Source organism: Nilaparvata lugens, chromosome 6 (assembly GCF_014356525.2).
Source record: "Nilaparvata lugens isolate BPH chromosome 6, ASM1435652v1, whole genome shotgun sequence".
Taxonomy (NCBI): Eukaryota; Metazoa; Arthropoda; class Insecta; order Hemiptera; family Delphacidae; genus Nilaparvata; species Nilaparvata lugens.
In genome coordinates this window covers 65,780,997-65,853,085 of record NC_052509.1, presented here as the reverse complement: position 1 = coordinate 65,853,085, position 72,089 = coordinate 65,780,997, and the positions used below count along the sequence as shown (strand labels likewise).

Here is a 72,089-nt window from a genome sequence, read left to right as displayed (position 1 = left end):
GAGATCAGTAATTCCAATTTCAATGATTTACTTGGACATGCATTGCGGATATACACTGACAATAGAAGTATCAAAATTTTAAATTTCAAGTTAAACTTACAACAAATCCATCAATATTTTAAATTATTGGTGGAAATAAATTGGGAGTTGCATTTGCTCAGATGCTAATTAATGAATAATTATTATTGAAAAAAAATCTCAATTAAATGCTGCAAATCACCCCGAAGACTTCTTTCTTACTTACTCATTAGCTCTACAGGTCTTTACAACCCTTGGCCTCCCTTACATAGCCTCTCCATTTGTCTCGATCCTCGGCCTTCCTCCTCCAGTTACGAACTCCAAGATCGCGTTCCACATCATCCGTCCATCTATTTCTTGGTCGACCTTTTCTTCTTTTGTTATATATTTTCTCCTTCCATCTACATTTCACCACTCTTCCATCTCCCATTCTCAACATATTTATTTATTTATTCCATTGTCATTACAGATCATAATTATAATAAATATAATATGATTGGGAGAAGACAACAGGCATAGCCCAAAACTGTCTTCTCCCAAATTTTTACAAATACAAGTGTCAAAAAGAATAAGGTTAAGATTTCACTTTCACTTCAAAAAGTCCATCCATATGCCCCATCCATCTTATTCTGCCAGCTTTTATCGACCGCACAATGTCTTCATTGTTTAAGAACTCGTCTATTTCAAAATTTTTTCTACCTCTTCAGAGACCATTCTCAAAAACAGGGCCCAAGATTCTTCTCACCACCTTTCTTTCAAAAACTCTCAGAGTTTGCATATCTCCACCCATGTTTCCGATCCATAACACATCACAGGCTTCACCAATTTCACAGGCTTCACCAATTTCACAGGCTTCACAGGCTGCAATTTTGTAGCTCTTGACAGCATTCGAGATTTTAATAACTTAATACAAGCATAATTAGTATGCCCTGTGTCCCGCCATGATACTGTTGTTAATCTCTGCTGCTCAAAGACTTCTGCTACTGCAAATATTGACAACAGCTGGATGGAAATTCGATGAGCGCCACTATACAAAAATTATTTGTCAGCCCGGGAATGACAGATAATTTTTGTATAGTAGAGCACATCGAATTTCCATCCAGCTGTTTACCCTGTTGTCAATATTTGCAATAGCAGAAGTTTTCGGGATGATTTACAGAATTCAATTGGAATTTTCGTTTGATAATAATGAAAATTATCGAGATAGAACTCCCAGCTCCTTCAAGCTGGATTCAGTGACAGTGAACAGTGAAAATATAATTCCCATATGTTCTAATGATGTTATTCATACTCACCTGGCCTGGCTGAGTGGGAAAAGTCCAATTAAAACCCTTGAGAATTATATTTAGACTGTTGTGAGCGTATCCAGCCTAACCCATAATTATTAATTTATGTCAAAGATAAAAAATGAGTATTTATTATTCATTTTTCAAACATTGAAATGAATTACACTAATCCATTCATATGACTACAATATTGAAAAATCCTAAATTATTCTAGAAATGTGAATAGATCTCTTGTTTAAATATTTTAAGGCTGTGCAAAGGCTAAACAAAAACTGGTGATATTTTTCATAGATTTTCGATTTGTATATCATCAAGCTATCAAAATGAAAAGGTTTTCTGAGGAAAACATTTCTTTTTCGATCATTACTAACTTTATGAGCGCCTAGAGTTTAAATTTTTGGAACAGAACATTTCAAATTCTGTAAGAGATAAATCCATGAGATTTAGAGGATTGATTCTTCATGCTATTGTTGATCTAGTAGAACCAAAATTTTCTGAAAATATAAATATTTGCGAAAGATATTCGATTTACCAAAAATAACTTGACAATTGGTAATTTTTAGTAAATTTGATAACTTTCTCAAAACTTTATATTTTCAGAAAATTTTTGTTTCACTAGATCAACAATATCATGAAGAGTTGATCCTCTAAATCTCATGGATTTATCTCTTACAGAATTTGAAATGTTCTGTCCCAAAAATTTAAACTTTGGGCGCTCATATCTCAAAAAGTAATGATCGGAAAAAAATGTTTTCCTCAGAAAACCTTTTCATTTTGATAGCTTGATGATAAACAAATCGAAAATCTTTGAAAAATATCACGAGTAGAAGTTTTTGTTTAGACTTTGCAAAGCCTCAAAATTTTCTCATCTAAATATCCATCATAAGACATTCACATTATGACAAATACTGAAATAATATTGAAAGTGAAAAATATTTTTTATCAGACGGAGTTAGGACTTGAAAGTCCTCTATACCACTCGACCTCGAAAATCCAGCATTATATTATTTTAATTTATTATAAAAAATCATAATATTGAGGAGGAGTGTATTCAGTTTATGTAGTGTAATTTCTAGTAGGCCTACCCACTATTATATAACATAAGTCAAGTGAGCTTCTTTTAACTTCTTAAGAGTATGCTGCCTGTATAACACAAGCTGTAATTGCTTCCATGTAAAGTATTCAATAAATTCAAGATTATACTAAATCTGCTAGTTTTAGAAATTATGTTCTTTTGAAATTGGTGAAAGGCCTAGTATTTCTTTCTATACATGTATTATCTATTTTGGATGCATTCCTGATGTTTGGTAGCAAACTATTGACTATAGTGAGGCGCCGTTATAATGGCAGTATTGGTGTTACTATCCTTGTCTATCATTCAACAAAGCAGATGGCGCTATCCTTCTCCAGCTTGGCAACGTTGCCAGATCAGATTTAACTATAATTGATAAACCAAATATTCAATCTCAATCATGAAAATTCATTATTTTATTAATGAAAATTATATTTTCTTGAAGAATAGAATATGATTAATTATTTAAACATGGATGAATGGTTAATGTTACATCCAATATACGAGTATAAGCTATCCTTCCTAGAAGGTAGTGACAAGACAGATAATCGGCAACCCTTTTCTTCCATCTTTCTTAATTGCCATTATAACGTGGGTCACACGTTACAAGAGTTTGTCTCCATTATCATGTCTGTCTCACCTTTTTATGTCGAGGATATTTGAACGTACATCAAGAAATTGAACATACATCTTTCTCCAAGTGGAAAAAATCATGAAGAAATTCCTTGTTAATAGTATAGTTTTAAACAAGAATATAAATCTAGAATCAGAGGGATTTTTTAACTTGGGAATGGAGATGAAAATTTTGATGGACAAAAAACGTGAAAATTATGATAACATGATAATATAAGATGTAGATAGATCCAAGAGTGGCAGAGATATGGAATAATTGCTTTTTATCATGGAAAAATAATACTAAAAAGTAAATTCGTATGGCTTTTTGTTGGTGGGGAGTCCCTTGCGGGAAGGTCCCACCGCCTGAATATATCATTTGAGCCGTCAATGGGCCTTACGACTGTCATACTTCAGCCATAATACTTCCTTAATAATACTTTTATTATTCCATGTTTCTTCTTCAGTCATTCAAGAATTTTTATCATAAGTTAGCGTCAAAAGTCCATCATGATCTAGAGAATCGAACATTGAAATAGGTGAGATGCTCTTGTCCCATTTACAAAAACCTCTGCTTCATTTTGAAATTTTCTCATCTAAATACATTCTACGTTCCCATGATGACAAACCATACAGTCAACAATTTCAAATACAATATATTCATTTAACTCATACTCTATTTCAAATACAGTGTAAAACAATGCTGAAGATTTATTTTTGATAAATTTTAAAAACAATGATAAAGTACTTACAACTACTATTCAGGATTATTTTTTATGATTTAGTGATGAAATGAGAAGCAGAGGCAACCCAATAAGAAGCAATAACGATGAGGTAATTATAATTTTTGTTGTGTTGTAGATGGAAATGGAAATAACATTAAAAAATAGATATTTCCAATTACAAGTTTTTTTTTAGTTTGGAAGTAAAATCAAGTTAGTAATTATTGCTAGTGTGGATAATTGTTTTTTTAAATTGAATTTAATGATTATTAAATTAAATTTAGATTTGTAAAATAATTGAAATTTGCATTCAAATTTTGCATAAAATTTGAATCCCCAGAGCAGCTTCCTTTTTATCTAATATCCTGAATCTTAGAGAATGATAATTTGAACAATCAAATGTAAATAGCTACTTGATATTGTCAAAACCACCAATTTATTGAATCAAATTGAAATACTAGTTTCTGTTTTTACTCCATTATTAATCTTCAGTAAACTAAAAGCTTGAACATTGAGAAGCAGAATATACATTATATTGTGTAGGTGAAATCCCACGATTGACAATTATTCACAACAGTACAGAAATTAATTTAAATAATTTTGAATAATTTTAATGAGTTCAATTCAAGGGGACGTTTTAATGCAAGGAAGAAATACTAGCGCCTTTTCAGTGATGATGCATGTTGTGGTTTAAACTGGATTAGCACACGACAGTGAACTGTGAATAGTGAAAATATAATTCTCATAAGCTCTTATGGTACCATGCATACCATGAAGAAAATATAGTATGAGTAGTTATCCATCCCATGGTATAGGTCTTTTATTCATTTATTCATTAGTGGACAGAATCACAAATCATATAAATATGATTAGGAAGGAACAACAAGCTTGGCCCAAATCTATTCCATTCCCAAATTTTGATAAGATAATAAATGTCCAAAAAAAAGGTTATGTTTCTAAACTTCTCTCACTAAGCACAGCTGTTTTTGTTCCAAAACAAATTTGTTTGAAATGTTCCAAATTTCAAGCTGATTGATTCCTTGTTAACTCAAACCGATTACTATCTATTATTACTTAAATATCCCATGATATAGGTCGTTAATGTTTCAAATTTCAAGCTGATTTCTTATTAGCTCAAGCCGATTACTGTCCATTATAACTGTTCATTATAACTGTCCATTATAACTGTCCATTATAGCTGTCTAGATATCCCATGATATAGGTCGTTTATGTTTCAAATTTCAAGATCATTTCTTATTAGCTCAAGCCGATTACTGTCCATTTTAACTGTCCATTATAACTGTCTAGATATCTTATGATATAGGTCGTTTATGTTTCAAATTTCAAGCTGATTTCTTATTAGCTCGAGCCGATTACTGTCCATTATAACTGTCTAGATATCCCATGATATAGATCGTTTATGTTTCAAATATCAAGCTGATTTCTTATTAGCTCAAGCCGATTACCGTCGACTTATTATTACTGTTTATTATAACTGTCAAGATATCCCATGATATAGGTCGTTTATGTTTCAAATTTCAAGATCATTTCTTAATAACTCAAGCCGATTACTGTCGACTTATTATTACTGTTTATTATAACTGTCTAGATATCCCATGATATAGGTCGTTTATGTTTAAAATTTCAAGCTGAGCTCTTGTTAACTGAAGCCGATTACTGTCGACTACTGTCTATTACAACTGTCTAGATATTCCATTATATAGGTCGTTTATGTTTCAAATTTCAAGCTAAGCTCTTGTTAACTGAAGCCGATTACTGTCGACTACTGTCTATTAAACTGTCTAGATATACCATTATATAGGTCGTTTATGTTCCAAATTTCAAGCTGAGCTCTTGTTAAATAAAGCCGATTACTGTCGACTACTGTCTATTACAACTGTCTAGATATCCCATGATATAGGTCGTTTATGTTTCAAATTTCAAGCTGACTTCTTATTAGCTCAAGCCGATTACTGTCCATTATAACTGTCTAGATATCCCATGACATAGGTCGTTAATGTTTCAAATTTCAAGCTGATTTCTTATTAGCTCAAGCCGATTACTGTCCATTATAACTGTCTAGATATCCCATGATATAGGTCGTTTATGTTTCAAATTTCAAGCTGATTTCTTATTAGCTCAAGCCGATTACTGTCCATTTTAACTGTCCATTATAACTGTCTAGATATCTTATGATATAGGTCGTTTATGTTTCAAATTTCAAGCTGATTCTTATTAGCTCAAGCCGATTACTGTCCATTATAACTGTCTAGATATCCCATGATATAGGTCGTTTATGTTTCAAATATCAAGCTGATTTCTTATTAGCTCAAGCCGATTACTGTCGACTTATTATTACTGTTTATTATAACTGTCAAGATATCCCATGATATAGGTCGTTATGTTTCAAATTTCAAGATCATTTCTTATTAACTCAAGCCGATTACTGTCGACTTATTATTACTGTTTATTATAACTGTCAAGATATCCCATGATATAGGTCGTTTATGTTTCAAATTTCAAGCTGAGCTCTTGTTAACTGAAGCCGATTACTGTCGACTACTGTCTATTACAACTGTCTAGATATTCCATTATATAGGTCGTTTATGTTTCAAATTTCAAGCTAAGCTCTTGTTAACTGAAGCCGATTACTGTCGACTACTGTCTATTAAACTGTCTAGATATACCATTATATAGGTCGTTTATGTTCCAAATTTCAAGCTGAGCTCTTGTTAAATAAAGCCGATTACTGTCGACTACTGTCTATTACAACTGTCTAGATATCCCATGATATAGGTCGTTTATGTTTCAAATTTCAAGCTGACTTCTTATTAGCTCAAGCCGATTACTGTCCATTATAACTGTCTAGATATCCCATGACATAGGTCGTTAATGTTTCAAATTTCAAGCTGATTTTTTATTAGCTCAAGCCGATTACTGTCCATTATAACTGTCTAGATATCCCATGATATAGGTCGTTTATGTTTCAAATTTCAAGCTGATTTCTTATTAGCTCAAGCCGATTACTGTCCATTATAACTGTCTAGATATCCCATGATATAGGTCGTTTATGTTTCAAATATCAAGCTGATTTCTTATTAGCTCAAGCCGATTACTGTCGACTTATTATTACTGTTTATTATAACTGTCAAGATATCCCATGATATAGGTCGTTTATGTTTCAAATTTCAACCTGAGCTCTTGTTAACTGAAGCCGATTACTGTCGACTACTCTCTATTACAACTGTCTAGATATTCCATTATATAGGTCGTTTATGTTCCAAATTCCAAGCTGATTCCTGCCTATTATTACTGACTTGGCCGGGTGAGTATAGAAACGACACAGTATAAGACTACCAACGTTAAGCTGCGTACACATATTCGCGCTTCCAACCCGCACCGTGCACGCTCCTCCCTCCTACCGCCCTCGTACCGCCCACGTACCACCATCGAACCACAGTCGCTCCTCCCACGCACCCATCATGAACGTTACGGAAGATGTTAGATCTTCTCGCGTTCCCCGGTCGAACCACTGTTGCTCGCTGGTCGATCATCAATCGCTCTGCTGGAGTGACGTTCGGTTGCGGAGCAGAGCGACAGTCTGTACGCACCTTAACATAGCAAGAACTACTTGGACTATCGGCTTGAGTTAACAGTGAAGTTTGGAGCATAAACACCCTTACCACGGAATATCTTCTCATCCTTTTTATAAAATAGAATTATAGTACCCTTATTTTGAAATTTATAAAATAATAGATTATAAATACAATTATTGTATCCTGTATTTTTCTTTAGGGCTACTCTTGTATATAAATAAAAATAGAAATCTAAGTAACGTTTTTAAAATTATTTACTCAAACATGTTTCTGCTATGTGACATGATGACGTGACTTAATAATTTTAAAAACTGTACTTATTTTACAATTTTTTATTTTAAAATTATTATCCTGTATTTTCTCTGAATGGAAATATTCGAATTACAACTCATGGGAATTATTTTCACTGTTTATTCATCCAATACAAACAAAGAAAAGCTCATAGACTGTTGTGTGCGAATCCAGTGTATGTCGGATGAGTTGGATGTTTAGTCGGATGAGTAGGACTGATGTGTGTTGTTTGTGCATAGGCCTGTCGGAGTGTGGGGCAAGATTGTCGGATCGTTATGCGCTATTGCCGGTGTGTTGACGATCGCGCTTCCTGTCCCTGTCATCGTCTCCAACTTCAACTATTTCTACCATCGGGAGACTGACCAAGAGGACATGCAGTCACAGAACTTCAACCATGTTACCAGTTGTCCTTATCTGCCTGGCACGTTAGGTAAATATCCATCATAATAAATAATAAATTCTAAAACTGTATTTCTATCGATATTCTGTGGGTTAAGTGGAATTGGGGGCTCTTATTGTCTCAACTTCGCCCACATAACTTTTTGTAATGCTATAAAGTGGAAATAAAATACATTTTTCCTACAGTTACGTTGAAAAGTGGCCATTGCTGCACTGATTACAGAACGCAAAGAATCACTTTTCCGCTCTAGTGCGGGAAAAATTTTTCTGCACTCCAGATTTGCAACATGGCAACGCAAAATACTTAGTAGGTTATATGGAGCAACAGTGCAGCAAAATCAAAATGAAGTTGGTAACAGTGACTGCTGTGGCTGCTATAGTGAGCAGAGGTGCAACGAAGCACAACGCGCTAATTATTAAGTAGATATTATAACCAAGGACAACGACAGCACAGTGCCACCACAGCACACACCACACAGCCGCCTCGCCATTCAAACACTACTACATTATTCAGGCAATTTTACCCATAATTACCCACTTTTCATATTCAATGGTAACTGTAGGAAAAATTTAATGTGAAATACGTGCGCAAAGTTCGTTTGCTGCACTCAAGAAACCATTCCGCCCTCGCCTTTTCTTTCGATGCAGCAAACTGTCACTTTGCGCACTAGTTGCACAATAGTTATTTGTGCAACTAGTGCGCAAAGTGACAGTTTGCTGCATCGAAAGAAACGTTTACGCCCGAGCCGTAGGCGAGGGCGGAATGGTTTCTTGAGTGCAGCAAACGAACTTTGCGCACGTATTTCACATTAAATTTTTCCTACAGTTACCATTGAATATGAAAAGTGGGTAATTATGGGTAAAATTGCCTGAATAATGTAGTAGTGTTTGAATGGCGAGGCGGCTGTGTGGTGTGTGCTGTGTTGGCACTGTGCTGTCGTTGTCCTTGGTTATAATATCTACTTAATAATTAGCGCGTTGTGCTTCATTGCACCTCTGCTCACTATAGCAGCCCACTCACTGTTACCAACTTAATTTTGATTTTGCTGCACTGGTGCTCCATATAACCTACTAACTATTTTGCGTTGTCATGCTGCAAATCTGGAGTACGCAAAGTACTCACTTTGCGCACTAGTGCGGAAAAGTGATTCTTTGCAGCCTGCAATCAGTGCACAAATGGTCACTTTTCAGGGTATCTGTAGGAAAATAACTATTATCTATCTATCTTTTTTGAGAAGCCTCCACCAAAATATGTAAGCACGATGGCCTACACCAAATATGTAAGGGGAAAAGAACTATGGATACACGAAAAGAACAGAATAACTAGAACTTTAATGAGTCTTTAACATATTTACATTTGAACAAAACAAGATTAATTTGATTATAAAAACAATATTTGATATGGATTAATGGGGAAAACACTCGCTTGCTGCTAATGAGGATTCAATGTTTGTGGCTATGAAAATTTAAGAACAAATGATTCAGTAGTCACCTACCTTTTTGAAATAGCTTCCCACTTTGGCATCCACTGGTATTTCGCGACTTTAGTATTTAAACAAAATAACAAATTTCAACTGAACCAATGAATAGGCTCAGAACCCGTCTCCCTTAACAATTATTTTTATACTGCCCGATCTGTGACAAAATAATTGTACTATTAAACGAACCGAAAACTAGCCTTTTTCACTGGATCAGCCGGACTTAACTCTCAGTCCTATCGAACGAGCTTACACACTGACACTCCCCAAAAGTAAAATTTTGGATATTAAATATAACTCAGTCAATGCCAAACATGAAATCCATTTCAAGTACATATTTTTATCTGTCGCACAAGCGGCACGTTTGTTATTAAAAACAAAAGAGAAGCTACATTAATTTTGACAACAAATGAAATAAACAATCTTTCTGTCGATGACAAAATTGTTCAAGGACAAAAACACTGTTCATTAAACTTTTCCAATAAAATTTCTCGGCCGTAGTCGAGTGGATAAGATGCTTCATTTTTGTATGAAAATAAATAAATAAGTAACATGCTGGCTTTTTCAATTCGGAGCCCCGGGTTCAAATCCTGGTCCGGGCAAGATACTTATCTTGGCCACCCTCGGGTTTCGGATGGACACACTAATTTGTCGGTCTCGGCTGCCTGAGAAGCAGTCGTGGGTCATGCCTGAGGCCCAGAAATTGATCAGTTGCGACCTGAAAACTCTGACACCAGACCTGAGCCAGCCAGGTCACTCGATATTATTATTTAAATTCAATTTATTTATTTATTTATTCAGTCATGTACAACTATTACACTTATGTGAGTAGGTACAACAGGCTTATGTTCAAAACTGTCCCTTCTCAATTGACTACTATTTTTGTAAAATCGTTTATCACTATGTATTTCTCCCTTAAGACCGTTACACTCACATCGATTTTTGGTCGTACGATTTTTTGTCGTCCTTATAAATTCTATTAGATTAAACAAATGATGTTTGTCAAGTTCTGTTTAATCTGATGGAATTTATAAGGACGACAAAAAATCAATGTGTGTGTAACTGGCATCAATCAAGTTACAGTCACATCGATTTTCGGACGTACGATTTTTTGCCGTCCTTAAATTCCACAGTATTAAATGGAACTTGACGAACATATTATGATGTTTTCGCCACACTGCACAGAAAGCAGCTGTTTTCCAGTCCCTACGTAGATCTGAAAGACCTTGTTTGCAGACGACGTCAAAAAAGGGTTTCTTTTTCGGTCTAGCCCAGAAAGTTGTCTCTTTCCAGCCGCTCATGGAAGTAGTTAATAAGTCATCCGCTACATCGGGCGAGTGTCCACTTTCATCATTAGTGCTGAAGTCGCCATGATTTCAGTTCCAGTTTCGAATCAAACTAATTCGCTTCGCAACCAGTTTTATTCAATTATTTATTGTTGATTAGTGCATTCCGAATTTTCAAAAATGCTTGAAGATGACTGTGGTATTCCAAGTGAAATTTTAAAAGAATCTGAAATCCTGACTGCAAATCTTCTACCACTAAAATCAAGAGATAGGTACGATAGCTTAACGAGTATTCTTTATTTTGTATTCTTTATTTATTTTGTCAGCAATACCTGTAGTGTGGCGAAAAATATCGTTCGCACCACGGGCAAAAATGTTTTTCCAGCTCTCAATCTTTTCTAGTCCTCGGCCTACGGCCTCGGACTTGAAAACTGATTTCGAGCTGGAAAAATCTCATTTTCTGCTCTAGGTGCGAAATATACTATTTCAGATACCAATCATGTGTTTGCCAAGTAATTCTCAATCTTATAGAATTTATTAGGACGGCAAAAATCGAACATCCAGAAATGAATGTGCGTGTAACTGGCTTAACTAATGTACAGTGAATGACTGGATGAATGCTTTATTTCAATTCATAAACATATTCACATCAAGCAGTAAAACATAATTTGCAATAAAAGTTGAAGAATTGATAATAAAATCATAGTAATTAGTGATAATAATAATAATAAATTGATGATTCTTGTAACTCCATGGCATAGCATAGTGAAGGAGCAATGTATGCAACCCGCTCTACACATTATAAGAATGCTCTGTAGATGTGAAATGAATTATGTGAAATATTTTTTCTTCTATGGAAAGGTTGGAAAGGCACAACAGGCTCATGCCCAAAACTGTCCCATTTCCAATTTATACTATACTGGCCAAATCAAAATGTTGGTTATGTTACTTTCATTTTTCAAAATACAATAATTTACGCTCTTCAATACTCAGATAAACGAGCAAATTCGATTGAATCAAATAGATACTATTAGAGACTAGAATCAAAAAATCTAGAACATTAACTTAATAATTACCGTATTCAAAAAGTCTAAATTTTGAATGAAACTAGACATTTTTGAGCTAAAAACTTCACACTTTATTTTACTTTTTCACTACGTAGATATACAATTATTATGAAGAAGAGGTTGACAATAATAATGTTGTTCTCCCTTCATCAACGGTTCAGTTTAACTAAATTTAATCAGCTGGTGGTTTAAACTCTAAATGAACCACACTATAAAAAACGATACTTGATACGGATAATAATATCGAGTGACCTGGCTGGCTCGGGTCTGGTGTCAGAGTTTTCAGGTCGCAACTGATCAATTTCAGGGCCTCTGACATGACCTAACGACTGCTTTTTAGGCAGTCTTGATACGGATAACCAGTTTGAAATAAAATTTAGTTTAAACTAGAACTGTGCAAACGGCACTAAATGATGTTCACCCTCCATGAACGTTACTCAATTTTCATCTATACTATTCCCATGTCGAATATTAATAGCTCTTGACTTATTGTTTAAGATCGACCCTAACTGCCTTCAAGATTCTTCTTGTGACAAAGAATGTTGATCTTCGAGAATTTCGCTCAATTATTCTTTTCAGTACTATTTTCATATCAATTGAGCCTGGTTTTCATTAGTCGAGTTAGTGGTAGAGTTCCTTGGACAAGTAGCCTACTAACTATCTTGTGAACTCTCCCAATGAAAACGTTCATGGTAGAGTACTAGTTTTTAGTAGAGTGGAGTGGGATAGTACTCTACCACTTGCCTTCCCCCACCACCGCTTCTCACTCTACTCTACCACTACTATGCTAATGTAAACAGTCTCGAGCTAGTAGAGTAGAAGAGTCGTGCCGTAGGCTATCAAGTTAAAGAAGTATTGTTATTTATTAAAAAGTGTTAATTTATTAAAAAGTATTGACATTTTAAGGTTAGTTCTGTTCACTGGACAACACGATAATGTAATGTGTTACATTGTAATAGTTACCTACTATTATTAAATTTACATTCTCAATTGTAGTGAATACAGTTACTTGACTAAGTGAGTAGAGTAGAATTAGCTCGGTAGAGTTAGTATGCCAGTTACTCGACCACTAACTCTACTAGATAAGTGAAAACTAGCTGTAATGTTTTGGCTACTGCTCTATATTCTTTTCCTCCACCTACTGTCTAAAGTACTTACTTTACTCCCTGAAACATAGTACTAAAGTGTCACTTTTTCACTCTCGGTAGTAAAAAACAGAAAAACTCCCTAGGGAGGTAAAGTGACTCCATTTAAATAACATGGGAAGCATCTCTATTTTAAAAACTTACATGGTAATAGGTTAGAAGGTCTAAGCTCAAATGAGAAAGCGTAATAGAGGTGTCTGTCATTGAGTCAACTGAAGTCAATGCCACAACCAGAAATTTGATCAACTCATGAAATATATGTTTGTATGATATTATATTCTTAATATTAGTAGACGATAAAAATTTATACAATTTTTAAAATGTTTTATTCTATTCAAAATACCAGCCAACAAATATTTTTGATCTGCAATTCAAATCTGAACCGCGTGATCTGGAGTCAGCCATTTTTGGTAGCCTGCCCAGCTGATATAATTGTTACAACTTTGGCCGATAGATAGCGCAATCGGCAGTGACAATCAGACGACTGGTTTTTAGGTTTTAGATTTTAGGTTATGTTGTTAGGAAACATTGTCACCAATACGTAAGTTATTAGAATGATTTAATTTGCAGTTTCTATAAGAAAATGTAGATGGAGGAAAAATGTTGTGTACATCACGAGCGAAAAATACTTTTTCTCCCTCAGGAAAATTGTTGCCCTCGGCTTCGCCTCGAGCTTCAAACTTTTTCCCACAGGGAGAAAAAGTCATACTTTCCACTCTAGATATACAAATAACTATTTCTTTTCTATTCTATCCTATTCATAAATGTTGTGTTTTTGTTTTGTCAGGTCAACATATGAAGAAGAGTTCGCTGAGTGAGTCATCGTCGGACATAATGGAGCTTGAAGAGGGTCTGCTGTTGACGCGTGACAGCAACCTCTCAACCACTGCCAACGCAACAACAACGGCCAACGCCAAAAAGCACAACAACAACTGCAACCCCCGGCATAACAACAACATTAACGCCATGAGCATCGAGACTGACGTCTGACTAGTGAGTGGTTGCACAAAAGCCTGTTAAATTTTAACCAGTATTAAATCGAGAATCAAGATTTTCATTTGCCGTGAAACTTTACCAAAAATCTTGTGTGGTGCACTCACACAACTTTCCTTGCCGTTATGAAAATTGATCATCTGACGCTAGTGTTCGCGTGCATCTCAAGTCTACTATTCAAAGATCTGAGTCAGATGGTGACAGGACAATAACGCTGGAGACACACGAGGTCTGATATCTCTTCATAGTGAATGATTTTATAGAATCAACAGTCTGCAATTGAAATAGTAACATTTTCACGAATCTCGAGCTTATTTTCAATTTTAGGTGAAAATGTTACTGGACATTAATTGTAGAGATTTTTATGCTCAATCTTTTCCACTCGAAATTTTTCGTTTAAATTATATCTGAGACCTGATAATTGGAAATCAAAAATCAAACTTCGCATAGATGGGGCGGAGCTCCTGGAATTTTTACAGATATGGGACTTGTGGCAGTTGATAGAGCTAATTAATGACTATTTTAGGTATAAACTTGATCAAAATCGTTGGAGCCATTTTCGAGATATCTTTCTTCACTGCCATTACAGCGTGAACCTCACTATAATAACAAATCGTCAATTTCAGAATGTTTGCTTCTAAAAATCTGCTGACAAAGCATGATGATTACTATTATGATGGTAATAATAATAGTATTTCAATATGAATTGTCTATTTCCTCTTGAAAAGATATAGAAAATAGAAATAGCTATAATAGAAAAAAGAATTTTGCTACTACTAATATTGACCGAAGAAGAAAACTCGTTGAGCGAAACTGTCCAGAAATAGTTATTTGTGCAACTAGTGCGCAAAGTGACAGTTTGCTGCACCGAAAGAAACGTTTATGCACGAGCCGTAGGCGAGGGCGGATTGGTTTCTTGAGCACAGCAGAGGAACTTTGCGCACGTATTTCACATTAAATTTTTCCTACAGTTACCATTGAATATGAAAAGTGGGTAATTATGGGTAAAATGATGGCTGAAATCCATGTTTGTCTGTATAATTTTGTTATTAATAACAACTTTAATTTATTTTAAACGTGATAATCCAATTGAAAATTAATAATCGATAATTTATTCAAATAAAAAATTAAACTAATCCAATTTATTTGAAAATTTGAATAATTTTGAGTAAATCTTAATTTCTAAATTATTTTTCAACCAATCAATTTATCAATGAAAAAATATTATTTGAAATAATGAATAATATTAATAATATTCAAATTTTGTAATTCAATGAATTCTCATTTTTATTTATTTGAAAATCAGAAAAAATAAAGATAGAACATATTCGCATTCAAAATACCCGCCAACAATTTCAACAGCTGATTGGGATTGCTGCAAGATAATAAGCAAAGTATTAAGAGTACGCAAAGTAATACTTTGGGCACTAGAGCGGAAAAGTGATTCTTTGCGTTTTATTTATTTATTTATTTATACGTGGATACAATAACAAATCATATAAATTTGATTGGGAAGGAACAACAGGCTTGGCCCAAAACTATTCCATTCCCAAATTTTGATTACATGTCCAAAAAATAGGTTATGTTTCTTCAGTAAGAAGTTCAAGCTCAACTTTCGTTTTGTAATCAGTGCAGAAATGGTCACTTTTCAAGGTAACTGTAGGAAAAAAATACTTAAAAAATATAAGGGTAATTTATTTTATGCAATATTTGTTCTAATTTGTGTGTATATTTTTCAGTTCGTGAAGCTGGCCTGCAATCCCTCCATCTACACCGTAGAAGACACACGACATACAAATGTACAGCTAACGTGTATATATGTATATACGTATTATATGGATATATACATGGCATGAGATGTGCTGTCCTATGCATATAAATGCACTAGTCGAGTGCTTCAAGTGAAGAATGTATGTTTGATCGAATGAATGCGGATGCGTTACATCATTACGTTTGTAATATATATATATTATAATGATGATATTAAATTAGTGAGTGAGTGTAATAGGCAGGGTATGGCCAACACTAACCGACTGACTTTAAACAAATAAATAATTATTACGTATCACTATATATATGAATAAAGATAACTCAATAATATATATTATTAATTATATTATTGGTCTTGCCAAAGAAAGTGACCGTTTTTTATAATAGACTTTGAATTTTTATATTATTAATAAGAATTGTATTATTGATAGTTGTCCCTGTAGAGGGGTGACTGCTACTGGTATAATAATAGGAACTGTATCCAGGCTGCAACCAAGCTGTTGTCGTTCGGGTATCGCATCGCAGTCGTATCGTAATCGTATCGCATCGCATCGCAACGCGTATTCTGTTACTCTAGCTCGCTCATCTACCCCTTGATCTCGATCTTCCCTCTTACCGTAACCAGCTATGCTGTATTAACATCTTTCCAAATTACTACTAAATCTTTCAACTAGGATGCAGAATTAATTAGGGCTCTTGTAAATATTTTGCTCATGGCTATTTTTAGCATCCATTCCAAATGAATTTCTTACAACTTTTTTACGGTTGTCCGTCCTAGTATGTTGATTTATGTGTGTGCTTTGTAGCCCTCTTAGATGAGTTTTGTTTTCGAATCCCCCAATTTTCTTTAGAATGATGGTCCTCATGTAAACTTACCAACTGGAACCCATTCGACATTTTTGAAAAGCTCACATTCAACGTGCCTTTGATCTTATTTGTTTTGATTAATCTGGGCGAATTATATATGCATTCTAATCCAAGTTTGTTTGTACCTACGCTTTCAAATCCCAAAACCCAACGTTTCGTTTCAAAGTTAAACGAGCTTCAACCGGGGTTACAAAGATAATTATCATGCTCTTCAAATAATCTCCATCAACCTTTCATTGTTTTCCCTGACTAGAATATCATATATAGAATGACTTTTGACGTGGCGAAGTTTGGGCAGTGATGTTCACTCTACCACTGAGCCACGAATAGAAACAAATGCCTCCAAGTTTTGTATTGAAAGTTAAAATACTCGAGTTGAACTAGTTGTAACTTGAAAATATAGCTCTGAAGTTAATTCCTCAATGGTGAAGTACCTCCCAGTTTTAGAATCGCATGAAAAAGGCTTTCTGTGGTAGTTATTGGATGAAACTGGTTCGCTATATGTATTTAGTATGTTCTCTCCTTCACACAATAACCATTCTGCTCGTTGAAGAGTGGTAATTAAATCATAAATATTTCAAATTCTTTTCAACTGCATCTGACATTTTACAATGAGTTAAGTTCTTCCCTCTTCATCATCTCTTTTCTCAACCCTCTCTGTATCATACATTACTGTATTGAATTGGTAGCATCAAATAAAATTCAATTACTAAGTCAATTTCCAGTACAAATTAAGTTAAGTTCATTCATACAACAGCATAAATTTCTTGTGCATTTTCATACTTGCATTGTAAATTGGATATATTGATATATAGGTATTTTTATGTGGAAGCTTGTGGTACCTCGTTGTTGAATATTGTTGAATTGTTAACAAGACGACCGATTTATTCCTCAATTTTTGTTAGCTGTTTCTCAAACAAGTTAAATTCTATTACAATGTTAATACAACATAGATAACTTACGTACTGCGAAATTCACTCAAGTGTTCAATTGTTTTGTATGGACATTCGCTAATTAGTCCTTCCAAATATAATAATAGTGATTATTAAATTAATTATTAATAAAAGCAATCGATAACAGCTGTCGTGCGCCTGGCCCGGGTTCCATCTCTTTCTACTTCTTCTCTTCATCTTCTTCTTCTCCTTCTTTCTCTCTAATTATTCCTTAATTAAATTAATTCTATATTATAGATTAATGAATAAAATAATCTGTTTCCTCTTCAGCCAGTTCGATATCGCGTTATTCATTAGATACACTCCAATATTTTCAAGTGGCGACCGAGCATTATTTCAATCATTGTAGGATGATATTATTATTATCATTCCCAAACTGATCTCAACTATAGTGAGATCTACGTTATAATGGCAGTGTTTGATTGGCAATGGTTTTGCTATCCTTGTCTATCATTCAACAAAGGGGATTGCGCTATCTCTTCCTCGCTTTGCTCTGTTGCCAGATCGTCTTTTAACAATTTAGAATTGATAATTAATTAACAAAATATGTCATTATGAGGAATATAGTTTCTTGCTTAATAAAATATAATTATTGATTATTTTAAACGAGAATGAACAGTTAATTAATATCACATCAATAAACCTGTATCAGCTACCGTCTATAGAAGGCATTGATTGACAAGACAGTCGTTGTTCTGCTATCTTTCTTCACTGCCATTATAACGTGGACCTCACCATAATAACAAATCGTCAATTTCAGAAGGTTTGCTTCTAAAAATCTGCTGACAAAGCATGATGATTACTATGATGATGGTGGTAATAATAATAATATGTCTACACACCGCTAATAACTATAATAATTAATAAACTGACTTTGATAATAAATTTGACAAGGCATATTATAATGATAGGCGTTCCGGGTTCAAAACAATCAGTAGATTCGAGATATTTTCCAAGTATCAATTCACATCTATAAAAAAAGATAAAAATCTTAACATAGTTATTGTTACGTATTCTGGCTTATGTAGACTGATTCATCAGTAGGATGCTCCAAGAATCTCAAACTGATTCGAACTCGAAACATTGTCATGTGCTAATTCAAATCACATCATCTTCCAACATTCCATTTCAACCTTTAGCCAGCATCAAAAAATTATTTGAATTTTCACCCTTGGATTAACAACTCAGTATATTGAAGCTCTGATAATGAAGAATTAAATTTCCAGTAGATGTATGCACTCACTCATTTGAGTTTGTAAAGATCAAAAAATCAAATATCCTTTTTTAAACTCAAATTGAAGTTTTAACTTGACATATTTTCACATAAATACGAGTAGCTGTAATCAATAATCCTTTATCGTCATGAAACGCAAAGTGTTGTAACAATCGTCAAATATACTATAATTAAAAACAGTCAGAAAAATTAGTAGCCTACAACAAAATTGGTAAATAGTAATTAATAAATGGTAATTATTATTAATCATTTGAGTATTGCAATAGATCTACTCGAAAATTTAAATATAAAGAATAACTAGCACTCTTATATTATTTCAAAGACGAATAGATTCAGGTATAATATTGGGATGGAAATATCCGGAAATAAACTTGTCTGAGATATAATAATATAAAGGTGGTAGTGATTCTGCGAAAGTTTACTCAAATATAATATAAACTGAGAATACTGAAGTTAGAGAAATGGAAGCAAGTAGATTTAAAGAATAATGGTGAAGAAGAATTTATTGAGTATTAATTCCAATAATTTGTGGAAAGAATACAATAAATTTATAAGAAAATAGCTCTAAATAACAATGTTTAAGAAGTGCCCAATTGAAGTAATTGATTTTAATGATTTTTTAAAGAAAGTAATAAAATAATAATTCTGTTTCAAATTGCATAATGCAATGTCCTCACCGGAAATTGAATAAATTGATAATACGATCAAATAAATTTCATCATTCTCTACCATTTAAGCAGAATTGTATAATTTTGTTTAGGATTGATATATTCTTTAGAATTTCTATGATCATTCTAAAGGTCGAAGAAATCAATGGATAGATAATACGATCGAATAAATTTCCTCATTTTTCAGCATATAAGCAGAATTTTATAAGTCTCCAGAATTTTTATTATCATTTGAAAGGTCATAGAAATCAATCTATGAGGCTATATGAAAAGCATTTCATAAAAAGGAGTTACACATTCGGCGACTATCAGACGTCATAGAAAAGTTTTGTTCTTCAATTAATTATTCATTTATATATTCATTTATCATTTACAATCAACTTAAGGACAAAGAAACAAACTACAGTCCAAAACTTCTTTTCATCCCAATTTCATAGAATAAATTGTCCAAATAAAGGTTATGTGCGACTTTCCAATTATTTATTACCAAGATAATTATTTGGTATTCTGGTATATTCCTAACCTAACCTAACCTAACCTAACCTAACCTAACCTAACCTAACCTAACCTAACCTAACCTAACCCAACCTAACCTAACCTAACCCAACCTAACCTAACCTAACCTAACCTAACCTAACCTAACCAACCTAACCTAACCTAACCTAACCCAACCTAACCTAACCTAACCCAACCTAACCTAACCTAACCTAACCTAACCTAACCTAACCTAAAGACACTTCCCTCTATTATCAATTCTGATATTTTGAAAAGCTAGGGTTTATCCTTCAGAATATGGAGAGGAAAGAAATTGAGAATATTAATAGAAGTTTTGGTACCTAGTGAAGAATGAGTGGAGAAGAGTTCATGGAAGAATAAGAAAGTTTTATGAGTGATGAGACGGAGAAAAGTGTGATCTCTATCCTGCTGGGTGGAAATTAATGTTATGAAATCAAATTAAATGGAAATAAAATCTTTGACATTACATTTAGGACAGAGCATGTCCGAAGGCTATCAAGATATTAGATGAATGAATATTATTAGCTGCTTGATCATGAGAGAATAATTATTATTGAAGTGGAGAATTCTTCAGAAATATTGAGACAACTAAAAAATTTCAAAAACAAACCAAGAGGTTCCATTCCATAATGAGAATCAAATATTCTTCCATCATTAATAATAGTTATGATTGTGGAGAATTATTGTTATATACTGTCAATAAAACAGGAGGAATAAATAATGTGCTCTGGATTTTTTTGACATTGAAACGTAGTTTGATTAAACTAGTGATTGGGAATGGCTAAAATATTTTTCAACTATATTTTCTATCTAAACAGATTAAATGCTAGAGTAAATGAGGAAATTTCTTGATTAATGGATTCCAATAAACTCGTTTTATTTGAAATTTAGACTCAACTGTCCAATTACTAAGAAACAATCGAAGATTTAATTACAAACTTTAATAAAGAAATATTAAACTTTCGAATAATAATAATCATGAAATAATGGAATTATTGAAAAGAAAACTAGACGGATGAAGATCCAAGTTTTTTTTTATTTTTCTTCATATAGGCCAATTAACATTCTTTCATTTCATTCAGAGTGCTTCACTTTTTGAAAACTTGAATACTCAGGAAATGAAATTTAAAAGAATTTTTGCTTTGCGACATCCCATCAAATTCAATTTGTTTTAGTAAACAGAAGTGTTTTTCCCTTTTCCAAAAGAGTATAACATCAGCTTCTACGGTTTTCACAATTTTGTGCCCTCTGACTATACCGTACACATATCCACTAGTGCACTAATTGGGGAACCAAATAATACTGAAAACTTGTTTAAAAAAAAAAAAACGCACTACCTATTTGAAGTAACTAATTGATAAAACGGGTAGATTGAATAGCAAACTAAAATATTTTTCAAACTAGATAACTCGTGACAAGATCTAAATAAGCTTCAAAACTTTTAATAAGCTTTAAAATTATCAGAGAATACCGGTAGGTACCAATATAATATATTGCTGATCATATCATGCTTCCATTGATTCACAAGAATTCTCTTTGAAACAATTCTCATCAATCATTGAGTTTTATTCATCAAAAATTCATCTATTATTTTTAGTCTCATTTATTTTACAAAACTTCATGACAGATCATTCTATCTTGTCATGTCACTGTACCTAGCATGTTATTTTTTGAAGTCCAAGGTTCTTATATCTAAAAACAATTCTTGAGAACCTTTTCATCTGAACACGTTCAAGTTGCCTTCCAACCCAGCTACTGGAAAATTAATAATTATTATTAAACGAAAATCCAAATTAAATGTTGTAATCCAAATTAATTTGAATTTTTGTTTAATAATAATTATTAATTCATTAGCACTAGAGTAATTGCAATATCTCAGTAATTTCCATACTGGAAAATTGTTCTGATTATTGGTTCCTAGGCAACTGAAGCTATGTTCTTAAGAACTGTTCATGAATGCATTTCCAAACCTGTTTAGGTTGTACTTTTAAAAAACCTTCTCCAGCTCAAGGTAAATAGGGTACATTCTATAAACTGTCTAGATTGTAATACATTAAATCTCATCTACCTTGCTTCAACCCATATCAACTAAGTTTTTTCACTGCCCTTCTGAGTCCATTATAATGAAACAAGGGTTATTTCTACAAAGTTTCAATCTTGAAACTTTTTTTATAATATTCTGTGTGTAGGTAATTGGGAGTGGTATTGTTGAATGGTTGTATAAATGCCTTACTTTGTAAAGAATACAAAGACCTACCTTTGTAAAAGTATTATGATTATTAGAATTGCTGGTTTCAAAGCAAGGAACATTACCTACACGAGACATTTTCTACAATATTCTAGATAATATTCTATTGTGAATAATATTGTTATCCAACCTTTTCTTAAACTTAAATCTCTGATTACGGTACACAATAGTCTGTTAAATTTTAACCGTGATTAACAGTCACGAGAACCAATCAGAGAAGACCTCGTTTTGGAAAAGCCTTCTCTGATTTGTTCTCATGGCATTTAATCATGAATAAAACTTAACAGGCTTTTGTGCAACCGGACTCAAGTTTTGTAGCAGATATCGTTTCCTAATGGCGGGAGATATCAAGTTGTGTTACAACACAAATTTCCATTTTCACTTCACTAACCGTATCACGGTTATACTTTGTATCAAATTGATGTAGCTTCACCCACGCACAAGCCTAATAGCTTATGTTGGCATCATCCTCAGTATTAATATTAATTGATTAATTCATGTAGCTTTAACCTTGAAAATTATTCAATCATCAAACTCAATGTCCCCTCCCTATAATAATTTTGTTTGTTGATAGAAATGTTTGATTTCCTCTACAATACAAAATTATTCTCATTCTAGAATGACAGTGTGTTCAGTGCAAAGTTGTTATCATTACATCTTTATTTGGAAATTCGTAGCTTGATTGGTGTAGTTTTGTCACTAACTCCGATCATTTTATAAGGACTACCTTATTATTTTATCTACCAATGTAGAACACTAATATTACATAAGTGTCATTTGCTTTGTAAATAAATAAAATAAGCTATTCTCAGTCATACAATCCTTTCACAATATCACAATATCTTTCTATCTTTAGGTTTCTCTAGGGTTGTGTGGCAGAGAGGACCTGGAGTCCTAACTCTGCCCTAATAAAGGCACGCATATGATCATAGCCACCTCTAATACAAGGCCGCGGCCTACGATATTGCAACGTCGCAGTGTAGGCCTAGAGTCAAATACATGACTCTGATTTCATTGGTGAAAAAGATTTCAAAAAATACCAGCTGATCTTTTTCACCAATCATGTATTAGATTCTAGGCCTACACTGCGACGTTGTAATATCGTAGGCCGCGGCCTTGTATTAGAGGTGGCTATGATATGATCAATTAATTATCCTCTCTCCTTTCATCTTCGTCCCTTATCAATTATTGAATTAGCACATTTGACAATTTATCAAGTTCAGATTCAGATAGAAAATTGTAATAATAATTTTTTTAATTTTATAGACAGCTAATGATAATAATGATAAATTCTTGGAACACTAGAAATAATAATAAAAGATAATAAAATAGCCTACTAGCCTATTCATTATATATAATATTATATACATATAATTATTACGATAGTTCAGGGAATATTGAAGCTCATGAAATTTCCCAAGAATTTCAACTCGCGGTTTGTCACAAAGATGCTCTTGATAATTTTTTCATGACGTAAAATAACATGCCTAAGGTACATTACTACTTAACGATTACTGTAGATGAACCCTAACTACTACTTATGCCATCCTAAACCTAATCCTAGGACAAATTCCATCCAACCTTTTTGATCTGATCAAATTAAGTTATTATCGAGTGCAGGTAGCCTATATTTTGCAAATAATCTTTTTTATGTTAATACTTTCTAACTAGAACAAAATTAGGAGAGTAATGACAAAATTTTCAAAGCCTAGAACATATTGATAAACATCATCATCATCATTATTAGCCTACTGCTAGTTTAACTCTAGTTTTCTACCAGATCACCCTATATTTATCTGCGAAACAATTGCATGAGATTGATCAGAACCCAATAATAATATCAATTCACTAGTATTGGTGATTCAGTCTATAAATCTCAATGACATGCAGATTAACTAAGCATGGAAATCGGGCTTCCTTTTAAAGCCCTGCATACTAAAGCTAACACTGTTGGCAGATCGTTGAACATTTTTTTTTCAAACCTGCACGTTTAAAAGAAGTTGAGCTATCTTGTTCGATGTCACCACTCCTTGAACGTGTGTATTCCTGGGGAAAATATGTTCTTGGTTGTGCCGACAGTATTAAGTTTTCTATGCAGCGCCTCAATATTCCACTTTATCAGCAACAATGTTACTCTACTAAATTACTTTACTAACTCACTTGTTCTTGATTTGTCTCCTCCGAAGTCAGTGACCAGGGAATCGTCAATAAACTGGACGAATTATTCATCAATACAAATGTGAGAATTAATAAATGAATCGAAGAGTCCATTCCTCTCAATATGTTTGAACATTTTCCATCTAAATTTGGGAAAGGAACCGTTTTGGGCTTCAAGCCTGTTGTTCCTTCCCCAATCATTCATAATTGACAATTATATTGTATTTATCAATGTTTGAATAAGTAAATATGTCTAGCAGCCCTGCAATAAAATGGAAATTTACATAATTCAAATAAATAAATTGAAAGCATTTTCTTGGAACAAGTCATTGAGAAATTGATTTTTTCGAATTGCATTGAAAATAGCTATCTTTGAATAGATTAAGAGAATATTAGAATCCAAAGATTCATATCCTGAGTTTGACGTCATTTCTGAGCGAGAAATTCAAGCAATTTTAAAATTCTTGCTGCAAATAGTAGATAACCTACTTATGATGTACCGGTACCCTCATTTATTTTATCAACTAAATTCTTGTAAATTTCTCTAAATATCTTCTTAAAATGTATATATTCTTCATATTCTCTAAATATGTCTAGCAATGCTGTAATAGGATTCAAATCATAATTAAATTCAAATTTGGTCCTCTATTGGAAGAAACTAAATTATTTTTAATAAATTATTGTATCTACCAATGTTTAAATAGATAAATATGTCTAGCAACCCTGCAATGAAATGAAAATTTACATAATTTAAATAAATAAAATGAAAGCATTTTTCAAAGTTTAAAGTTTAAAAGCATTAAAATTAATTCCAAAGTTCAGTGATCACAAATTCAAATCAGTTTTCAATTAATTATTTTGGAGAGCCGAAATATTAATGCGCCACATTTGTGAAGCAATAAATTTAATCATCTTAATAATAAAAATACATTTCAATTATAAATGTGGGTTTCCTTTTCAGACTTAAAAAGTCTTCATTCATCTATGTGGCTTTGATATTTTTCAATCATTGTGGCTTCTTCTTCATCAATGTTGCAATAAATTTAGCTGGAGTATGTTCTACTGTTCTTCTTTAATATTAGTGAATTTAATGGGGCAATTCAGATGTGATCAACTCATCTTTTTTACTTTAGATACTGTTTTTGGTGAAATATAGGCCTAGTGATATTTATCCATAATGAAACACTAGAATATTGTCTAAAAAAATAATCATCATCATCTTTTTGTGTTTTAGTCATATTTTTCCAATACAGTAGCTTAGACTACTTGATGATATTGAATCTATTTTCCATTTTCAACCGTAGTTATCACCATAGCAGAAGTGGAGTAACATTGCTGATAAAGTTGTATAATGCACTCTATCACCATAATCTTAGTTCATTTGGTTCAATAAAGTTTCGCATATCGTAGATTGACTGATAGCCTATTGTAGTGTCAAATAAGAATATCTTTCAGCCAGTTCTCTTTTTTCCCGCTTTTTATTAAAATAATATTTTCATGAATCCCAGTAGACTTGAAACGCCTTAAACAGTTAGATATTGAAATTGTTTAATATTTTCAACTATAATTGTTAAAAGACATTGATGGAAGCATGTTTATCATTATTATTATTATCGAGTTAGTAGTATTTACATTAATGAAATCTGATGATCCCGTAGCATGGAAAATGCTTTTGTGATTAATGATAGGTCTTTTCCATTAGTTGACTGGATCATCGTCGTAATTTAGGCAGTAATTCAGTCGAATTACTATCATCACTCGAAAACGTGTATAAAAGTCAATATAATGATAAGTTGTTTACTAATAAATTATCATTCTTATTATTAATGTGAGGTTATAGGTTTCGAGCACTGTTTTAAGTGCTTCTTATTAATAATTATAAATGAAATAAAATAATATTTATGAAGGGCTGTGCAGAAACTGAAAGCTACTTACGGTACATGTTTTTTAGAAACAAACACGTTCTAAGATACTATAGGGTCATTATAATAGCTTATGTGCATAATTTATTGAGAAATTATTAAAACCAGAAACAGGTCACCAGAATGAAATCTTTAGAGCATTGTCGTTTTTACTATACATTTTAGGATCGGTCAATCATTAACTAGAATAGTAAACCTACATTAAACGTTTTTCTTATATTGATATCAGTTTCATATGGAACGATAGAGCCTGGATTCAAGAGTGAAAGTCTCTCAAGATCTCAATTTCAAATTAATGTTAGTATTATCGACTAGTGTAATCAAAAGTCTATCTTGAATAGCTAGAAAACTGCACATATTTGAATCAAGCTGTTCATTACCTATTCTAATAATTTCAGACATTGTTCATTCATATTATTTGTGATATTTACCTTCATATTACTCTTATCAAGATAACAACTCACCATCTAGCGGAAAATACATTATTCAGTGGTTTTAGCTTTTAATTTACTAGTCCTTCTTCAACTGCTTGAGACAAAAAAATCTAAAAATTCGTTAAGTTAGGTACTCTCACAGGGATGAAAATTTCCATACTTCTATGTTCGGTTTGGAATTTTATAAAACTACCATATTCTACTAAACTATCGAGAAAAAACCGATTTTATTCCAATAAAACATATCTTGTAGGGTTGTCAATATTCATATTTCAATATTATTAACCAATCTACCTTTTTATATTCTAATTCAATGCAAGTGGAGAATTCTCACAGAAATAATAGCTGACGTCATCATTAAATAATAATTATTAAGCAGTAACTGATCTCATGATAAACTCCTCTCTCATTTCTAATATCATATTTTACTCTGATATTATTAGTTTAATATATGCCGCATATCCAATATTTTTCTAATAAAATTATCGTTCATTTATGTGCAGTGTGCTAACTATGAAAACAGGATTTCAGAACCACTCAATAATTTTTGTCAATATCTATAGTCTATTGCTGATTGCTATTGTGAAAATCAACAAAACTGAATTGGTATTGGAATTTTTTTGAGCTCAATCATTTCTCTATGAATTTTCATTGCTTCTCACATAACATCATCAAAAATTTTCTTTTCTATGGCAGAAAAAATGGATTGTCAGTGTTGAGAATGTTCACCTTGAAAATTTTAGATTGAATTGCAAATCATTTCCAAAAATTTTACTTAAGTATTCAGAGGATTCTTCTCAAATGAGTAGAAAACATAATTAAGGGTTAAGGTAGCGAAATGCATATTATCGATCAGCCTACCTGAAATCAAATTGAGAATGCACGTCTCATGGACTTATCGTCCCAATCAATTTCGAATACGTCTATCAATTTAATATCTCCCACTACAGCCCACTCTTTCTCTTTCTTCCTCTCTATCTATAAGCCATATCTGTCTAAGTCATCTCTATCATCAAGTTCACAGTATTTTTATATTTTACAATTGAAAATTACAAAAATTAATTGAAGGTTACGCCACACTAATCATCATTTTGCAACAGTCTCGATAGAACTATGCCTTTCCGACAAAATTATTACAAAATAGCAAATGTTTTCCGATTTTCGAATCTAAGTTATTACTGTTTTTTTCGGCTGAATTGAAAGGAAATACTAAACAGGATTTCTCTTGAATTTGTGATCCACTCAGGGCTTCTTGAGTTTAACAATCTACTTCTGGATAAAGCATTCAACACTGATAATTTCCAATTATTTTTTCTCGGTTTGCAGTAAACTTGAAAGCAAATTGGAATCCACAGTATATTCATAATGTCATTATTCTGCGGAATCAATAAATTTGTTTTCAATTAATTTTTCAATATGAGACTAATTAATCTAGTGTATGTTCCATGGTTCAATCTCTAGTTGATAACACAATTCTAAAATTTTGTTAATGCAATGTAAATACTGTAAATCGGCTGAACAACAAAAATTTATTCTGCTTTCAAAAGTCGTGAATCTTGTCGGGTTTAGGTATGTAGTTTTCTATTCAGTTCAATTTTCTGCTCAGAAATTTTCTCTCTATCATGATGAAGTAACATTTGAACAGGAATAAAATTTTCGAATAGACGAAAGATGTATCGTAGATTTGCTGGAGCTAATTTTTTATGATGTGAAAATCAAGTTGATGGATTAAATTGGCTCATTAAAAGTGCTGCAACAGTTTTTAAAATTAAGTTTAATCGTCATATCATCCTAGAGCTTTGGGAGGCACTTGAATTAGTAATACTTAAATCTGTTATCGCAGGAGTTACCAGTAATTGTAGACGATATTTTATTTATTAAATAATTATAAATATATTATATACTTATATCTCCTATGTAAATCTTTAATGATGATGATAATAATGATGATGACGACGATGATGATGATGACATTCCTAGATTGTTATGTAAATATGTGTTCTCTTATTCAAAGCAATGAGAAACCCCATGTTGTTTATGTAATGTATTATTGTAAAAAACAATTTATATTTTTTTTTATAATTATCGAGGTAATTATAAGTACGACCGTGTGTACTTTAGATAAATCGAAATTATAATAGTCGGTCGCTCTTATCAATTACCTTATCAGGTGACCTTGATACATTACTGTTTTATCATTTCTACCTTAATATAATATGTTGATTTCCATCATCCTTCCAAAGATTGCATTCTAGTACTTATCAGATTATTCTACTCTTCTATAATATGGTAGACTCTTGATTTACAAATTAGCTCTTGCCTTAACGGAACTGGTATCATCAATCAAAAAGAAAATCTTAGTAATTAGAATTAAAATTTTCCAAAAATCTCGAATTTATCGGCTTAATAGCTTGTCATTATTCGATATTAGGTCAGCTACTGATAAAATTAATTTTCTCGTCATCTATTGTTTCAAATAGCATACAATCTTTTGAAATTTGAACTTAATATCTAGGTTGTTAATTATGTTCATAAAACTGCCGACTCGTATATGATCTGTGCAGTCCATCCTATAAACTAAAATGTGGCTTTTTGGTATAAATCTTTGAAAAAGTATTGTAAATCAAGTTTCTACTGAGCATGCAAATGCGTCACTTTTCTATACGAGCTTAGAAATGTATTAATAATGTGAACTTTTTGTTAATGAACAATAGGACATCATCTGATTGAATATGAATTTATGTACTGTATTTGGAAAGATTCCTCGGGTTTAATAATTATCAATTAATCTCAATTTTAATTTTCTGAGTGTTCTAGTTTTGAGATGCGATCACCTGCAAACTTGTGAGACTTTCCACTTTTAAAAAATGTTGGCAACACTTCGAGAGATCATTTTCCATGATTCTTATTATTTTATTAATGAACTCACTCTGACAAAATTAATGTAATGTTTTAGATCACTGAACAACGCTCTTAACTATCTCATAAGCATAGCTCTTGAAAATATCAATTAATCCTTGATGACCAGCTCATTTTGAACTATACTCAATAGGATTGAAAAATATTTCCTCCATTTTCTTTCGAGCAATCAACGATCGCTGCATTCTTCCACCTTATAGGTAGTAAGTATTTGAAAAATTTAAAGTTGACCCAGGAAGATCTTTCCATCAACACTGAAGTCAAAACTTTCCATTTACAAGAAATCTATCTGTCACAACAATGTAATCGCTAAAATTTGTTGAGGAAACTGACGTATTCGAAGTTGAAATGTAATTACAAACAATAAGATAATTATTATTTGTAAAAATGTGTGAATTGCTGAAAGCAAGTAAAATTGGTAAATGAAAAGGGATGTGTTTTGTCATTATGTTGATTAATGTATATACGTATTACATATAATTTACTTCCTGTGATATTAAAATATATTATTATAAGTGTATTTAAAATCATTGTATATTAATATACCAATTGGTTTGTTGTTATTTATATATAAAGCCGAACGGAGAAGTTTTATGTGGTTATAATGCATATATTTTTATTGGAAAAACGTTTTTCAAATTGAATCAATAATAATAATATTGATAACGATTGTAAATTTGTTTTGAAAGTCTATATTTGAAAAGCAAATGACAAGAGATGATTTAAAAGCAGGAAACGGTATTTGATTTTCAATTAAAATTTCATCGCCATAAAACAATAGTACAAAATTATCTTCTTAAGAAATAATCATCGAACTACTCTTGAAAAATCTTCCATAGTAGTTCATTATTTGTTCAAAGTAGAAGAATTTATTTCATTTATTTATTGTAGATGAATTATTACATGAATCAAGTCAGTCATCAGTATATTTATTATTACAGGCACTTGTCTATATGTTACAATCAATCTTAATCAACATGGTGCAATTGAGATAATCATTAAAAGTGAATTATAATAATCATGACAGAAATATAATTAGTTCCGAATAGCATTATTTCATCTATATTGTACTTGCAAAATGAATTTATTTTGTGTTTTGTTATTCATTATAGTCTTTTCAAAAAACATTATTCTGGTGAATGAATATTAAAGGAATGGTATTTGATATCACTGATTCCCAGTTTCTATTACATCAGTTGTCTTAGGATAGCACGAACATAATTATAATAATCATTCATCTTTCGTTCAGTCAAGGTATCAGAAAAAATAATGTTGAAAGATTTGTATAATTGTTAAAATATGTATGAGAAGTGAGTTATTGGTGTTTGTTATTCCATGGAAAAGTTTAAGCTTAAAGTTATTAATCTAAATTTGTTGTTTCCTGCTATATTTGTAGTAGTATTGATTGATATAGCCTACATTATCCTACAAGTTAAAAGATTACCATAAAACAATTCCAAGTTTCTAGATTATAGTTTCATCCAATAATTTCCCTGTTTTATGAAGCATTGATTGAAATTACCTAATACAATTGAATTATCAAATCTCTTTTATCGGACATTTATTTTATTCAAACCATACGTTTCAAACAGATCAATCTATATCAACATTGAATATATTCATGAAGTAAAATAGAATATTTTCACATAAATAATTGTTGTATTTGAAGTTTTCAATGTTCAAGGTGATGAATCCATCTAGAAATGTATGTCTATATTGATTGTTTCCAGTGTCAACTAATTGTCTATAATTCCTCCTACACCTACGCCAAAATTCAGATGATAACTTTTGAGTATTATTGGAGTGTTTATTGGTTGATTATTATGTTGTAGGTACTTGAAACTTTGTAAGATATTAACTTTGTTGACGATTGACACACCATATTGTAAAAACAAATTAAGCAAATAATTGTCCAATAGGTTATGCATTCAAATATAAATTTATTCAGTTTGTACCAAATCCAACTCATTTGATAAACTCCTGAGAAGTTTGTAGGAATTTTTAATCATTAATTGGAATATTGTATCCTATCAGAAGGCATCAATTTAATTCAAATAGGATGCTCAGTATTATTTATTTTTATTTGAATGTTAACAATATGTTGAACAAAAATAAGGCAACATGACTGGTGTCATTCATTTTGTTTGTAATACAATGTATGATATTAACATTGAACAATTCACAAATGTTAATCCTTTCAGGATTAAATTATGTTGGCACTAAATTTTCATTTTTTTCAAAAATACTGTACCAAATTCATCATATTTCGACAGTTTCTATGTTTGATTATTTGATATGGAATGTGTTTTCATACAGTAATAAAAACACCATTGAATATAATGAGATGATTTTATTTGCAACATTTGGTGATTCGTCTCCTGAATGTACCAATAATTTAAAATCGCAGTGGATTTGTTCAAATTGTTTTATAAATTTTGTATGTGTACTAATGGTGACGGTGATAGATAAAGAGCAATTGGAATAGGAATTTGTATTGTGTACATAATGCAGTATTTCAGATTGATGTAATGGAAAACTCTATTTAAGACTTATCTATATTGTACATGACGATGTATGTACAGTATGAAAATCGATTGTGAGTGAAATAAATTGAAGCAAACACCAGAATTTGTTGATGAACAATAATGTAATAAAAAGAATATTATTAATTTCTAAATAATTATGTAGTGCCAGTTGCTATTATTAGATTTTGTAATAAGTTGAGAATCAATCATTATAAAAATTTCAATTATCATATAATCATAATGAACATTGAAAATATTATATATTTACAAAATTTAGTACTTTTCATCATTTTATTTGACTCGATATCATAAGATGCATCCATTATTTTGGCCTCAATAAATACAGTTTATTGTAGAAACATTACAAATTGTTTGTTGGCTTGAAATGTTGTTTTATTATCATTCTAGTGCCACTCTTCTTCTTCTTCTTCTTCATCATCATCAATTTATCATTATTTATTTCTAATAATGTTGCTCTAGTGACACATCATGAAGTCCACGTTTTAATGCCAGTATTTTATTAAAATTGGTGTTGCTATCATTGTCTACCATTCAACATAGCAGGTAGTAGCGCTATCCTTTCCTAGATCCACAACGTCATTGCCAGATCGTTTTTTAATAATAAAGAAATATAATTAACCAACAAAATGTTTTATCCCAATTATGGAAATTTGATATTTAATAATTGAAAATATGATTTCTTGACGAATCAGATATAAGTGATTGTTGTTAAGAAGAATGAACAATCAGATACACCGCTATCAACCACTACCTCCGTAAACAAAGCCATAATGCATTCGTGTGACGTCAGCACAGGTAGGGCTCCTACACCAATAAAAATTCGTGGTTTCAGCTGATCCATATAAGCTAGAGTGTTTTACTTTCCTTGCCCTATTACCATAGGTAAGGAAAGTATTGCTTTCCGAAAAAATGAAGGTACCCCAATTTCTAAATTTCTATACGTTTCAAGGTCCCCTGAGTCCAAAAAACTGGTTTTTGGGTATTGGTCTGTATGTGTGTGTGTGTGTGTGTGTGGTGTGTGTGTGTGTGTGTGTGTGTGTGTGTGTGTGTATGTGTGTATTAGTGTATGTGCGTCTGTGTACACGATATCTCATCTCCCAATTAATGGAATGACTTGAAATTTGGAACTTAAGGTCCTTTCACTATAAGGATCCGATACGAACAATTTCGATCAAATGCAATTCAAGATGGCGGCTAAAATGGCGAAAATGTTGACAAAAACAGGGTTTTTCGTGATTTTCTCGGAAACGGCTCCAACGATTTTGATCAAATTCATACCAGAAATAGTCATTGATGAGCTCTATCAACTGCCACAAGTCCCATATCTGTAAAAATTTCAGGAGCTCCGCCTCATCAATGCAGATAGATTCCCAATTATCAGGCTTCAGATACAATTGAAACAAAAAAAAATCAAGTGGAGTATATTGAGCATGAAAATCTCTACAATTAATGTTCAGTAACATTTTCACCTAAAATTGAAAATAAGCTTTAAATTCGAGAAAATGTGATTATTCAATTGCAAATTATTGTTGATTCTATTAAATCATTCACTATGAAGAGATAGCAGACCTCATGATTGAATGTCTCCAGCGTTATTGCCCTGTCACCAGCTGGCTCAAATCTTTGAATAGTAGACTTGAGATGCGCGGGAACACTAGCGTCAGGTGATCAATTTTCATAACGGCAAGGAAAGTTGTGTGAGTGCGCCACACCAGATTTTTATTGGTGTAGGAGCCCTATACCTAAGTGTACGTCACATGAATGCACTATGGCTTTGTTTACGGAGGTAGTGTATCAACTAACTTCTATAGAAGGCATTGGCAAGGTGGAGAATCGCCACTGTTCTTCTATCTTACTCCACTGTCATTATATAACGTGGACCTCACACTATGCAACATTATTTTTCTCTGCCCATTGCATTCAGATGGATTCTATCCAGTCAGATTGTCTCCATCATCCTACAGTAATTTTTACAAACTTAAATACGAACAAATTAATAAGAAAGTTTAAGAAGAATCCGTCAATAATGTTAGAGTTCAATATTATCGTGCTAAGAATTCTCATTAAATGAAAGTTGATCTGGTTGATTTTGTAAGTTTCATTTTCAATCATCGTCAGTTGTTAAGGGTTTAATTGTGTTCCAATAAGAATTTTCAATAAATTAACTCAAAGTAAATCAAGATTCAAGAATAGTGATCATGCATTGTTGAACTACTAGATGGTTTTTATTTAGCTGAATCTAAGTAAAGTAGATCTTTTCCTTATAAGTTGCTAAGGATGTGGATTGTCCAATAATAAATTTTTTATAACAAAATTTAGAACTATCATCATTCTGAAGCCTACTCTCTCTATTGCTAAGTATTTTATGTGTGTTTAACATGGATGCATTGTTGAACTACTAGATGGTTTTTATTTAGCTGAATCTACAAGTCCGTACTTTCTATGAATAGAGTTGAAGATTGAACTATTTTCAACCCGGAATAGGTAGGTACCAAGTTTGCTGATACAGTTCACTAGCCTACTAGGTAATTATTAGTACATAAAATGGTAATAATACTATTATATCTTAGCGACATTTACTTTTTCTCTTTTTAATTAAATAATTGATTTAGAATTAGAAACACTTTGGCAGTGGAAGTACTTAGGCTCAACTCATACTTACTGTACGCGACTCAGGTCGAGAAGAGACTCGACTCTAGTCGAGAGCATGTGCTTCCAAATGGTGACACTCGCAGACCAGTCGATTCTAGTCTCCGCAACGTCACCATTTGAAAACACATGCTGTCAACTAGAGTCGAGTCTCTTCTCGACCTGAGTCGCGTAAGTGTGAGTTGAGCCTTACTTTTAGCAGTGGTTTAGTGCTTCCACTTTAAAAGTGTTTCTAGTTCAAAGTTCAAATTATTAGTGGAGAGATTACATTTACAACACAGAAATAATAAAATATATTACTTCGAAGTCAGAAAATAGATTTATATTGACTGAGAAACTATAGTTTTATAACTTGTAATGCTTCTCTGATATAACTTGCACTTTCATTTCTATAATAGCTTCTGCTTGTTCGTGGCTCCAAAGACGATATATTGAAAGACGATTTTTTTATATTCAAGATTATCAAGGTTGAAATAAGTAGATGTAGGATAAAATTTCCTTACAGGTACGGTAGATTTACATTCATATTTAACAGCCTGTAGTTTATTGAAGATTCTGATCAACTTTTGACACTAGGTACCACTACCACTATATTCATACTATCTCTACTACAAAGGAAAAACAATGTTTACTCCTGCTGTGATACTACCAACACTTTTCTTTGAAATATTAAAATTATTGATATTTCATTTGAAAAAAATCCATTCATTTGTAAGCAGCATACATATTATAATAATCACATAATAGGTCTACTGTAGTTGTTATTGAAAAGTTTACTTCAGTCTTCAAATTAATAAGGGTTGTTTTAATAATTATTATTAATCCATTAGCATTTTAATAAATGCAATATCTCAGTAATCTCCACCAAAGAATCGTTTTGCTGTGAAGAAAAGTAAAAAAAAAAACAGCATCTAGACTATGAACAAGAGCATAGCAATTTTAAAATTCAGCGGGCTTATTATATCGATTGCTCAGGTCGATAGCTAGTATGTCGACTCATTGTAAATGAGAAATGGCGTAGTTTGTGATAAAGTTTGGTTAGGTTGTTTTGTTCTTCACTGTTCAGATTCTGTAAACTGTGATTCACCAGTTTTGTCATTAATTAAACTGAGTACAGTCTATAAAATAAACTGAGTAGAGTTTATGTTTCTTATTCAATCTTATTTTATATCATCATATATTTTTGAGTGATTGATATTCTGAAGTCTATCATTTTCCTTCTGTGGCATTCTGATCCTACAGTGTTTCAGTGTTATTAACAACTGTTTGGTGACAATGACGTAAATTTTATGTTTATTTTTTGTGAATTAAATTATTCTACGTCTTGAAGTGGACAGTTTGTCATATCAAATAGTGAGTATTACTTTCAAATGAATAATTATTGAATTTTGAATTTCAACTTCATAAAACTTAGAAAGGTATTTAATTTATTGAATTTTAGTCTTGTTTACTGTCATATCCTTTGTCGCTTTGTCAAGAGTTTACTCTATCTTTAGCTATTCTTTGTCCTCAATTATTCAATATAATATTAGTCTAATTTTTCAATATACCTAGTCAAGTTATATTATTTCTTTTTAAAATTGGCTTTTTTGTTTTAATTTATACCTATTCCAGTAAACAAATTGGATGTATTCATTCAAACAAACATTTTAAATTCTATTAAACTTCACCTTCTATTCAAGTCTTTTTGCAAAATATCTTGAAACCCATAATTTTTTTGGAAACTTATCCAATTTCCAATACTATAATATTCAATGTCTTGATAAAGGTCATGCCTTCTTGGATAGATTGTGTCATTTAGTAAAATAAGAAGGGACATTATAAGGATAGGGCCTACATAGACCCCAAAATATTGGCATTAGTTTATTTAAATTATTAAACTTTTAAGGATCTTTCAAATTTTCTCAGTATCTTTTCAATGATTCATCTATCGAAATTAGACTCATTCGACTTGGAAGATGTCCACTTCAATTCATTTTGTAAGCTGCTATAAAAAATATATTTTATCTTATTTATACTAGAGGAATATAATAAACAAGCCATAAAGAAATTTACAGCAAACCAGAGCTCCCAATACCCAATGTGTAGAGACTAGCAATATTATAACATAGGGTAAAATAGCCCACGTTGGTACACCGAAATTCAAACAGCTAACTTATAACTTGGGTAAAAATAAAAAAAATCTTCATTTTTTAATTTTATATTTATTGCATTTGCTTACACTTTCATTCTTGAGGATGGCAACTACATTGATAATCAATCGATTTTCTTATTGCAAAAACAATAACCCTGGGCTTGTCCCAGGGACAAGGCTTATTAAGATCGGCCCACGATGGGACATCCCTTGCCCAGGTTGAAAAATTGAATTGAAAATAAGCAATTCATTATTTTTGTTAATTTATTAAAATCATATTTGAATTCACATTTTATTATAAATATTAATAGGTAGTATAAGTACAATATTTGAAAATCTCAAAGTGTGTTTGAATTAGGCTGCCTCTGAAGCTACATTACAGGCTATAATCATATATCATATATTTATTTATAATTTATTTCATTGATATAAGTCAAGTTTAAGTAGAATTAAGATTCATGAGTAATGCTCATCATTATAATATGAGCATTTATCATGATTGCAGTGTCCCAATGTGGGCTGTCCCAAGGTAGACAGATGGTCATGGCTTTGTTTTAGACAGAATAACTGGATTAAAAATAAGAGTACAATAATGTTATATACTATGTCAAACGAATTCATAAAATAATACAGAAGGCAAATTAGCTGTGAGACTTTCCTTGAATAGTGAATTTTTAGAGTGAAAGTTAAAAATTTTCTCCTCAAAAAAAAAACTTTGAGATTACAAAAATATGTTTTCAATTTTTTATTAATAAGGAATGATGCTACAGCTGAAATCATTATGTCTGTAAATAAGGCTATAAACAGCTGATGAAACAACGCAGTTGTTGCCAACCCAACACTCACTAATTTCCCACAACTTGAAGTGTATCAACGTGGGCTAGTTTACCCTACTGACGTTGACGTTCACTCACCAGCCTATAATTATTATTTAAGCCATAGCGTTAGCTATAAATCTTAAGGTGCGTACAGATATACGCGCCGCGAACATGAGCAATTCACTTTTAATCAGCTGATTATATCTGTATTTATACAGAAACGTAAGATACAGATATAAAAAGCTTGGCAACAGCTGATTAAAAGTGAATTGCTCATGTTCGCGGCGCGTATATTTGTACGCACCTTTAGGCTCGTATTACATTAGACCATAGATATTACATAGATTTATATTAGATATTTATCTCGGGTTACTCCCGTGTTTCGGATGGACACGTTAAGTCGTCGGTCCTGGCTGTCTAAAAAGCAGTCGTTAGGTCATGTCAGAGGCCCTGAAATTGATCAGTTGCGATCTGAAAACTCTGACATCAGACCTGAGTCAGCCAGGTCACTCGATATTATTATTATTACATTAGACCACCAAGCTGGGTCGGTAGTTGGCCACCAGTGGTGACCTGTTTCACCAGCGAACTGGGACACCAATGAGACACCAGGACTGGTGGCCTGGCTGTGAGACACCAGCCAGCCACCAGAATCTTTACAGGAATGAACAGTTAGTCTAATATTAGACCTACATCAAATATACCAGTATCAGCTATCCTCTATAAAATTACCATTTTACTTAATATCACCCAACAAGTGGGGCAAAGGTTTACTATTTCACACAATGGCTTCACAACGTGGGACTCTATCATAAGAGATAACCCCCCAGGAAGTACATCTTTACACAAGAGTCTATAGAAGGCAGTGACAAGGCAGAGAGTCGGCTACGCTGTTCTCCTATCTTTCTCCACTGCCATTATAAAGTGGACCTCACTATAGTGTAATATGAGCCCAGTAGAGAAACATTTTTGTTGCTAATGAAGGCTTTTATTTCTCAACCAGCTACCAAGTTAATACGGTACTGTGGAGCCTTGATATAGTACGGACCCCGTTATAGTACATTTCTGAGCAGTCCTTGAGGTGCACTATATTGAGGTTCCACTTTGTCATGAATAAACCAAAAATCAACATTAGGATAAGAATAAGAATATTTTATTTGTCCAAGAACAATTACATGATTGCATGAGACATTGTCAAGATAGTTATAATATTCAATTACATCTTAATATATTTATATACAATATAAGTCATAATAAAATCAAACTATAAAATTTTTCATAAATGTTTGATTTTTCATATTAGTCATAATTCATTCAAATATTCACTTCTCAAAGTACTCTTTCAAGCTGTAAAAGGGATTTTTGACTAGAAAATTGTAAAGCTCATCTTTAAACTTCAAAAAACGGGAAATTTCTTATTTCTGAAATTTATTTGATTGAAGAGTCTCAAACCTACATTTACATGGTTTCTTGAGGTCTTCGATAACCGTACTTGTGGTATATGCAAATTTGCATAGCTTCTTGTATGGTGTGTGTGGATGTTTTTGTTGCTGGTTAGATTTGTTTCCTCAGACTTGACATGTAGTAGCAGGGTGTACATGTACAAACAAATAACTGTCATTACTCTACTTTTAATAAAAAGTGGCTTACAGTGGGCTCTCATCCCCGAATTTGTTATAATTGTAATTAATAAAAAAACTTCGGATACTCTTGCACAATTTCCCCATAGAATAATACCATAATTCAATATAGAATGAAATAGAGCATAATAGATACTTATAAAATAACTTTCAGGTACATGGTATTTCAAAGTCTTTAACAAATAAATAACCTTTGAAAGCTTACTACCTACTCAATCTATGTGGTCACCCCATGTCAAATGATTGTCAATCTGAACCCCCAGTAATTTAATTTTTCTCACATATTTTTCTGGAAACTTGTTGAAATGTTTAAATATTTAAATGTTTATATGTTGCGCATTTACGGCGAAACGCGGTAATAGATTTTCATGAAATTTGACAGGTATGCTCCTTTTTTAATTGCGCGTCGAAGTATATACAAGGTTTTTGGAAATTTTGCATTTCAAGGATAATATAAAAAGAAAAAAGGAGCCTCCTTCATACGAAAATATTACCGTAAAAATCAGACTATAGAATATTATTCATCATAAATCAGCTGACAAGTGATTAAACAGATGTGTGGAGAAGCCAGTCTATTGCTGTATTCCCATAAGGTCTATAGTTTCAATCAGGTACTTGTGGGTGAGAATACTGCGTGAGGTCTACTGTTCACAGAACTACTAGTAGCTTTGAACCATATGACAGCTTGATTTAAAGTTTCATTGGCAATCCTGTTTAGAGTTTGTTGACCGAGCGAAGTGAGGTCTAAGATTCAAGTCGACGGTTTGGCATTTCTCTTAATGTTTAAATGTTTGAATGTTTATATGTTTTTATGTTGCGCATTTACGGCGAAACGCGGTAATAGATTTTCATGAAATATGACAGGTATGTTCCTTTTTAAATTGCGCGTCGACGTATATACAAGGTTTTTGGAAATTTTGCATTTCAAGGATAACATAAAAGGAAAAAGGAGCTTCCTTCATACGCCAATATTGCCGTAAAAATCAGACTATAGAATTATTCATCATAAATCAGCTGTCTAGTGGACTATAATACTACCCATTCAAAAACATCGAAAATCTTGAAAATTGTATCTTTCCATTAACGTTAGTAGACAGTTGACTATAATACTAACCGTTTAAAAACATCGAAAATCTTGAAAATTGTATCTTTCCATCAACGTTGTAGACAGTTGCAGCCAGACCTGATAACAGCGCTCACACTCACATTCCGGGACGACACTTCACGGTACGATGTAGGACAGAAAGCTCTATGTTTATTTAGGATTTTTTCTAGACATTTTTAATTGATAAATTATTCATTAACTTTTTAGAAAACATAACAACAGGTCAATGTAACTCACTGAACGCGAGGTCTACTGTTCACAGAACTACTAGTAAGTCTCTGTCAACAGAAAGAAAAGTTGTATCATCTGCGAACATGTTGTTTTTGAAGACGTTATCATATGATCATTCATATGTATGATCACATTAGATGCGTATATATGCAAGTGCTCGCTTGGTCATGCATGAATGACTCACACTGAATGCGTTCATGCATTGTCACAACGTGTTTCAATTGCTCTTTCCATATTTTCTTTCTCGGCTCATGCATGATCTGACGTGCACTTGCACATATGCATCCAATTTGATCATACTTATGATCATATGATAACGTCTTCAAAAACAATCATGTTCGCAGATGATACAACTTTTCTTTCTGTTGACAGAGACTTACAAACTCTAAACAGGATTGCCAATGAAACTTTAAATCAAGCTGTCATATGGTTCAAAGCTAATAGTTTTGTCATCAATGGGCCATATGAATAAAGTTGAGCATTTGCTCATACTTCTAAAATATGGAGCATTTGCTTCATTTTCTATGAATAAACGTGAGCAAAACCTTTTGCTCATGCTCATCAAAAAAATAGTTTGAGCATTTGCTCAAAAGTAAAAGCTTTTGCTCAAAATTGTATGAATAAACTAGAGCATTTGCTCAACTTTTGAAGCAAATGCTTAAAAAGAGGTGAGTCTAGTCTAGAGCAGCTTATCACCTTTTGCTCATAGTAAAATGGCTCAACTAACTCGTATGAGGAAGAGGAAACTGTACCAGATACTATCACAACCAATAGTGTAGAACTATAAAACTCTTTTTTAGATTCAACCATGATATATATCACCATTATTCCTACAAAAGAATAAATACAAAAGCTACCTGATATAAAGATAGCCATCACAAAATAGGAAATAGGCATTTAAGAATATGAGAGTGTAGACGATTATAAGAAGGCTATTGATATTATAAGAATATGCTGAAGATTATTATAGAGATGACATTTTATCACGCTATTATTTCAAAATTCTAAACTCAACTAACCTAAAACTGTATTCATAAAACATAAAAAACAGAGCAGACGACGCAAACATAAGCGGTGCCCCCTGTTTGCATATTTAGCGCTTCCGTGAGCTATAAATACAAATTAAGGCTACAAAAGCGAATCAGCTGCTGAAAAATCTTTAAAATACGTGAGCATTTGCTCCAGAGTTCAGGAGCATAAGGTAAGAGTGTAAGGTAAAGCTTATTCATATCAAAATGAGCAAATGCTTTTGCTCATGAGCAAAACCTTATGCTCAATGCTTTTGCTCATGAGCATTTGCTCTGGTTTTATTCATATGGGCCAATGAGTCAAAAACACAAGAGAAAAATTAAGTTACTGGGGGTTCATATTGACAATCATTTGACATGGGGTGACCACATAGATTCAGTATCTAGTAAGCTTTCAAAGCTTACCCCATTTTATCTCATTTATACTAGAGGAATAACTTATAATAAACAAGCCATAAAGGAATTTCTAGCAAACCATATTTTGGTTTTCAATACCCAATGTAGAGACTATTGTGAGGTCCACGTTATAATGGCAGTGGAGAAAGATAAGAGAACAACGTTACCGAACCTATGTCCTGTCAATGCATTCAATAGACCAGGCGTCTCCAACCTATTGGAGACCTTTTGGCCCCAAGGGCCAAATTGTTAATCCTTGGGAGGCTTATAGGGCTAATAACAAGGATGTAGGTGGAATTTGACTTGTGGGGACACACACGACGGGGGATTTGGGGGGTGTAAAATTATTATATTTACATTAAAATAATATGAGGAGTTTTCAGTAGGTTTAAGTAGGAAGAAAAAAAACAATTAATTTAATTTATTGAGTGTAAAAAGATCATAAGAAAACTTGACAATGCATGAATTTAGCAAGTTAAACAAAATATTAATAACTTTTTTAATAGTAATAAGACAACTTGACAATACACGAATTTACAGAAAGTTACCAAGCTAAAAGAGAATACTTATTTTTAGTGAGAATATTGCATTTGTTTTCCACTTAAAATGTCCGCCCATTTAGGATCAAATTTTGTGGTTCTGATCATTAAAATGATTTCAAATGTTCATCAGACAAGGAAGTGAGAACTGTATTTACTCATTTATTTCTTAGCGGGTGAAGTTATATATATCCTTCTGAGATTCATCATGATATTTGCCGTGCCTGGTGTGTTAAATCAGTGATAATCTTTTTGTAATGGTGTGTAATTGTCACATAATAAAACACTTCACAATAATTGTTGTTGATGACTAATGCGTTTATTTTGATAATGACAATGTGATATGACCCAACAAATTGCACTCAATGCGTCAGTTTAATCTCAATTTTTCCATTTGTGTTTCCTGCTGTTATCAACCCAAATATGGCATCACTCAGAGATTATCTACTCTAAACAGAATTGATGATGTCTACAAATTAAACAAAGTAAGATTTTTGAGAGTAATGATACCGTGTACACTGAACCCCCCCCCCCTTGAAGTTTATTAAGCTTGTTAAAATACATAGCTACAAAAATATTCAATTCACTTCCAGTAATAACAAGGAAAATAATGTCACGTCAGTTATTTAGAAAAGAAATCAAGAAATTCATATTACTCTAAACAGAATTGATGATGTCTACAAATTAAATAAAGTAAGATTTTTGAGAGTAATGATACCGTGTACACTGAACCCCCCCCCTTGAAGTTTATTAAGCTTGTTAAGATACATAGCTACAAAAATATTCAATTCACTTCCAGTAATAACAAGGAAAATAACGTCACGTCAGTTATTTAGAAAAGAAATCAAGAAATTCATATTACAAGTAGACAACGCGAATGATTTTTTTACTAAATTAATATTCATTTATTTATTTAATCATTCAGAATAGTTACACAACTTACAGAAAAGTACCACAGGCTTATAAGCCCAAAACGGTTCCAATTCTAATTTATACAACAGTCCAAATGTAGCTAGGTTATGTATCACAACATTCATCAATTGCACACTCAATTTACAATTCAAAGCACACAAAAATCATTTTTAAATTAGAAAAAATACTTCTAAACTAAATTGAATCTAGGTATAAATTGAGTATAATTTACACATTTCACGACATGAACATTGCAACAATTAAAGATCATTGAACTCACAAATCCCGTCCGGTGTGCGTAAACAGTAAGACAGTATTAAATTTCAATCACTGGCTCTTTCTTCAAAAACGCGTATTCATTTATGGTCTAATTACATTAGCACTTTGAAAAAAACGAAACGTTAACTATGAATTAAATTGAACTAAATATGAAAAAAACAGCTACCACTCCGTACATAATTTTAAGTTGTGTGTGTGTGTGTGTGTTGTGTGTGTGTGTGTGTGTGTGTGTGGTGTGTGTGTGTGTGTGTGTGTGTGTGTGTGTGTGTGTGTGTGTTTGCATGTGTGAATGTGTGCAAGAATGATTATAATTGACATAATTGATTATTATTGATTATTGATTATCTCAATATAATATCATATTCAATTATTATGTTCTTCATATTATAATATTTAAATTTTTATATTAATATTTTATTATATATATTCAAGTGTCCCCACACAGGGTAGCCTATAGGGGACACATTAGAAATATTAGGAAACAATATTGTATTTGCTTTTTGGAATGTACTTGATTGTTATTTATTTTTTTTGAATAAAGAATTTGAATTTGAATTTGTTAAAAATACAAAATTATGATAATTATTATCATTTATCATAAGTTTAAAATCTAAATAAACACAAATTAAATATTGTCAACTACTAAGTTATTTACTTTGTTGTTATTAATGAAGAAAATACCCCAACATCACTGACTAAACAAAACTATAATAACTAGGCAACAAAAACTCTTGAAAAAGATTAGATCAAGATTAGAGTATTCCATAATAATTCAAACTCAATAACTCCACACCGTTGCCAAATTATTTTTAGACTAAATAACAATTTTAATTTCAATTATTTTTAGACTAAAAATATGAAGAACTACCAAAATATCATTTCATCTCAATTAGGCTATGAAAAATCATTATGAAATTATTGAAAAATATAATATCTTGCTTTATAAAAATATATAATTGAATATTTTAAACGAGAATGGACAGTTAATATTACATCAATAAACCTGTATCAGCTACCGTCTGTAGGAGGCATTGACTAGACAGTGAGGATCGGCAACATTGTTATCCTATCTTTCTCCACTGCCATTATAACGTGGACCTCACATTAGAAACAGATTATAATTTACCAATTTACATGATCATTTGTATCATGGGAAAGTAGAACTTAATCATTGCAAAATAACAAACTCAATTTTTAAGAGTCATTCATAATTCGGCATTTTATTCCTAGTGTAATTCCCAATGAATTCAGCATTAATGTATTATTATTCCTTATCACGGTATATAGAAGAAGACGGTAGGTGTCACGCGCATTTTTCTGCTGAATTTCCGGTGTAGCTGACGTCATTCCATATCCAATCATCTGTTTCAAATAAGTTTAATAAGTTTCATAAATAATGAATAAGTTTTATAGATTGCCAATAGGTGTTAAACACCTCGGTTGGTGGCGATGACGTAATCTAGCTGGCTGGCTACTGCGCACACATTTCATGGCCCCTACCGTTCTCATCTAATTACCGTGTTCCTTATCATGTCTAGTAACAAGGAAAGTTGAGTTCATTCATTTGTTTGTTTATCAATGAAATAGTTTGTTTATCAGTTGATAATTACAATAATTGAACATGACCGGAGTTGTTGTTTCAAAAAGATAGGAGATCTAGTCATAACATAAACATTGGAGTGAATGTTTTGATTAAATATTTGATGATCTAATGGACTTGCATACTTCTATATTATGCAATTATGTTGAATGGGCAAAATTTGTAAGATTCACTAGTGAGGTCCACGTTATAATGGCAGTGGAGAAAGATAGGAGAACAACGTTGCCGATACTCGGCCTTCTGCCACCGGTGTATCTGATGCAATATTAACTGTTCATTCTTGTTCAAAATAATCAATTATATTTATTCGCCAAGAAAATACATTTTCTATGATTAAATCATGAGTTTTTATAATTTAGATTGAATATTATGTTAATCAATAATATATTTCCACATTGTTGAAAACGCTGCGTAGCTAGAAAAGGATAGCGCTATCTGCTTTGTCGTATGATAGACAAGGATAGAAATATCAATGTTAATCAAATACGGTACTGCCATTATAACGTGGAACTCGGTATAGTATATTTTATAACGTCGTCCTGACTATAGTATGTTTTAGGTATTCGTTCAATTAGATACAGTGGATGAATAAAGATGTCGATAGCGTTTCAATCAGGAAGTGGTTCCGTATTTTAAAATAGGATTAAACTAAATTATTCAATCTAATCAGACTAATTAAAACTTGAAAACTAATTATTCATTTTTTATAAATTATCACAGAGTAAAAATAGAAAACCATAGAGAAACAATAGCGAAAGTAGATATCCCATGGTATAGGGCGTTTATGTTGCAACTTCTACTTTTATCTCAAGCCGATTACTGTCGATTATTGTCGATTTTTACTGTTTTGTTGGGGTGAGAGTGTATAAACGGCACAGTATGAGACACTACGAGCGTCACACTGCTTCACGGGAAAGAACTACATGGACTATCGGCTTGAGATAACAGTAAAAGTTGCGACATAAACGTCCTATACCATGGGATATCTACTTATACTTTTGTTTCTCTAGGAGAAAACTGAACAGGTAGCTGGAAATGAAAATTCGTTATTTTAAAATGATATTTTGAGTAATATTGATTTATCATGGATTCTAATGCAGATATCCTCATTATTAGTTCAAGGTAACTGATAAAATGCTCAACTCAATCGCCTTGAAACCGAATAATTAACTGTTGTCGATGGAATAAGTCAAATTTGAGGCTTTGATAAGATTTAGGCATATTTTTTAATATGCCTGATGAAATTTAATGCCAAAATATCCCATATTTTGATTTATAACTAGATCACTTTATCTTCCAATTATAATCAGTTTCTCATAATTATGTTAATGAAGGATTTCCACAAATAGACTGTTAACTCTCAATACTTTTTCAAATAAAATAGAAACTCCAAACTTTTCTAATTCATGCAATACTATCTTGTGTATTTCGTTTATGAAAAATACATATTTTTCACCTTCTTGAGTTCATATCTTGTTATTCTCATTTCTTGTCAGATTACCTATTATAGCGAGGTCCACGTTATAATGGTAGTTCAGAACAGCGTTGTCATTTTCATAATTGAGATTAAATTTTTTGTTAAATTATTATATTTCTACATCGTTTAAAAACGGCCTGGCTACGTTGACAAGCTAGAAAAGAATAGGGTTATCAGCTTTGTCGAATGATAGACAAGGATAGCAACACAAATGTCAATCATATACTGTCATTATAACGTGGACTTCATCACTATGGATGATAGTGTCATTTCATTCTAAGATTATTAAAAGAATGAGAAACATCATAGTATATTTTATCGTATTCATTGTTTGATTATTGAAATTTATATTTTCCACAAACATATTTTATTAATTAAAGAAAAATCATCATAGTATATTTTGTTGTATTCATTATTTGATCATTGAATTTGACATTTTTCCCACAGATCGTATATTAATTTAATTTTTTTGTGGCAGATCAGTGAGAATCCTTGAACATGAATCGAGCCAGGTCAAATTCTCAATCTTCAATCCAGTCGATAACCGACTTGAAGCAGCCCTTGAAATGGATGGAGCTTCCTATCTCCAAGTTCAACGAGATTGCAGTTCCTCACCACATCACACAGCTCAAAAACATCAAATTAAATATTCAAAAGGTAAATTATCCCAATTACAAACAGATTTCAAAACAGATAAGTCCCTCATTTTTCATCACTTCAACGACAACGTCATTCTCCTTTTAGACGGTTACAGAGCTCGACCGACCGTCAGTGCGTACGTCAGTCGCGCTTGTCTTTTCCATAGATATTCCATGTATCCGTACAGAGCAGGAATGACGGCACGCATGCGCACGGTCAGGACCATGCGTTTTATAAAGCGTACGAAGACAATCGGTCGAGCTCGTGCGCATCCGTTCCATCGGTCGACTGACACGCTATTGAAACAAATAGAAGCTTTCAGAGCTGTACTGATCAGTAGCCCGATCGCAACATAACCAATGTGCTGACACCTCTGCCCGACAATCAGCTGATATTGAATTGAATAGCATTATAATGAATGAATTCAATTAATAGTGTCGTATTTGAATTCAGAGTTTTTCTATACATTTATTCAATCATTTCTAAATTTTTTATTGAAGAAATCATATATTATTAATATTATCTACATTTATTTGATCCGTAGCTTAAAGTGACTGCAAGTATTCCCAATGGTGATACAAGCTCGAAATAACTCATCAAAATTTCTTATGGACATTCTGAGGTTGTTGAAAAATGTATCTTCACCCCAAGCAATGATGTATATAATGGGACTAAATTCCCTTTGAAATGCTCTTTGGGCGACCATCGGGTGAACTTGATATCTATGTATTTTAATATTTCGTTTACTAAGATAATAAGCTGCAATTAAACAATCTGTAAAGGCGTCCATTTTGTGAGTCAGAAAAACTTATGTATGGTCAGGATGGTGCATACGCACTGACTGTCGGTCGAGCTCTGTAACCGGCCTTTGGCTTATGTAATTTACCAGAATTGTTTCACAAATTTGTTTCAAAATATTTTGAAGATATTCCAGGAGTAGTGGTTTATTTCGATGATATTTGCATTGCTTCAAACAGCAAAGAAAAACATGACGAGACAGTGAAACAGGTCTTGGAACGAGCAAGGAAATTAAACATAAAATTTTATTTCAATATTGTGTACCTGATTAAATGAAAAAGACTAAGAAATTGTCAAAAAACCACAGATTTATTGATACTTAGAAAGACAGGTTTCGGTTATTACACCATTATCAATCTCTGATAAACTGAGAATTATCAGAGGTTCATCAGAGATTGACAATGGTGTAATAATCGAAACCGGTCTTTCTAAGTATCAAAAAATTTTCGGCTCATGCATGATCTGACATTCAATCTGATCACACCCTTAACTTGACTCAGGTTATATTTAATGCAAAATATAATTCCATACTGTAATTAGTTATATATCCTACTAATTTTCAAGATATAATGCCGGTAAAGATAAGTGAAATGTGAATAAATAATTCCTTCAAGTATAGGTATCCATTATACAATCGGAAACGTCACAATGTTCTAAAGATAAAACAATTAAAAACACTTATCATATGTTTTATTCAACTCATACATAAATGTTACAAGCATAAAAATAATTCAAATACATTTTCCTCCACCTACTGTCTAAAGTACTTACTTTACTCCCTGAAACCTAATACTAAAGTGTCACTTTTTCGCTCTCGGTAGTAAAAAACAGAAAAACTCCCTAGGGAGTAAAAGTGACTCCATTTAAATAACATGGGGAGCATCTCTATTTTGAAACTTACATTGTAATAGGTTAGAAGGTCTAAGCTCAGATGAGAAAGCATAATAGAGATGTCTGTCATTGAGTCAACTGAATTCAATACCACAACCAGAAATTTGATTAACTCATGAAATATATGTTTGTATGATAATTATTATATTCTTAATATTAGTAGACGATAAAAATTTATACAATTTTTAAAATATTTTATTCTATTCAAAATACCAGCCAACAAATATTTTTGATCTGCAATTCAAATCTGAACCGCGTGATCTGGAGTCAGCCATTTTTGTAGCTGCTCAGCTGATATAATTTTTACAACTTTTGCCGATAGATAGCGCAATCAGACGACCGGTTTTTAGGTTTTAGATTTAGGTTATGTTGTTAGGAATCATTGTCACCAATACGTAAGTTATTAGAATGATTTTATTTGCAGTTTCTATAAAAAAATGTAGATGGAGGAAAAATGTTGTGTACATCACGAGCGAAAAATACTTTTTCTCCCTCAGGAAAATTGCAGCCCTCGGCTTCGCCTCGGGCTTCAAACTTTTTCCCACAGGGAGAAAAAGTCGTACTTTTTACTCTAGATATACAAATAACTATTTCACACTCTAAAATAATTGCCAACCTAATACATTATGGAACGTGTATAGTTTAAAAGAATTACTAATTATATCCCTATCCATATCGAAAAAATCCTACAGTGAGTATAGAGGATTTTTTGTCAAGATCAATCTACGTTTTTTTTCCATCTACGTTTTAACAAAGAAGCAGACATGGTTCTCACTGAAGTAGGAGACTTATTGAAGATTATCGAAAAAATTAGCTTCAAATTCATCTGTACTCTTCTCAGCCTAGTATAAGGACATCAATTTCCTGCCCATTTCTTGTATTCACAGTTATTTATTTACTTACAGTATTATTTTTAAGACTCAGTAATGTAATTTAGTGCATACAGTTGATGTAAAACTTGATCTGCCTATTGTTCTAAGAATTTAACGGCAATAAATCATATTTATTTATTATAGTGGTGAATGTCCTCCCAACATAGAGAATATGAATATTTTTTCTTACATTCAGTGACAATAAATACAAACAAGCTACCGCAACGTCATATAAGCGTTGTCATAAGTTGGATGATAAACAAATATGAGTAAAAGAAATTATTTGATTTGAGTAGGCTGAATGAACATCTATTTCGAATTTAATTCACACAATTGCAGTGAATTGAGATTGATAGCGAGCTGAGTAATAGATAAAAGACGTGAATCATAATACGTACTTCACACTGTCAATGGAGTATAGGACTGTAGTGTAGTGAGTCATAATAGTTGTAGAGACACCAACCGAATCCTATGATAATAGATGATAGAATCTATCAATAGACCACTACCGTTAAGAGCTACAAAATGAGTTACATAATATAGCGTCTTAACAACTTCTTCCAGATTAGCGTAAATGTAGTTTATAAACAAATATCGGGGGACCGAGCGTAAAAGGAGTGTAAAAGCATAGAAAATTTGTAACGAAAGATTGAATTTATAGTTTATCATTTATTTATCTCTTTCCTGTATAGGGCTACTTGTAATATAAATATAAAGAAAATAAAAATCTCAGTACCCTTTTTTAAAAATATTTTATCACATAAAATATTTTATTTTATCATATTTTATTTATAGTGATAAAATATTTTAAAAAGGGTACTGAGATTTTTATTTTCTTTATATTTATTTATTCATTTTCTCAGTCGTACATTTATTTTTACAGTTATATGAGGAGGCACAACAGGCTTATGCCCGAAACTGTCTCTTTTCAAATTTATACTACAGTCCAAATCAAATCTAGGTTAAGCTACTATCACTCATCAAAATAACAATTCATTCACACTTCAAAAAACAAACACATCATCAATTACAAAATAGATATACTATGAATTCGATTTACTATGTTTGCTACAATATTATTGTTAATATACTATGTAGGCCTACTATACTACACTAACAGCATCTAGTTACTATTTTGGACTTTCTGAAGTAAACATGTTTTCTAAAAAAAAGAAATAAACGAAAATAAGTTTCTCCTGCTGAATTTTTCTTCTCATGAGATTAGCTGAATGATCCCACACATGCACTCGTTCACTCACTTCCATTACGGTATCAACAGACGACAAAATTTCCAGCTGTTTTTCCAAGGACGTATTTATCCTTTTAATGTCCTTCAGCGAGTTATCCCAGGGTTGAGACCTAGTGCAATCGAATTTTCATATCATAAGCCTACCTTGTTCCAAATTTTGTAAGAATCATTAGAGCCGTTTTCGAGATCCGGTCACATACCGATATATAAACATCTAAACAGAAATTTCTCGTTTAATAGTATAGGATTATTGAAGAATTCGAACTACAACAACTATAAAAATAAAGAAAGTTTTATTGCCTGTTGCACAGAAGCCTGTTAAATTTTAACCGTGATTAATTACAAGAGAACATATCTGTTTGACTATCGATAGATATTGATGTGCAGGAAAGAATATCTTTATTCCGTCATAGACGGAATATTTTCATATTTACCAATAATTTATCAGGCGTATTATGACCATAAAGGCAGTAAACAGGTTTTCTCACACACCTAGAAACGCTTGAAAAAATTGAAATAGTTTGGAATTTCATACCCTAATTTTTTATTTTTTAGAACCTTTTGTGATTCAAGGGCGGCCCTACAGAGAAATCTTCCCTCCTATAGGTTTCTATATCTATATATTAGAGATGTAATATATATGGCCGAGCCATTGGAACAATATAAAGTTGTTGTGAAGAAGAGAAACCAGAAAATAAATAAATAAATAAAATCAATATTTTAAGATGGGTGCCCTGTTAATGACAAAGTTGAAACGTGTGATAGTTATTCGTCGCGAATAAAACTCATAGTGCCGCAAAAGCCTGTTAAATTTTAACCGTGATTAATTCCAGAAGAACCAATCAGAGAATCCTTCTTTTTAAACCAATCTCTGATTGGTTTTTGTGCAATTAATCACGGTTAAAATTTAACCGACTTCTGTGCAACCGGTCCTTCAACTCATAGATTCTACTATTTTGATTGCAGATGGACAGTATTTTTAAAATATTTAAATTTTCAAATCAGTTTGTTTATTGTACAAAATCATACATACAATAATTACTTAATATTAACAAAAATAAAATTATTAAAAGTACAAATAACCTGTAGTCTTGTAGAACTTGAAATGAAACATTAACTTTTTATCAAAATTTTGTAGAGAAATGATCCTATAGTGAGGTCCACGTTGTAATGGCACTGTTTGATTGGCAATGGTATTGCTATCCTTGTCTATCATTCAATAAAGAAGATAGTGCTGTTTCTTTCTCGCTTTGTTTTGTTGCCAGATCGTCTTTCAACAATGTAAAATTAATAAACAAAATATTATATCTTAATTATGTAAATTCATTGTAAAATTATTGAAAAATATAATTTATTGCTTAATAAAATATAATTGATCATTTTTAACGAGAATGAACAGTTAATATTGAGTTTCTGTTCGGCTTGAAAATGTGCATTACCAGCACGAAACGGTCGTCGCCACACTAAAGAATGTGAGTGTTTTTTCACTTTAAAGTTATACTAAAATACGATTGTAATAAGTTAATATTACATCAATAAACCTGTATCAGCCACCGTCTATAGAAGGCATTGACAAAACAGAGGATCGGCAATGTTGTTCTCCTTGCCTTGAATCTTCCTCCACTGCCATTATAACGTGGACCTCACTATGGTTTTACCCCATGATCATGATTATTGACCGAGCGAAGTGAGGTCTAAGATTTAAGTCGACAGTTTGGCATTTCTCTTAATGTTCAAATGTATATATGTTGCGCATTTACGGCGAAACGCGGTAATAGATTTCCATGAAATTTGACAGATAGGTTCCTTTTTAAATTGCACGTCGACATAGGCTATATACAAGGTTTTTGTAAATTTTTCATTTCAAGGATATTATAAAAGGAAAAAGGAGCCTCCTTCATACGCCAATATTAGATTAAAAATCAGACTATAGAATTATTCATCATAAATCAGCTGTTTAGTGGACTATAATACTAAACGTTCAAAAACATAGAATATCTTGAAAATGCATCTTCCCATCAACGTTAGTAGACAGTTGCAGCCAGACCTGATAACAGCGCTCACACTCACATTCCGGGACGACACGTCACGGTACGATAGGACAGAAAGCTCTATGTTTATTTAGGATTTTTTCTATACATTTTAAATTGATAAATGAATCATTATTTTTTGAGAAAACAGAACAACAGGTCAATGTAACTCACTGAGCGCGAGGTCTACTGTTCACAGAACTACTAGTATTTCTAGAACTACTAGATTATAACGTTTCGTACAATAAATGAAATAAATAAATCAGACTGATTGTTCTTTTTTGATTGTAGATGGCACGTAGTGGTGACTGGGAAAATATGCGTAAAGAACAACTGAAAGCTAGCAAAGTGATTCAACAGCTTCGCGCACTCGTTAGAGAAATGGACATCTTGAGGAACAAAGTACTAGACTCTGATCTCAGCAAATTTGACAAGTCTATCCATAGTTCGAGGCAAGCTGCTCTGTCAACCCTACAAGAATACAAAGGTAATAATTGTGTAACCTTATCTAAATTTGGGAGAGGAATAGGAAAAGGTTACCTTATTTTTTTCTCTCCCTATCATTTTGATGATGTACTTATTGTATAATAATAATACCGAAGGTGATGCCAACATAAGCTCTCAGCCTTGTGCGTGGGTAATGAGTGAGAATATTCACTGGATCAGCCGGACTTGACTCTCAGTCCTATCGAACGAGCTCACACACTGACTCACACACCAAAAGTAAAATTTTTGGGTATAAAATATAACTCAGTCAATGCCAAACATGATAGCCATTTCAAGTACATATTTTTATCTGTCGCAAAAGCGGCACGTTTGTTATTAAAAACAAAAGAGAAACTACATTAATTTTGACAACAAATGAAATAAACAATCTTTCTGTCGATGACAAAAATTGTTCAAGGACAAAACCACTGTTCATTAAACTTTTACAATTTAAAACTCTAAAATCCTGATCAATATGAGATAAATATATGATTCATATATATGTCCCATATGACCAGGTGACAGTACTTGTTGTATGAATAAATGAAGAATAAAGAATTGTAAGCTATCGCACAGATAAGTTAAGAATCATGCGCCTGGCACTCTCATTGGAAGGGTGACCACTTTAGCCAACTCCTCTGAATATGATTCATGAGTTGTACAATTGCTTTCTGGTGGTTCGGAACCCTTCTAAATTTGTAGGACCATCCATTTCTCCTTATCACCCTCCTCATTACCCACGCACAAGCCTGGAGCTCATGTGGGCATCACCCTCAGCAAAAAAAAAACCATAACATACTGTTTTGATGAATACCATGACTTTTTCTATTTTATTATGACAAGTAAGCTATAGTGAGGTCCACGTTATAATGGCAGTGATTGATTAGGAATGGTATTGCTATCCCTGTCTATCATTCAACAAAGCTTATAGCGCTATCTCTTTCCCGCTTTGCTCTGTTGTCAGATCGGCTTTTAACAATGTAGAATTAATAATTAACAAAATATTTATTTTCAATCACAAAGATTCATTATGAAATTATTGAAAAATATCATTTTTTGCTTAATAATATATAATTGACTATTTTAAACGAGAATGAACAATTAATATTACATTAATAAACCTGTATCAGCTACCGTCTATAGAAGGCATTGACAAGACAGTGAGGATCGACAACTTTGTTCTCCTATCTTTCTCCACTGCCATAATAACGTGATAGGCGTACATAGGCCCTAAGCTAAAGTCAAGTAAGCTATGTTATGAAAATGATTTAACTAAATGATCCCTATCCCTTGAAAAAATTGAATAATTATACATTATTTTGTTCGAAATTACGTGGATAATCCTTAAAAGAATTGAAAATTGTCTGCTAAAAAATGAGTCTAACTGTTCTCGAACATTTATGAATCGCGCGTGCTACTAATTACGCTACGAATACACTTGGAGAAAGCTCTGTTTCGTTGGGATTTTATTGTTGTGTCAACTTTGAATGAAAAATTGAATAAATCTGTTCTAATTATTTAACCCTACTTAATGCTAACACAGTAGACACACTGGGGTGTTGAACACCCCAATTTAATTTTGCATTTTTCTTTGAAAAATATGAAAAAACAAGTACTTAGACCATACTTCATCATTTCTTAATCATTTTTGTTCCAAGTGCATACAGAAATCAAAAGTAAAGCACTGCTTATCAATATTTATACTAATTTTAGAAGTACGTATGTTCCGCCTAAGTGTTGGAGCTCGTAATCTGGTTTGAACGGATGGCTTGATCATTGCCAATCATCAAAAACTCAAATCTCTTCATTTTATTGTTTTGAATCTCAAGTTGTAGAGAATCATAGCATTTATTCCAATCTGATCCATCATCCCATACCACATCTGTAGTGACAATACAAGTAAATCTTTGTAATAAAAGTGTTTGATAAAAGTCCTACCTAAAAGACACTCTGGGGTGTTAGACACCCCAAACGAAGAACAAGATGAGCTGGTGACCTTGTAGAATGCTATTACTGACTGGAAGTGGTGGAGAGCAGTTGACAATACTACAAACCTAATTTAGACTGGGCATAAATTCCCATCTGTTTGATATTGTCAACTGCAGAACAGAAAAAAAATCCCAGTGTGTCTCTTTAGGGTTAACTAAAATTGATAGCAATAAAAATAAGTCTATACCCATCCTCGATAAATTCAGAATCTTTTGAAAAATTCCAAGTTGATCTGTTGAGATGTGATGATGCGTCATTCGTGAATTTCCTATTCTGTACGTGTATAAGCCAATTCTTTCATCTATTATATATAATTATTATCAAACGAAAATCCAAATTAAATGCTGTAATTCACCCCGAAGACTACTGCTTCTGCAAATATTGACAACAGAGTAAAGAGCTAGATGGAAATTCGATGAGCGCTGCTATTCAAAAATTTTTTGTCAGTCCGGGAATCGAACCCAGTACCTCCTAATTGCCGGTCAGGTAAACTCACCCTTACACCAAACTGACAATCTCTGGATAGCAGCGCTCATTTTATATGAGCGTTTTATCTCAGCAATTTCCATCTGTAGACTGACTGGCCGCTATGGCTTCATATAAAATGAGCGCTGCTATCCAGAGATTGTCAGTTTGGTGTAAGGGTGAGTTCACCTGACCGGCAACTAGGAGACTGTACTGGGTTCGATTCCCGGACTGACAAATAATTTTTGAATAGCAGCGCTCTCCAATCTCTATCTGTATTTTATTATAGATTTCATACTTGATTATCTCTTTCAGAAATGCTGGAAAGACTGCCATCCTCATTGGAGGAAGATAGAGATAGTAGGTATACTGATGAGGGAGAGAGTGAGCAGATGAGTGCCCAGGTGCAAGCCAGTGTTGAACTGTCACAACTTTCCGAAGATGTTCGAAGGATGGAGAGGAAAGCGATCGCCGTGGAAGAACTACAGCAAGAGGTCGAACAAGTTCACGAACTTTATCAGGAACTTGCCGTCATGGTTGGAGTAAGTTGCTAATTAACTTGAATATTATTTTTAAAATTAATAACTTTGGAGTAAGTTTTTGAATTGATTTACTCCATTCACGGCGATATGATCGGAAACCCATCTATAGTGAGGTCCACGTTATAATGGCAGTGGAGAACTATAGGAGAACAGCGTTGCTGATTCTCTGCCCTTGCCACTGCCTTCTATCATAGAGAAGAGAAGATATGGTAAAGAGCGGTTTTGTTCAAAATTTCACTGTTAACTCTATTTGATAGACCTAGTGGTTCTTTTTCGTGAATATCTGTGAAGCAGGTAGTCTCTCATATTGTGCCGCTCTTACCCGGCCAAAACAGTAATAATAGGCAGACTTAACAAAAATCGGCTTGAAATTTGGAGCATCAACGACCAACAACATGGGATATCTTTTTATGCTATCTTTTTTCTACTCTTCTATAGAGGATAGCTGATACAGGTATATCTGATGTAATATTAACTGTTCATTCTTGTTTAAAATGATCGTCAATTTCATTTCATTTATTCATAGACAATAGATAAAATAAAGGCAAAAACAACAGGCATTCGCCCAAAACTGCTTCAAACCTTAATTTGGAATACACAGTCTAGAGGTTATGTAAATTATAACTTAATTCACACACTATTTCGAGTTCCAAAAATGTATGTACTACAATAATATTGAATTTATCTGATTAATTAATTTCAAAATACAAATCAAAACAAAAATCTTCCTTCACAATCACAAAAAAATTTTACTTGAATCCACAAATTATACTCATGTATAGAGAATATATTTTTCAATGATTGAATGATAAATTTTCATAATTGAAATGAATTTTTTTATTATATTCCTACATTGTTGAAAAACGATCTGGCAACGTTGCAGAGCTAGAAAAGGATAGCGCTGTCTGTTTTGTCGACAAGGATAGCAACAGCAATGTTAATCAAATACACTGTCATTATAAATAACGTGGACTTTAAAGCTCTATATTTCTCTCAACATCCGTCTCATTAACCACTCACAAGTCTAGAGCTCATGTGAGCATCACCCTCAGGAAAAGAGAAACATATTGGAGCGGCGAAGGTAGAGTGTAGTAGAGAAGGTTGAAAGTTAGTGCCAGGCGTTTTTGCGGACGATCCGGCAGGGCAGGAAGATCTCCGATTGGCTGATTACATATCTCAGATTGGCTGACTAATAATCAGCTGATTGGGTTGGCTTTCGGGAAACAGCTGATAATCATCCAATCTGAGAGGTTCCTGTCATGCCGCATGCCGACTCGTCGGTCGCCAGTGCGAAAACGTCTGAAAAACGCTTTATGTGGCTTGGCCCTTAATCATGTATTGAAATGTGTCAGAACATAGTGGAACGGTAAATGTAGTTTGTATCAGAAAAAGTAGCTGAGAGTGCTAGAAATAATGCATGTTGTGATGAATCATCGTTTGATACAACTATTTCAACATCAACAGATGTTGATACAACTATTTCAGCACCATGATTTCACTACATATTAGCTGGGTATTAATACACGGTTTTTATGTATTGATAACTAGTAGGTAACCCGTGCTTCGCAAGGGTCTATTTTAAAACTGCAAAATGAAAAATTGACGTAATAAAAAATCGAAATTTGAAAATAGGCCTATAACCATCCTCGGTTGATGAAGAGTCTATATGCAGAATTTCAAATTAATCAGTTGAGTATATTTCAGACGTGATGATGCGTCAAACATAATTCCCTATTCCTTACGTGTATAAGCCAGTTCTTACCTTTATTATAGTATAGAAGACTGAAGAATACTTAATACTTGGAAACCTCACAGAATCATATTGATTTTTCCAATACATCAATAAATTTTAGTTCGATTAGGATCCTCCTCAATTTGAATCAGGCAGCCTTTTGTTTTCCCAATTCCAAACAAAATACCTAAAATACTCGTTTCACTGGGAATTCGTGTCTGATAGTACATTATAACTGAAGAATATAAATTATTTCTTATTTTATTGTGATCTATTCATGTTTTTCTTATGAAATTCAATTATAGGCCTACAGCATGAAGACTATGTCCAATTCATTTGTACTGGTGGCAAAATTTTACATTAAAAATAATTATTTCATAAAATCCATGTTCAATAGTAATGAAAACAAATTCCTTCAAAAAATAATTGATAATAATACGTTTCGAGGGAAAAAATTAAGAACAAAAAAATGGGAAGGCTCGGGGATTCGAACCGAGGAACCATCGCTCCGTAAGCAGGCCTTTTACCGCTGCGCTACATAGACGTTCGTAAATAACCTGCTCATAAAAAGACACACTTTGGGCTATGAAACTTCATGTAGCCTACGGTAGCATACATGAATTTGAACATTAATTCTGAAAAATCTAGAAGTAAAATTGAAATTTGGGCTTCCAGGTGCACGAGATTGATATTTTTAGAATCTATGTTCAAAATTTGGAGATCTAAATCATTCCCGTTTTTCCGGTATGCAATCCACAAGTTGACATGTTTTGATGCGAACAAACGAACACACGAACAAACACAACCCTACTCTCTCTTATTATATAGACGACGTACAGTCATATTCAAGAAAAAAGCAATTTTGTTGACTTACTGACTGGAGGACTTTCAAACGGCGTTTGAAATTACTCCAGTCAGTGGAGCCTAGTTTACACTAGTAGAGTTAGTGGTCGAGTAACTGGCATGCAAACTCTGCCGAGCTAACTCTACTCTATTTACTTGGTCGAGCTAACTCTACTCTATTTACTTGATCGAGTGGTTTCCACTAAAATTGAGAATAGTAGGTAAAGTGTGTTGTCTAGTGAACAGAGCTAACCTTAAAATGTGAATACGGAAAATTCATTATCGCTGTTTAGTCACAAACCTTTTGCAAAAAGCATTGATATATGCGGCTGATCTTTTGCTTGCAGAGATACCTACGGCTATTGTTTTGTTTAAATTTGATCTCCGTTATCGAATTATTTCTGAGGTATTAATAGAATGGTTTTATAATTTAGAATTAAGTTTGTTTTGCAAAAAGCATTGATATATGCGGCTGATCTTTTGCTTGCATAGATACCTACGGATATTGTTTTGATTAAATTCTCTTTAAATTGGATCTCCATTATCGAATTATTTCTAATGAATTAATAGAATGGTTTTATAATTTAGAATTAAGTTTGTTTTTAGGTAATTCTTCAAAATGATTATATTTTTAATATGTAAATATTTCCTATTCTCCTTATAATGATGTGAAATATTTTTTCTATGTTTAGTTTTGAAGCATCTAAATTTGAAAATGTACTTTGTGAAAATACATGAGTTTTTGTACTGAAAATTTGTGAATTGAAGAACTACAAGACAACCTATTTCGAACGATGTGTTATTTAAATTTGGGAGAAGAATAGCACAAGGTTACCTTATTTTTTCTCTCCCTATCATTTTGATAATGTACTTATTGTATAAATGAATAAAGAATAAATAAATAAATAAAATACTATATCTATTATGAATTGTAACATGTATTAATTTTGTCAATAAAATTATTATCAAGAAGAAAAAGAAATTAAGAGTACTCTACTAGCTCGAGACTGGTTTAATTAGCATGATAGTGGTAGAGTAGAGTGAGAAGCGGTGGTGGGTGAAGGCAAGTGGTAGAGTACTATCCCACGGTGCTATACCTCTCTACTCTGCTAAAAACTAGTACTCTACCATGAACGTTTCATTGGGAGAGTTTACAAGATAGTTAGTACTTGCCCAGGGGACTCTACTAATGAAAACTAGGCTCAAGTGATAAAATTGCTTATTTACTTGAATAATTGACTTGAATATTGACGTCGTTTTAAATACATCAAAACCGAGTATTAATACATCGCGGCTCGGAATGGATCAAGAAATCATCATTTCTTTATTCATTAATTTATACCATAAGTACATTATCAAAATGATAGGGAGAGGAAAAATAAGGTAACCTTGTGCTATTCCTCTCCCAAATTTAGATAACACATAGTCCGAAATAGGTCAAGTCACCTTCTGTATTTATTTATAAATCGAGGAGCTCTGCAATATCCACATCACAGAACCAGCGCTGTGTAGAGGGGAGGTCGCAGAAAATCACCAGCCCTTAAAACCACCACAACCCAAAAAAATGAGACAAATTGGGCTATTTCGTCAAACTGGGACGACGACAAACTAGGTCTTTTTTTGATCCAGCTTGTCGCTTCACGCACATGAAGAGAGATCTTTCAAAACGTGGTTAACTATAAAGTTGTGGTACCGTTCGTTAGCGGAAACTAATTTAAAACTCGCTGGTATATAAATGCTAATTTTATGAAAGTATCCATACTCTTTCAAAATATGAATAAGAATTTTATTTCAATATAATATTATTGTTATAAGTAATAAATAGTATTCCATTTTATTCATCATATTCAACTATCATGTAACTGGTCAAGCAGTCAACGGTTCGGTCAATAGAATTTTTCAGTTGAGTAGAGCCAGGATGATGATCATTAATAATATTAGAACTAACCTATAAAATAGATAACGCAAATTGAACACCTTCTCTGATCTGAGAATCTGAGCCTATAAGTATCTTAGTTCTGTTTTCAATACAGTAAGATACTAAAAGGAGATTTAAGAAAAAATGATATTAACATTATGTTCTCATAAATTTGATTCCCTTAATATGATGGAATTCCCCAATATAAGAATATTACTAAAACCAATAATAACTCCTATAATGAACACTCTTAATAGACCTATTCACTTGTCAGCATTTTTAATGTTAGACTACTACAAACTAAGAGGAATACAGGTTCAGTGCTGCCAAAAAATGATAGATGTAAAATAGGAATAGACCCAGTTTGTCTTTCACTGTTCCACTTTGGTGGCGTCCGTAAAAACTGACCATTTTTTTGGTGAGTGGTGGTTTTCAGGGCAGGCGGAACTCCGGCGACCCGTAGAGGGGACCGCTCTACATTGGATTGAGAGTCTACAATACATTGCCGGCTGAGCTCAGAATCATCGATGACGTTAGACGGTTAAGGTGGAGGTTGAAGGAGATATTGGTTCAAGCGGCACCCTATACCATGGAGGAGTGTTTCCAGTTGTTTGGATGAATAATTCGACTTTTTAATCATGGACTTTATTTTGTTTTCTCATAGAGACTTTGTTTTCATACAGAATGTTCTGAAAAAATGTGCCCATACGTCAGGGCGTGATTCCTCTCATTAAAAGAAGAAAAAAATTCCAATTAACATAGGTGCGAAAATACTTGGTTACCAAGTTATACAGGGTGGAAGATTTCAGTTCCCCTGCCGAAACGAAGACTTACGGGTATTTGTTGGCTGTTAATTAAGATTTACAATTTGGCGTACTTTATGTAAAATTAACTGAAAAATTGGATAAAACAGTTTCCAGACCTGTAGCTACAGTAATTTTTAAGATATGTGACGAAATACGCGAAACTTGGTCCCGAAAATTAAGTTCCTTTAAGGTTTGAAGTAGATTTACTATGTTAAATGTGCAATAAAACAAAATATTTTTCTACAGAACTTGTAAAAAATTTAATTTTGAAGAGAAAGATGTAGAATACGTCTTTAATAGACAAACGCAACCTTAAAAAAATAATCCTTAATTACATACAAAGCGCATGAAAAATAGACAAAATCTGTTAAGCTCTATATTTTTTGATAAAATTATTGTTTTGCAGAGCCAAGCAGAAGCGGTGACCAAGATAGAGTCGAACGTGGAGGAGACAGCGGTGAAGGTAGAGGAGGGAGAGCGCATCCTGAGGCATGCGGCCAAACTGAAGATCCCCTCCTATGGATTGGCCGGAGCTCTGCTCGGTACCTGTCTGGCGGGGCCCGTCGGATTTGTGGCCGGTTTCAAGCTGGGCAGTGTTGCCGCTGTTACTGGCAGCTTCTTAGGTTGGTATTCTCTCAATCATAGTGAGGTCCACGTTATAATGACACTGTTGCCGCTGTTACTGGCAGCTTCTTAGGTTGGTATTCTCTCGGGCAGTGTTGCCGCTGTTACTGGCAGCTTCTTAGGTTGGTATTCTCTCAATCATAGTTAGGTCCACGTTATAATGACAGTGTTGCCGCTGTTACTGACTGGCAGCTTCTCAGGTTGGTATCATAGCCTCCTCTAATACAAGGCCGCGGCCTTCAATGTGACAACGTCGCAATCCCCACTCCTCACCGGCCGGCCGACAGACTATCAGAACATCAGCTCTCATAAGAAAACCTCATAACTCTACTCTCTGAGTTATTGGCTTTGTTATACTACAGTAAATTGCATACCAATCTGATCGGTACAAACAGTAGGCCTACTGCCAAGAGGAGAAAGAAAGAAAGAAAGAAATATTTATTGCCAAAATCATTAAACAAACTTTACAAATGTGAAAAATATAAAAATTTTCATATACACTACATTACAAAAACTTAAAATTAAAATATTTTCCATTTAAAAATCGATTATAATATTATCATTGGCGTTACCAGCAAAACCAGAAAATTACATTATTTATTATTAATAACAAACATATTATTAAATTTGAAAAAATGTTCGTCTTACCTTCAATTTTTGTCCTTCCCGTTCTTTACTTCTCCCGTCTGTCACTACACGAGTGTTGACAATTTTCTTCTGTTTGATTTTCTGATAACAAGTGAATCATTTCGCGTTTTGGTGTAATTGCTTATTAGGATGTTTGACATTTTACAAATAACAGCTTCTGCTAATTTCGTAATATTTTTGTCCACAGTGACAAACATCCTCTAAATTCACATTAAAACTACTATCACTAATAATAGCAAACTTAGATAGTTTACAAAGAATGTTTTTTGGCTATCCTCGGTTAAAATTGGCATTCATAAGGTTCAGAAATAAGTGACTGCATGATAGCCGTAACATGTCTACCTATCCCTACAACAAAATCCGACGGAACTGACAAGCTACCTCTATCAAGACTTGTATTGATTTTTGTATTTTTTATCATGGAATTGCAGTTCACACATTTCAAATCTGCACCTAGTTAATAACTAGTATAACCAAACACGTACACAAAAGCTGAACTGTCGAAACTTTCATCACTATTCAAATAATCATCTTCAAGTATACCATAGAAATAACTATTTGTGCAACTAGTGCGCAAAGTGACAGTTTGCTGCACCAAAAGAAACGTTTACGCCCGAGCCGTAGGCGAGGGCGGAATGGCTTTTTGAGTGCAGCAGAGGAACTTTGCTCACGTATTTCACATTAAACTTTTCCTACCGTTACCATTGAATATGAAAAGTGGGTAATTATGGGTAAAATGATGGCTGAAATCCATCAAATGCTTGTCTGTGTGATGCTGTTATTAATAACAACCTTAATTCATTTAAAAATTAATAATCCAATAGAAGTTGAAAATTCTCAGCCAAAGTTCTCATTTATATTCATCCAAGAATCAGAAAAAATACAGATAGAAAAAAAAATTCACATTCAAAATACACGCCAACAGCTGATTGGGATAGCTGCAAGATGGCTGAACCGACAAGCGCGCGACCTAGCGGGAAGAATCGTACCTGAGTTTGTTTCATCCAGCTAAAAACTACAGAAACAGGATTCACAAATTTAGACTTTTGCTCAAATTACCGAGAAAAATGCTCAAAGTAAACTGAAAAATATAAAAATAACATAGACAACAGAGAATATTCATTGTAGTATTCTTATGTTTGTTTTTTTTATTTATATGGATATCGAACGGTAATCATTTAACCTCAAAATTCGAATTTTATAATGTATATTTGCTACTTTTCTCATTGCTTGCAGTTGAAATAATAATTATCAATAGAAAATAACTATTATTTTTATTATTAAATGATGAGAATTCATAAACGATGATTATTTAATTATGATTTAGATGAACATTATTCTTGTTTTGGATTTCTATATTGGGATTTTATCATAAATGTAGGGTATCCATTGAAATGATTCTTATCTAAATCTAACCACAGTCATTGTTACCAACTTAATTTTTGTTTTCGTGCACTAATCCTCCATATAACCCACCAACTATTTTGTGTTGCCATGTTGCAAATCTGGAGTGCAGAAAAAAATTTCCCGCACTACAGCGGAAAAGTGATTCTTTGCGTTCTGTAATCAGTGCTGGAATGGCCATTTTTCAAGGTAACTGTAGGAAAAAAGGATTTATCTCAACTTGTGTATTTGCATTTGATGATTCAGGTTGCTCGAAAACTGTGGTTGAAAGTGGCAAATCGCCATACTGTGCTGAATGTAAACCCAGGTAGCTCTTAAATCTTAGCTTCTTTTCAGCTTCAAGCACTTGAGTTACTGTTATATTGTAGTTGCCTCCCGTCAGTTGCCGGTATTGCCCAAACCTATTTTCCAAATTGTCTGTTTGCAACTTTCCAGTGAGAATATAAGGCACCTGAATCTTAGTCAGTGCATATGTAATTAACTCTTTCATAGCAAATGTTGTGTGAGACAAAGCATTGAATGTATCCAAAGTTAAAAAGCCTAGAGATTGCTGTGCAGCAGTTTCCTTCCACTCGTTTAGCCAATCTAGAAATGAGTCGAGGAAAATAAACCTGTCATCAGTTACATCGGAAAAGGGCTTCTTTAGGGGATCTCTTTTAAGAATGAAGGTGAGAGGGCGCTTGATATTGAATATTGACCACCATTTCAAAATTAAATCTAAAAAGAGAGCAGTCCCTTCTAACTTATTTTTTTTTCAATGATGCAACTGTAGTTTCATTGAATATGTTAATTACCAACTTCACATTCTGCCTTAAAATAGCGACCAAATAACTGTCGAAGATAACCGATTTGCAAGGACGCGCAATGCAAACTGTAATGTGCTTTAGCCTTGACTCAGTAAGCCGGAGCTGCGACGTTGCCAATTCTCTCTGGCCGCGGCCTTGTATTAGAGGAGGCTATGTTGGTATTCTCTCGGGCAGTGTTGCCGCTGTTACTGGCAGCTTCTTAGGTTGGTATCCTCAATCATAGTGAGGTCCACGTTATTTTATTTATTTATTTATTTACAATGCAAATGACACTAATGTAATAACATTGGAAGATAAAAAAGATAGTCCTTGTGCTATTTTTCTTCCAAATTTATAGGTGACGTTATAATGGTTGTATTTTATTAACATTGGTGATGCTACCCTTTTCTATCATTCGACGAAGCAGATAGCGCTATCCTTTTCTAGCTCTACAACATTGCCAGATCGTTTCTAACAATGAGGAGTTTCTTTGGTTGGTATTCTTTTAATTAGTTTTTTACCCTGTATTCCCAGAGTATGTTGGAGTATGTATCTTGTAGTTATAGTGAGGTCGATGTTATAATGGCAGTGAAGAAGGATAGGGGAACAGCGTTGCCGATTCTCTGTCTTGCCACTGCTTTCTATAGAGGATAGCTGATACCAATATATCTGAAGTAATATTAATTGTTCCCTCAATTAGATTTCACTGTATTCTCAAAGTATGTTGGAGTTTGTACATCTAGTAACTGTAGTGAGGTCCATGTTAGAATGGCGGTAGAAAAAGATAGAACAGCGTTGCCGATTCTCTGCCTTGCCACTGCCTTCTATAGAGGGATAACTGATTCCTGTATATCTGATGTTCGTTCTGTTAACTGTTCATTCTTGTTTAAAATAATTAATTTTTTTGCGGCAAGGAAATATAATCATTTTTTTATATTATTGTTGAATTACGTTGTGATAATGTTGCAGAGCTATAAAATGATAGCGCTATCTGATTTGTCGCATGATTGACAAGGATAACAACACCAATGTTAATCAAATACTGCCATTATAACGTGGTTTACTAAGGTTCACTATGTGATATTACAATTTTCTCGATTAAAAAGCGAATCTTTAATCCGATATTCAACATATCAATGAGATAGAAAATATCGGTGTAATCGATATGCGGACTAAACTTTCACCAGGAATTTATTAGATGTGTTTATCAGATGGGTTTATCAGATGGAATTTATCACTTGTGTTGAACATCCTACTGTAATAAAGTTATATTTCTGAATTAACAGATAATTCTAAACAACATAAAGGGTAAATAAATTTAAAATAACTTTAAAAATAAAGTTTTATTGAGTATAATAAATGAAATTTGTAGAGTTGTATTCTTTATTTGTGAGGTTGGCATTGATGACGTTTTTAAGGTGTGTCCTTTGAGAAAGCAAGCTACATAGGCCCCTCAGAAAAAATGGCTGCTGGCTGAAATAATAGAATCGTTTTTGTCCTGTTGAAAATGTTCTGTTTAAGTGAAGTTTAAAATATTTTATTTGAGATCTGAATAATTTTATCATTTTCTAAATGTGTGTTGAATGTATTGTATAATTTTGAAGTATGTAGCCAAACAAATGAATTCAAATATGAATATATAAGTATTTTACCTTGTAAGATTCTATGTGTAAGTGTCATATGGTTTTGTTCAGTAAATTTTTGTTGTAAATTGCCCAAGTATTATAAAAATTATAAGTTGATTTGCTCTGAACTGAATTTCTTATTCATAAGCATTAGATCCATTCATGATATATTAAGATATTAGCATATTTGGAACTAATGACTTTCCTTAGATGATAGGTAAAAGCTATCCAACCTATTTGGATAAAATTTGGTAGCACGGCAACTGTGAGAGTATTCATTAAAAGACATAACAGTGTAGTATTCTTCATTAGTATTTTCATTCTATGGTAATAATCTGGATTTTTTTTTATTTTACAGGTTTTACTGGAGGCCGTTACTTGAAATCAGTTCATGAATCACATATTGAAACACAACAAGCGCCAGCCTTAACTGCTTCCGAGTAGGACTACTTCATTATAAATCTTACTTACTTGAAGTAAAGTAAGTAGAGCCCTCAAATTTCGTGTAATATAAAATTGTAAAAACTGTTAATTTTGAGAAAGTTTTCCTCAGTTATCTCTATCATCTACCTAGTCCAAATACTGAGAATATATTATGTCCTGTTGTATTTTCAGTATCCATACTGTTATTTGTGTATAAATATATTTTTATAGTAATATTCTATATTCTCAGAAACATTATTTAGGCTCACTGTAGCTTGATTTTGCATCGAAGATGATTGATAAGATAGAGACTATAGTGAGGTCCACGTTATAATGGCAGTGAAGGAAGATACGATAACAACGTTGCCAAATTGACTCCATTTTGCCACTGAGTGTACACAGCTGTTATCGTAGCCACCTCTAATATAAGGCCGCAGCCTACGATATTGTAACATCGCAGTGTAGGCCTAGAATCTAATACATGATTGGTGAAAAAGATCAGCTAGTATTTTTTTATTTTTTTTTCACCAATCATGTATTAGATTCTAGGCCTACACTGCGACGTTGCAATATCGTAGGCCGCGGCCTTGTATTAGAGGTGGCTATGCTGTTATTCAATTCATCCCATTAATTAAATTTGATATTCAATTTAATCCCTTTGATTAAATTATCAATATCATGTCAAATTAATTAAATTCAAATAATTAAAATATATTATTTCATAATTTGATTCTATACTTTGCTTTCATAACTGAGATCAGATTTACAAACCTGAAATGGCGGCTAATTTGAAAAGCTGTGATTCACCAATCTGAACATCAAAACAACAGCAATTAAGTTATTCGCTAGGTATTCTATTCCAATTCCTTTTAAAAATAGAAATCCTATCTATAATAAGATAATTTTAATGCGAATAATTCTGAAATAACCTTTCAATATTATTTATAGCCTACCGGTACCAGTGTAGGCCTAACTTGAAGCATGGACGAAGTCTCGGAAGTTCTCAAAGCTATCAACTTTTAAAGTTGCATTTCAAGTATAATTTGTGCTTCTCATACGGTAAATCTAAGAATAATTTCATTTATTCAAAAATACATTTAAAATCAATTATACCATTCCTCTACTTTAGCATTTTGTTATAAATCAAAATAAAAAATGGCGGCTGAGGATTGTTTGTTTATTTCTGTACAGTTACTGTCAAAAGTGAATTAAAATATTTCTGGCCAACTGACAACATTGCAAAGCTAGAGAGAGATAGTGCTATCTGTTTTCTTGCATGTTAGACAAGGATTACAACACTATTATCAAACATACACTGCCATTATAACGTGGACCTTACTATAGTGCTAATCCTGTTAGTACTGATCTTTCTTGTTAATAATAATTAAGTTGTTGAGTATTGTCTATGAAAACAAAAATATATGAAAATGATTTTACAAACGTTTCACGTCTGAGTGTGAAGAACAGAATAATTTAGTACAGGTTACTATACCAGTTATAAACACATCGATTTTTGACATCCTTCTATGTGCCGGTTTACGAGACCCAATCAGAGAAGGCGTTTTTTGAAAAGACTTTTCAAAAAACGCCTTTTCTTATTGGTTCTTGTGGAATTAATCACGGTTAAAATTTAACCGGCTTTTGTGCAACCGGGCCATAAAGATTGAATTAGCAAACACATGAATACACATCATATTGTTGTAAATGTGCTTTTGTAATTAACACTTTATTCATTAAAAGTTTACATTTATTGAACAAGATAAAAATAAAATAAAACATCTTCTTTCAACGTATCTCATAAAAATCCAACTTAAAACTCAAATAAAGTGCGAGATAAATTACTTTTAACACGGCTCTTTCTCGAAGACGGAGAGGTCCGATGGTCTATCCTCCACTAATCACTCCCACTACCTAGAAGCATTCTCCTTCTTTTGTGTCTGAGTGAGAGAGCTTTGTAGCGCGACGCGGCAACACTCCCCTCCACTGGCAATGTTCCAAGTAGTGTACTGGTCAGCAGGTATATTGGTTTGTGTATGTCACAGAGAGATGTTTTCATCACAAGAACATGAAGCAAAATGACACGGCGCATCCAATTGTGCGCAGGATGTTTGTCTGTGTCTATGCTACAAACTGTGGAGGGAGAAATGGGTTTCTCCTCTTCATGTTAAAAGTAATTTATCTCGCACTTTAGTTATCTACTTGTAAACGTTTGTTGCTAAAACAGTCACTTTGGCAACCAGGTTCACATGATTAGTATCCAAGTAGGTCTTGCCTTCATCAATATGTTTGCCAAATAATATTCAATCTATTATCTAATAGAAATTTATAAGGACGTCCAAAATTCGATATGTATGTAACTAGTACTGTAACTAGACTTACAGTATAAATACTGAAGAATAAGCTTTGCTTATTGTAGTACAAAAATTTTAACAGTCTTTACACATATTTTGTTTTTGAATCTTGCCATAAATCCATGAAAAACGTAGTTTAAATTATTCTAAAATATTCTGTGCTCAGTAAATATTAATACATATAATTTTATAGAATAAAATTAATGTAATTTCGTCAAAAACTTGAGGTTTTTGAACCAAAGTAATTGAAAAGAATAATGAGCTGAATCCCTTCCTCCATTTTTGAACAATTTAAGTAGTTTGTACTTAGTTATTATAACTTTAGACATAAGACATCAGTATAAAATTGGGCTTTGAAAGAATGGTGTTATACTGAGTGTATTTATTAACTTGTGGTGTAAAAAGTCATTTCATTCTTAAAATAAGACAATATGACAATTTTTTAAACATAATAATAGTTCTCTTATACATAATAGAATCACTTGATAATGGCATTATATGTAGCCGAAACATCGTGATTGAACAATTTTAAAAGGGTACTTGGATTTCTAATTTTTATTTATATTCAAGAGTAGCCCTAAAAAAAGTCAAAAAAGATTATAGTTCTCGTTTGTCGAATTTATTTTTTACAGTTCGACTCTCTTCAGTAAATTTTTTCTCCCTCTTCAGTTATATATTTTGCTCTCTTCAGTGAACGTTTTCTCCACCTTTAGTAATATTTTGCTCTCTATCAGTAAATTGTTGCAAGTTGAAGCTCAATTGAAATTATAAAAAATGTGTTAGCTTCCAAATGAGTGAAGTTTTCAGAGCTATTAATGAAATCTTTTAATAATTATTATTGATTGTATTCTACCAGAGTGATTTGGGCACTCATAGCCTATTTGTAATTAAACATAGTATGACTGGAAGTCGAAATTTATATTGTAAATATTGAAATACTGTAAACAATCTATTGATTTATGTGCAAATATTGTATTAAATTATATTTTATTATAATTTTTATCTAGTATTCAACTACCTAATATTCAAATAAAAAATCTGGTGTGGCGAACTCACACAACATTCCTTGCCGTTATGAAAATTGATCACCTGACGCTAGTGTTCACGCGCATCTCAAGTCTACTATTTAAAGATCTAAGCCAGCTGGTGACAGGACAATAAAGCTGGAGACACACGAGGTCTGCTATCTCATAGCCACCTCTAATACAAGGCCGCGGCCTACGATATTGCAACGTTGCAGTGTAGGCCTAGAATATAATGGTTGGTGAAAAATATTTGAAAAAATACCAGCTGATCTTTTTCACCAATCATGTATGAGATTGTAGGCCTACACTGCGACGTTGCAACATCGTAGACCGCGGCCTTGTATTAGAGGTGGCTATGGCTATCTCTTCATAGTAAATGATTTAATAGAATCAACAGTTAATAGAAATAGAATCACATTTTCTCGAATTTCGAGCTTATTTTCAATTTTAGGTGAAAATGTTATTGAACATTAATTGAGATTTTCATGCTCAATCTTTTTCACTTGATTTTTTTTTTGTTTAAATTATATCTGAAGCCTGATAATTGGGAATCTTTAATCAAACTTTGCATAGATGGGGCGGAGCTCCTGAAATTTTTACAGATATGGCAGTTGATAGAGCTCATCAATGACTATTCTAGGTATTAATTTGATCAAAATCGTTGGAGCCGTTTTCGAGAAAATCGCGAAAAGCCCTGTATTTGACAACATTTTAGCCGCCATCTTGAATTGCATTTGATCGAAATTGTTCGTGTCGGATCCTTATATTGTAAGGACCTTAAGTTCCGAATTTCTAGTCATTCCGTTAATTGGGAGATGAGATATCGTGTACACAGACGGACATACACTTATACACTTACACACACACACACACACACACACCACACACACACACACACAACACACACACACACACACACACACACACACACACACAC

At 32.8% G+C, this 72,089-nt stretch overlaps 2 protein-coding genes across 8 annotated transcripts in view; both read left to right on the top strand.

Moving 5' to 3' along the window:
* Positions 1-18,026, top strand: part of LOC111048259 (potassium voltage-gated channel protein Shaker) — a 692,857-nt gene extending 674,831 nt beyond the window's left edge. For all 6 annotated transcript variants that reach the window (XM_039431765.1, XM_039431762.1, XM_039431761.1 and 3 more), the window contains exons 6-8: positions 7,837-8,027; positions 13,760-13,965; positions 15,705-18,026. In XM_039431765.1, coding sequence (XP_039287699.1) covers positions 7,837-8,027; positions 13,760-13,962 — 394 coding nt within the window. In that variant the 3' untranslated portion in view covers positions 13,963-13,965; positions 15,705-18,026. The remainder of the gene's footprint in view (positions 1-7,836; positions 8,028-13,759; positions 13,966-15,704) is intronic.
* Positions 18,027-35,838: 17,812 nt separating this feature from the next.
* Positions 35,839-68,012, top strand: LOC111055438 (syntaxin-17). 2 transcript variants are annotated; one of them, XM_039431758.1, is made up of 6 exons: positions 35,839-36,201; positions 47,486-47,664; positions 53,778-53,973; positions 56,742-56,968; positions 62,674-62,890; positions 67,712-68,012. In XM_039431758.1, exons 2-6 carry the CDS (start codon positions 47,506-47,508, stop codon positions 67,795-67,797), a joined length of 885 nt encoding a protein of 294 aa, XP_039287692.1. In that variant the 5' UTR covers positions 35,839-36,201; positions 47,486-47,505; the 3' UTR covers positions 67,798-68,012. The 2 variants fall into 2 exon arrangements, with proteins under 2 accessions (XP_039287692.1, XP_039287693.1); XM_039431759.1 differs by lacking the exon at positions 35,839-36,201 and adding an exon at positions 36,249-36,266.
* Positions 68,013-72,089: the final 4,077 nt, after the last annotated feature.

Coding starts and splice junctions, on each gene's coding strand:
- LOC111055438 (XM_039431758.1), top strand. CDS start 47,506: ATGAATCGAGCCAGGTCAAATTCTCAATCTTCAATCCAGTCGATAACC. Junction 47,665..53,777: donor TCAAATTAAATATTCAAAAG/GTAAATTATCCC, acceptor TTTTGATTGTAG/ATGGCACGTAGTGGTGACTG. Junction 62,891..67,711: donor TGTTACTGGCAGCTTCTTAG/GTTGGTATTCTC, acceptor TTTATTTTACAG/GTTTTACTGGAGGCCGTTAC.